The following is a 72,089-nucleotide window of genomic DNA, read 5'->3' as shown; positions in this document are numbered from 1 at the left end:
GTTTAGAAGAAGTGCCTGCAGGCTGGGGCTGTAGGAACAAACTCTTCCCATCACCATGGTAACACACAAAGAGGTAGCACAGCCCCAAGATCGCATCCCCTCATTTCTCCCCTAAAACTGAAGATCATTTAAGGTTACCTAGAAAGGAATAAAAAGGAAAAAATAAAGGAGAGAAGCCAGGAAGGAAAATTTTAAGGTGTATATTATTCCCTAGACATTGACACCCATCGTAGAAACTCATAGTTCCCTAAGAAAATTTCCATCTATTTTTCCTCTTTTGTGGATTCTCTCTCAGGTGAAAAGGTCAACTACTCTTTCCATGCTTGCTCAACCTTGGATTTTTGTGCTAATATCAACTTACCAATATCTATTTTGTTGAGTACATTGTGTTTACAGAGCACCATGTGGAATTGTAAAAGATGGAGAAAATACATTGTCACAGCATCAGGGTGAGAAATTTTGATTTATTAAGTTTAATTTTTTTAATTGAGAAATAAAATAAACACTCTTGAAATCATTTAAGGATGTTCCTGTTGTAGGTAATCTCCAAAGAGGGTTTCATCATTTCCTTCCCTTTCTACATGCATGTTGCTCCACTCTTCAAGAGGGGGAGTCTATTTCCCCTACCCTTCTAACTGGGCTAGCTTTGTGACTTGCTTTTTTTTTTTTTTTTTTTTAATTTTTATAGCTACTTTATTTATTTATTTATTTTATTTTTGGCTGTGTTGGGTCTTCAGTTCTTGCGAGGGCTTTCTCTAGTTACGGCAAGTGGGGGCCACTCTTCATCGCGGTGCATGGACCGCTCTTCATCGCGGTGCGCGGGCCTCTCACTATCGCGGCCCCTCCCGTTGCGGGGCACAGGCTCCAGACGCGCAGGCTCAGTAGTTGTGGCTCACGGGCCCAGCTGCTCCGTGGCATGTGGGATCTTCCCAGACCAGGGCTCGAACCCGTGTCCCCTGCATTAGCAGGCAGATTCTCAACCACTGCGCCACCAGGGAAGCCCTTGTGACTTGCTTTTGACCAATATAGCAGAAGTGATATTCTGGGACTTCTGAGTCCAGGCTTTAAGAGGAAACATAGCTTCTGCTCACTCTCTATGAGGAGCCAGACATCATGTATCAAGTAAGTCCAATTACTCTGAAACCACCATGCTATGAGGAAGCCCAAGCTAGGCAGAGAGAGAGAGACCCTACTAGCTCCCAGCTATTCCAGCCATCTCAAGCAATGCACCAGATTTAGGAATAAAGGAGCCACCCTGGATGTTCTGGCCCTAGCAGACCCACAAGAAGAACCACACAGCAGAGCCCAGCCCGAATTGCAGAAACTTGAGAATTAAAGAATTGTTATTGTTGTTTTAAGCTACAAAGTTTTGGGATTCAAGTGGGGTGATTTGGAAAACAGCAAGAGATAACTGAACCAACTCCAAAGCAACATAGAAACCTGATATTTGGTAATGCATTTAAATGTTATAAAAGGGGTTTATTTGGAGACTGGGGGCTTAAATGCCATTCACTGTTCTAAAAATTTGCACGCGTTAATTCATTTAAACTTCACAATGGCCTATATGAAGAACATACCATTATTATTCCCATTTTACAGGCACAGGGAGGTTGCCTGTCCAAGCAGTTAGTGATAAATTTAAGATTCAAATGCAAATAGTTGCAGGCTGCAGATCCATGGACATAACCACTGCACCCTGTAGTCGCTCACAGTAGAGAAGACTTTGGGGCTGAATTGGCAGGTAACGCGGTACAAAAATTGCCAAAATGGGAGGACTGCTCCTGGCAAGAGGAATAGCATAAGTCTTGGGTCAGACTAGGAATGTATAAGACATATAGACAGAATGAGAGGACTGGTTTAGGAAGAACAGAAAAATCTACATAAAGAGGCATTAATAAGAGTCTCAACCAACCGGTAACAGTCTGAAAGTCAAGCTAAGGATCTCTAGCTAAGACTTTGCCCTGTTGTGATTGGCCATCTGTCTTGAGGCATGACACCGGTGTTCTGCCTTTTACTTGTTTGGTGTTTTAGAGCAGGGTTTCTCAAACTTTGCTGCACATTAGCAGAACCTGGGGAAATTTTAAAGCTCTCAGTGTCCAGGCTTCACCCCAGACCACCTACGCCAAAATCCTTGGGAGTAGACCCAGATATCAATATTTTTTTTAACCTCCCCAGATGATCCCAGTAACGTAGACTAGTTTGAGAACTAGTCTTAGGTATCTACACTTTTCCACTCTAGGAGTAAATGACTCAAATGGCAATGATGTTTTGAACTTCTCAGCAGTCTAAGAACACCCTCTCTAATATATGCCATCTCAGAATGCCCATTGTGGGGACTTTACGTGTGACAGTGGACCTGAACCTTGAGGATTTTTCAGCTCACCTGAAAACTTCCATCTGTTACTGGCACGGTGGATGACTGATTATCCATTTTGACTATACCTTATTACAATAGTAACATAATTAATGAAAATCACCACATTTTATTTTTTTTAAAGAACAGTGATAAAAATTAATCATGCTACAGCAGGTCCCCAACACTTACCTCCTGAACAGACTGGGCAAGAGAGCAGAATATTCACTGTAATCTCTTCTTGACTGATTTGACTTGACTTTCAAATAGAATCCAGTGAAGGTAAGAAGAAAAGAGGAAAAATCATTCATCTCTTCCAGAACAAAAAAGAGAAAGGATAAGTAGAACCCAGGATTTTTGCCACAGAGGAAGCATTAGACATACACACACTCAAAACCTGACCCCACCATTCCCCTCTCAGAACCGAATGTGTTTAGAAATAATATATTGGGGAACTGGATTGCTGACATGGCCAGTCGAGTAGATGTATCTGCCTTTCCTCTTGCTCAGTTTCCATAAAATTCAGAAAAGATTATTTTAATAAAAAGAAAATCATAATAGCAGTAGAAAACAATAAAGAATATCATTAGTAGATCAAAAATTTCTAGGAATGTATTGAAGAAGGAAGACTGGTGATATTAGACTGAGGATAAAAAAAGACTAGAGAAAATCAAAGCACTGTGTAAGAGAACACTGTTCTGGATCGGTTCTAAGAGTGCTCTAACTTCGATCAATAGCTGTAAAGGGGCTTCCCTGGTGGCACAGTGGTTAAGAATCTGCCTGCCAATGCAGGGTACACGGGTTCAAGCTCTGGTCCGGGAAGATCCCACATGCCGCGGAGCAACTAAGCCCATGTGCCACAACTACTGAAGCCCACGTGCCAAAACTACTGAAGCCCACGTGCCTAGAGCCCGTGCCCCGCAACAAGAGAAGCCACCGCAATGAGAAGCCCGCGCACCGCAAGGAAGAGTAGCCCCCGCTCGCAGCAACTAGAGAATGCCCGCGCGCAGCAACGAAGACACAAAGCAGCCAAAAATAAATAAATAAAATTTTTAAAAAAAGAAAAATATAGCTGTAAAGAGTAAGAGGAAGCCCAGACATCAATGGAGTAATTAATTGAATAATTATGTCTAAAAGTTAGGCACTATTATCTTCATCCCATTTCCATGCACATGTAATGAAACGTGTATGCAGATAATAAAAATTTATAGCACAGTGAATATTTGTCAGTAATCACAATAGAGTGAACAGGTAAAATTTCCCTATTAAAAGACAAAAAGCCCCATATTGAGTTTAAAATATCCATTTTCCATTTACAAAAAACACACCCTGGGAAAAATGAAACAACAAGACTAAAAATTGAAGAATGAAGAAAGAGAATTCTATCAAAGGAGAAGCAAAAGTGACAACATTAATATCAAACAAAATATAATCAAAGTCAAAAAACATTAAAAGGGAAAAATATGGGCCTCGTGTATTTTTTTAAGGATCATACACTAAGAAACCATAGCACTAAGGTCCTTTATGCAAATAACACATCAGCTTCAGATACCTTGTCTTCAAACTGAGAAGTTTTCTTAGTGAAACACGGAAAGTGCACATGTAATTCAATCGAAGCTCTTCATTCCCACTGAGGCTAGGCAAGGTGGTCCTGAGGGACCCCTGAGGACATTGGCTGCCCTGTCTGAAGATAAGAGGGAAAAAATGACAACAGGAAGCAGTGTGTTACTCTAGATTGGAATTGTATTTATATATGAGCCTGAAACAAGAGCCACAAGGACTTCTGTTGACTTCACATGATTTGGGAGCCATGTAAAACCCTGACAGTCCCCAATCATGAACTTGTTCAGTTCTGTATTAGGAGGAGCTTTATCCTGGTCTGGCCAATGGTTGAATGGGCTGCCTTGGGGGGCAGTAAGCCTTTCCTTCTTGAAAAATCTGAGCCTGGGATGGAGATCTCCCTGCGGTGGTGGTAGAGTAAGGACACATGCATGAAATGGGTGATCAAGCTAGATCGTTTCATTCAGATGTATCATTCTAAACCCACAGACCTGTGAATTAAATCAATGTAAATTGAAATGACCACATCCAAGTTAGTGAGGAAAACAGGGAAGAGGGAAGTATTTTCTTGCAGCTAACGTGTAGATTTGAATAGTCAGCTTCTGGAGACAAGGGGAGTACAAGGTCTCTCCTCTAACCTTCTGACATGAGGAAGATGGCTAAATCTGTCTGTAGTAGATTGAATTATACTTTGCAAGTATTCACTTCCCTCGTGTCCCACTCCCACAGGAAAGAGTATACATTCCAGCTTTGGTCATGTGACTTGCCTCGACTAGTAGCATGTGAGTGGACATGCCATATCTAACTTGGAGAAGATGCTTTAAATATGACCTGTGGTTTGGCTAGGCATCTTGCTCCTGTGTCTCCCTCACAAGTCTTAGCTTGCTAAGACTTCCAGAACAAAGTACCATGAACTGTCTCAAACAACAGAAATTTATTTTCTCAGATCTGTAAGCTGAAGTCCAAGATCAAGGTGTCAGCAAGGTTAGTTTCTTCTGAGGCTGTGAGAGAAGGATCTGTTTAAGTGTCTCTCCTTGACTTGTAGATATCCATCTTCTCCCTGCATCTCTTCACATGGCATTCTCCCTAGGCACGTGTCTCCGAGTTTTCCCTTTTTATAGGAACGTAAGTCATATTGGATTAGGGCCACCCCAATGATCTCATTTTAACTTGGTTACCTCTGTAAAGACAATATCTCCAAATAAGGTCACCTACTGAGGGTTAGGACCTCAGCATATGAATTTTGTGGGGATACAATTCAACCCACAACAAAGAGCATACCCCAGATTGGGACTGCTGGGTCAGTCTGGGTCTGGAAGGGAGAGACCATGTGGAGCAGACCTGCTAGAGACCTGCAACCCTTATGTTACATGAGCAGAAAATAAGTGTATATGGTAAGCCATTTAGATTTGGATATTGCTATTATGCTGCATAATCTGCCGATATCTAACAAATGTACCAATTTGCTAGCATAGCGAATGGCAATTAACTAGCAAACTTCTTGAAAACCACAGTATCTTACCCAATAAGAAGAAAAACTCCACCAACCGTTTCAATGAGCAGTTGCATGGAGTCAACAAAGCTGGGGAGCTCAGGGTTGCATAAGGCACAGAGATAAAGAGAGCACAAGATGGGGGATGGGGACCCTAAAAAGAACTCCTGGATGAGATAAGAACTGCTTACCTCATGTAATCAGCCCTGCCTCTTCCATTCCTTATGTTCAAAGCTAGTGGGATTTCCACAGAGAAATTCATTCACATAATCATGGTGCCCTAAGATGTCCTCATGAGCAGAACAGAAGAATTAGTGAGTAAATGATGTCCAATATTCAAAGCACCCAGGGTAAGGAATATCCCACTCTGGGTTATTCACAGTAACAAGCCAGATGATGTCAAGAGAAAATTGAGATCTGAACTCATGTTAACTTCAATGTCTACATGCTTGTAAAAAAAAAAAAAAAAAAGTTTAAGAAAGACTTTCTTACTCAATTCTCTGTTATCTTTTGGACAATTTTTCCCTTTCAAATACAAAGAGAAAGTCTGCCTAAAAATGTTTACCCTCTAGACAGATAGGTAACATATTATAGAAAATTTGTCTCTGAATTCTTACCTACTGGACTTCAAAGAAAATATTTCAAAGCCATTACATGTTTTCCATGCCCCTGATTTTATATACATACTTCTCTGCACCTTGGATTTGCGTCCCATTATTTCATTGTAATCCCTGCAATAGCCCTCCAATTACTTCTATTCTCAAGGACTTTTCCCCTAAGTCAAGGCAGGTTTTAGACCGTCTGAGTCAGCCCAGGGAGGGTGAAGTCCAGCTCCAGATTTGTTGTGCCTTAAGGCTTCCTCTTTCATCTGTAGAATGTGTGTAGCTCACAAGGCCAGCAAAAGGTCGGATGGGCTGGTGGTTACGAGCAAAGTGTATGAATTCAGCCTGCCCGGGTTTAAACCCCAGTTCCCGCACTTATCAGCCATGTGCCTTGTGTGATTCCTTAACCTCTGTGAGCTTTAGTGTCCTCATCTATCAAATGGGACCAGTAACAATACCTCACTCCTAGGGAAGTTCTCAAGATTAAGTAAGCTAATATATGCAAAGCCCCTAGAACAGAACTTGGCAAATTGTAAGGGCTCAATCAATGTTCGTCATTATTAAAGATGGCTTTGAAATCCACGCCTGGAGAGAGAGCTAACAGGTTGGTCAACATTGGTGAGAACATGACACTGAGTTTTGGTTCAGGAGCCCTGGGAAGCTTGGCAGCCTTTTGCCAAAGGCATATCCATTCTGGAACAGCTGTAGGTTTCACTCTTGGCCATGATAAGAAGAAGGTAAAGTTTGCTTTATCTCTAGCACTACCCACTCGCAGAGGAAAACACTCCTGTTCCAATGTTGAGCCCTCAATAAGTAAACTGTTTCATTCGTCTCATTCAACAAATATTCCATTCTCACTGGGTACCAGGTACAGGACAGGAGCTGAGGGTGCAGCAGAGAAAAGAAATACAAACTTTTGCCATTTGAGAGCTTACATTCTATTGATAGTTGGGGAAGACATATAGTAAATAAAATAAGAAAACTATTCTTAAAAATACAACTCACAGAGAATTACAGGTCCTAGAACCCTCCCATGACTACACCAGCCTCTGCCTCAAACTAGATTCACCCTTCTCTTCCACTGAACACATTTGCTGGTCTAAAATGTATCGTTGCCATTGGTCGCCATACATTTTGAGGCCTAAGAAGTCAGAAATTCCTGTTTTAAAGATACTATTTTTTAGAACTACCATACGACCCAGCAATCCCACTGCTGGGCATATACCCTGAGAAAACCATAATTCAAAAAGAGTCACGTACCACAATGTTCATTGCAGCTCTATTTACAATAGCCAGGTCATGGAAGCAACCTAAGTGTCCATCGACAGATGAATGGATAAAGAAGATGTGGCACATATATACAATGGAATATTATTCAGCCATAAAAAGAAACGAAATTGAGTTAATTGTAATGAGGTGGATGGACCTAGAGACTGTCATACAGAGTGAAGTAAGTCAGAAAGAGAAAAACAAATACTGTATGCTGACACATATATATGGAATCTAAAAAAAAAAAAAAAAGTGGTTCAGAAGAACCTAAGGGCAGGACAGGAATAAAGACACAGACATAGAGAATGGACTTGAGGACACGGGGAATGGGAAGGGTAAGCTGGGACAAAGTGAGAGAATGGCATGGACTTATATATACTACCAGATGTAAAATAGATAGCTAGTGGGAAGCAGCTGCATAGCACAGGGAGATCAGCTCGGTGCTTTGTGACCACCTAGAGGGGTGGGATAGGGAGGGTGGGAGGGAGACGCAAGAGGGAGGAGATATGGAGATATATGTATATGTATAGCTGATTCACTTTGTTATAAAGCAGAAACTAACACACCATTGTAAAGCAATTATATTCCAATAAAGATGTTAGAAAATTAATAATAAAATAAATAAAGATACAATTTTTTCTCTAGAACTACCATATCTATTAAGTACATATGGAGCTGCAGTCCCCAGATGGAGTCTTGTTTTGGTGTGATCAGACCTAGTGGTGTAACTCTGGTTATGTCATTAAAATAATACAATTTAACCTCTCTGAGTTTTGCCTCTTTAAAATAATGGAATTGGTTGACCAGTGGTTCTCAAAGTGTGGTCTCCCAACTCAGCAGTATCAGCATTACCTTGGGACTGGTTAGAAATGCAAGTTCTTAGACCCCATGCCAAAACTACTGAATCATAGATTCTGGGAGTGGGACCCAGCGATGTGAGTTTTAACAGGCCCTTCAGGCTTTTTCTCTCTTGAAAAAAATCAACGTCAATGCAAATCCCAAAAGAAAATCTTTTTTCATTTCAGCCAGGTTTCCTTTTGAACTTCCATAAGCAATACCCAGTATTCAATACTCACTTCATAATCCCCAAAATTTGTTCTTGCAATTTGCAGTGTTTCCAAGTTTGGAGATTTAAAAAATATTTTGCACTTTTCTCTCCTGCTGCTCTCTTGGTGCTAAAGGGTAAGCATGCTTGATCACACTTTATAAGCTAATTCGTGATGGTAATTTCCAGCCTCTTTCCTGTAAATTTCCTCATATCCTGAGTACCTATTTTTCGTGGTTGGCTCCGTATTAACAGCGCCTGCCTTCAGAGACCCTCTCTCGCCCAGGGCTCTCTAGCGCGTCACACAATATTCAACAAAGAATGCAAATCCCCACTCCCATAGGGAAACGCAGCTGCCTCAACGACAAGACACATGCATGACTCAACAAGACAATACAAGCACCACCACGTGAGACCAAGGAGGAACCACAAGAGGGACATGAGGGACTCCTGGCAGATTCCATTAGCCAGAAGGCCAAGGGGAATCCAAATAGGACATATGTGCACAGTTGCAAATCTTCTTTTGCTGTTCCTGAGTATTAAAAACTGAATTTTAAATTTTCAGCTAAAAATTCTATTCTCTTTCCACAGTCCCAGCACTTGGATGTTACCTCTTCCTCTTTCCCTACACTGCTCCCACTATCTACTTCCAAGTCATCATAACCTCATACCTGGACATTGCTGTGCCCTTCCGAGTTGCCTTCTGTTTTTCCAGTGAAGACTTGATATTGACCAGGTTTGTTCAATGGGTGGAGGTGTACACTGTTTTCGAAAGGACATTTTAATGTTCTTTAGGGTGGTCCATGAGGAGTTGCCTAATGTGACAGATGAGAGTGGTTAGTGCCAAACTCTCTGTGCACTTTCTCTTATAACTTTTCATTCTCAGAATAGAACTGAGTTTTCCAGGAATATTCAATTGGGATAACTTAGATGTATGTCGGTCCAGCTACCCTGTTTGGAGGCAATCTTTTCCATCATCTGGGAAATATTTTTTTTAAGTGGATAAAGTTTCAATGTAAGAACCCATTTGTGACAGCTATCTCATGGACGCTATAAACTTTTTTTAGGTATTTGTTTACTTGTCCTTAAAAATAATTTGGCAAGAAAGAAGCTAGCTTACTTTAGGACCTGAGGGTTATTGTGGGTAGCATGGTTTTATTTGAATAATGTTAATATTCTGCAGAACTCTCTGGCTCCCAAAGCAATAGAAAAATAAGATGTGTTAACAAAACTAACGGACTGGCAGTAACCAGAATCAGAGGTTGTGAATTTAATTACAAAAAGTGACATCCAAGAAATTAATGAATCAGTGTCTCGGAATATGGTCAGCAGTGGTGATATCCAGGTCAACATCATGACCAGTGAAACAGATCAACATTCATCAAGAAATTACTTTGTAATCACAATAGTATATGTCCTCATCTAAAAACTGGACATGGGGTTAGGCTAACTGTTTCCTAAGGCCCTTCCAGCCAAAATCTTCTATTATTCTATGATTTCACGACATCTTTGAGGTAGAGCTGATTATTATCCAAACCACTTGCAGATTTGTTGACCTAGATGCTAGATGGGTTTCCAAAGTACAACCCAGAAGACCGGTGTTAGGTCTGCCTACTCAATCAGGATTTTGCTGCAACTACAGATATTGCAGTTTTATCAGAAGTCTTAAAATCTTTACAAAAGATTTAGATGCCACTAAACCACAAGCAATCAACAAGTAATGGAACATGGTAAAACTATAAATTTGGAGAAAAACAGGACCTTTGTTAAAGTACCATTACTTGGCTTGTAAAGTCATTCATATGGCTCTTGCTAGAAGATGGTGTTCCCACCATCTCATATAAATGGTGAGGAAAAACTTGAAAAGAACCAACTAATTGAAAATGTCCAAGTTTAAGTAAACTCTTTGGAGAAAACCACTTACATAATGCGATTTATGGGGTTCTGGGGAAGGTCAACCATACCAAAAACACTGCCTACCCTAATCAGCCTTCCACAGGCCTCAAATTCTCCTGTGAGTCATTCTTCTTTGATCTTAGTCCTTTGATTAGACACTTATTAAAACTTTGAGATGTTATCAACCATTACCACTTTAAGATAAATTACGTTTTATCAGATTAACTACTCACACATTCATCAGGAGAGGAGAATACAAACAGGTAAATGTTGGAATGGAGGAAGAATTAATCCATCTCTAGAGCCTGTGAAGGGGGCCAGGGGAAGGATGGAGTGCCATAGTAAGGAATCCTGAGACCCTAAAGTAAAGGGAGAGAAATAAAGCGAGTGTAGAAGTAGGGAGAAAGAGAAGGAAACCAGCACTTGATGCAGAACTACTGTGTGCTGGCCATGCTTCTAGAAACTTTACATTTATTCTTTCATTTTATCCTCAGAATAACCTACTACTTAGATATTATTAATAATAAATTTATAAGTTTATAGAGCTAACAAATGGTAGAATCTGGATATAAACTAACTCCAGAGCCTGGGCATGTTTCCCTCCATACAAGGCTTCCTCCATACAATTCAGAAACCTTATCTCTAAGTCTTGTGCTCCCCGCAGTACCCAGCACAGCACTTTGCTACTTATTAAGTGCAGGCCCTTGAGGAAAAAAGGAATGGAAACACCAAAAGCCAAATTTACCTCCTCCCCAATTATGCTTTAAACCAATGGTTTTCAAATTTTGCTTTTAACCATGAAAACGTGTTTTCAAAATAACCTTAAGCAAAACCTACTCCACGCACCATGGTAGCCCAAAGCCAATTCACCAGACCACATGGTTGCCATGTAAAAGCTTCAAAACCACTGCAGAAAAGATGTGAATAAAAACTCCACAAGTAAGAATATATGAATGACCACTAAACACATGAAAAGTTGCTCAAAATCATTCGTCAGCAGAGAAATACATATTAAAGCAACAGTGTAAAACCACTACACACCTACTTGAAAAGCTAAAATTTAACAGACTATGTTCCCAAGAAACCTAAAAAAGACTTGTATTGTACATGAATGTGCGTTACAGCTCTATTCAAATTACCAAACACTGGAAACATCCCAAATCCATCCATAGGGGAATGAATTAAACAATTTTGTTATACAATTTTGGAATACTACTTACCAATAAAATGAACTACTGATACACACAGCTATGGGGTTGAATCTCAAAAATATTATGCTGTGTGAAAGAAACCATAGACAAAAAAGTTCATATGGTATGTTTCATTTATATAAATTTCTAGAACAAGCAAAACTAACCTCAGTGATAGAAATCAGAATGGTGATTGATTCTGAAAGCGTGTGTGGGATATTGGCAGAAAAGTGCATGAGGAAACTTTCTGGGGTGATGGAAATATTCTGGATCTTCATTTGGTTGTTTGCAACTGTCAAAATTCTTGAACTGAAAGGTGAAGATCTGTGCATTTTGTTGTATGTAAAAGATACATCAATTAAAAAGAACAGTACAGTGGAGAGAAAAATAAATAAATAAACAAATAAAAGACTAGGTTAACAAGGAAGTGGAACAACTAGAACTCTTAAAACATTGCTAGTGGAAATGCAAAATGGTACAGCCATTTTAGAAAACAGTTTGGTGTTTTTTTTATAGTTAGATCATTGTCACATATGAGCCAGCAATTTCACTCCTAAGTATTTACCGAAGAGAAATGAAAATACATGTCTACACCAAGACTTGTAAATGAATGTTCGTAGCAGCTTTAGCAATAAGCACCCCAAATTAGAAACAGCCGAAATGTCCACGAACAGGTGAATGGGTAAACAAATGTGGTATACCATACCATGAAATACTAATCAGCAATTAAAAGGAAATAACTACAGATACACACAACAATATGAATGAATTTCAACAACATGCTGATTGACAGAAGGCGGACACAAAAGCGTATACTGTGTGATTTCCCTTATATGAATTCTAGAAAAGGGAAATCTAATTTGCAGTGATTGAAAGCAGATTAGTCATAGTCGAAGGTTGGAGTGTGGGATGAGGAAGGACTGTGAAGGGGTACAGTGTTTGGGGCTGATGATGGTATTCTATATCTTAATTATGGAATGGTTTCTTGGATGCATAAATTGATCAAAACTCAAAGAACTTACAAAATGTATACATTTTACCTCAATAAGGTTAGTTTTTTTTAAATGCCACCATAATTACCAAGAAATTGTTGAGGCAGAACTGGGCCCAATTATATAATCACTCAAGTGACATTTTGGTTGTTTCCCTTCATTGAATTTTTTATATCTTCCAGTCTCCAGCTCAGCTCTGCTCTCCTCTACAGCCCCATGAAGGATGGCAACTCCATCTGTCATACAAACTTTCAGCCGACTTCGTTACAAAAATACCCCAGGACCAAAGCCAGAGCTAATGAACATCTTAGACCACTTGGAAGAAGAAAGGCTATTTTTTGGCTTAGGATAATTGAGCTTCACTTCAAATCAGAGTCTAAGCTATTTTCTCTGTACTGAATCCAAATCACTCAAATTCCTGAAATTCGTCCATGGTTGTTGTCTACCTGTTGCCAAAATATCCTGATGAAAAGTGAAACATTCAGCCAGTTGTGTGAATTTTTTGTCCTGAAATCTCAAAGCTCAGCTATTTGGCAGGATAGCAGAACAGCTGAGCAGTCAACTGATGTTTCTGCTGTGGATTGAGAAGCCGTAGAATTATGCAGATAAGGTCTTTGGCAAAAATCAAAATGCAAAGGCCCAATGCCAATGTCCCTCATGGTTGACCAAGTGGGATCCATAACGTTTGAATCATGGAAATTTGGACCGTAAATGAATCCTGTCCAACTGCCTCTGTTTACAGATAAAGAAACTGAGGCAACTCCTATTCATCCTTTAAAACCTTGATCAAATGCCATCTCCTCTAGAGAGTCTTTCTCCACCTCTCCAGGCTGCTCTCTACTCTGGCTCCCACAGCAGACTAATACTGTTTTCTAGTACTTGCCCCATCACATTCAATTTGCTTGTACATCTGTCTCCTCCACTTATATTGTAAACTACCTCAGTATAGGACTATGAGCTTTTACACCCAAATTCTACCACATAGAGGGTGCTCAAAGAGTGATTATTGGGTGAACTTGGGTTGAGAATCTGAACAAACTTGTACTCCAAATACATTCTTTCTCCATACCCATATGGTAATGAAATGGTGGCAGTGGAATTCAGAGATTCCAGTCCTAGGCACTAAAAACTGAGCATCTTAAGGTTTCATGTTCTTTAGACAAAGAACACTAATAAAGTGAGTTGTAATAAGCCAGCATTGTTCCTGGTATATTATAGGAATATTGTAATTTAGGGAAATTAAAATACATTAGTAAGTATTTATTATATTAATATCAATTTAAATGTAATAGTAATAGTAATAGTAACTAACATTTGAATGTTTACCTTATATGAGGCACTATTCTGAGAACTATATGTGTATGTATTAATTCATTTAACATAATTAGAAAGCATATATTTTTAGATTCTTTTTTTATTTTTTATACAATTTTTAAAGGTTACTTTCCACTTACAGTTATTACAAAATATTGGCTATATTCCCCATATTGTACAATACATCTTTGAGCCTATCTTACACCCAATAGTCTGTACCTCCCACTTCCCCACCCTTTTGCTATCCCTCCCTCCCACCCACTGGTAACTACTGTATCTGGAGTCTACCTCTTTTTTGTTATATTTGCTAGATTGTTGTATATTTTAGGTTTCACATATAGGTGATATCATACAGTATTTGTCTTTCTCTGTCTGACTCATTTCACTTAGCATAATGCCCTCCCAGTCCATCCATGTTGCTCTGTTCCTTTTACGGCTGAGTAGTATTCCATTGTATATATATATATATATATATATATATATATATATATATATATATATATATATATATATATATGTGTGTGTGTATATATATATATATATATATATATATATATATATATATATATACACATTACATCCTCTTTATCCATTTATCTGTTAATGGACACTTAGTTTGCTTCCATATCTTGGCCACTGTAAATAAGGCTGCTATGAACTTTGGGGAGAGAGTATGTATTTTATGCTTATCACTAAAACTATATGGAACTTGATTTTACATTTTGAGACTGATCCTTATGTCTCCTCCAACTGTGACTAAATGAAAAAGAAAGGTGATGAATTTTAACTAAACTTAATTGTGGTAATCATATACCAGGGGTCCTCAACCCCCGGGCTATGGACCAGTACCGGTCCACAGCCTGTTAGGAACCGGGCCACACAGCAGGAGGTGAGCAGTGGGCAAGAGAGCAAAGCTTCATCTGCCTCTCCCCATCACTCCCCATCGCTCCCCATCGCTCCCCATCACTCCCCATTGCTCACATTACTGCCTGAATTATCACCCGCATTACAGCCTGAACCATCACCCCCATTGCTCACATTACCTCTTGAACCATCGCCCCCCCTTCCCCCCGCCCTGCCCATGGAAAAATTGTCTTCCACGAAACCAGTCCCCGGAGCCAAAAAGTTTGGGGACCGCTGATATATATATACACACACACAATCATTATATATGTATATATACACATATGTCTGCATGATTTGATATATATATCAAATCATTATGTTGCACATCTTAAACTTATACCGTGTTCTATGTCAATTATATTTCAATAACACTGGGAAAATAAATGGACTAGCAAGCAAAAATTTTTAATTAAAAATAAAGAAAAAAAGAAAAAAAGAAATATTTTAAATGACAGTAGTTGAAATTTCCCTAACAATCTTTGTTTTCAGATTTCATGCCCACAGCCTATCGTAACTTTCCATTTTTAAAAATCAGACTTACTTAAAAAACTGAATGTATTCTTTAGAAGCCAAATTGTTCTTCTCAAATGACATTTTAATTAACAGTGTAAGGGGCTAAAAGCATGAGGGTTACATTTCTTTCAATGAAAACATGCACTTTAAAATCTAGAAAAAGTGTGCTTAGAGTGAATTTATATGAGGCAAGTGTTCCCAAACTTTGGCCCAAAATATTTCCCTGTCTGTGTTGTCTGTCACCATGGAGCTGGGGAAGATTCAGTAAATAAGGCAGAGTATGAACCTGACAAAATGAAATCCAACCAGGAGGACCGGGCTGGAAGTTTCCATAAAAATGAAAATAAAAAGCAAAGGAATTGGTTTCTTTCCATGAAATGCTTAAATTCTATTGAATTGGTCCAATAATAAGCCCCTTGGCATAACAAAATTTTAAAAATTTCTTTTTTAATTCAAAAAAAAATGTTTCCAAGCACTTCGAAGGTACTATCTAGTCATCACTGTTAGATACTTAATATTTCCAACCTTAAAAAAGTGTCTTGTTTTTCTCTGAATCATTCAGAGCACTAGAACAAAATGATCTTGTACACAAGACTCGAAAACGAATGTTTATTGAATTAATGAATACATAATCCAAATGACTTTTCCCTTTTCCAGTCACTTTTCTGCATCTACAATAAGTCCTGCGGTGACTATTCTATACAGATGGACAGCTGCTAAATTTCCTATCCAAAGAGTGTCTCAGTCTCTCTTCAAGCCACTTCCGGTCTCAGGCAAGCATCTCAGAGTCTCCCTTCTCTTTCCTCTTTGAACTACCTGGTCCTTGACCACCTCAGGGCTCCAGTTGTTCCTCTGAACCACAGTCTTTATTCCCACCGCAGGAAGACCATCCAGGGAATGGCAATCTCAGTCCATGGCCTCATTTCATGTCTAACCTGTATTATAATAGTACTGCTCTGTCTCTGTTGAATGATCCTTAGAGGACATTAGAGATAAGTTGGGTGGTGGTTTAGAATTTTAAAAAGTTTTACAGCTTTCCCGACTGGTTATAAGTTGTCAAACTCATGAAAAATGTGAGTTGCAGATAAAACCTCATATGAATGCTCTTAAAACAGAAAAAAAAAATTACATAAGATTACATTTTGTGGAAAGAGAGAGAAAACTCTATAACGGAGAAAAGAAGGCTCTATAATGGAAAAAAATACCTGCATTTGCATCCAGTGGATATGAGTTCAAATCCTAACTATGCTCCTTATTAGTAATTTGACTTTGGACACTTCTTGGAGCCTCAGTCTCTCACGTGTACAATGAATGTCATAGAGCCATTGTAAGGACTGAATGAGATTACATGTTGAAAGGCATTAAAGACATAGAATGGGCATTCAATAAATATTAATTGGGCTTCCCTGGTGGCGCAGTGGTTGAGAATCTGCCTGCCAATGCAGGGGACACGGGTTCGAGCCCTGGTCTGGGAAGATCCCACATGCCACGGAGCAACTAGGCCCATGAGCCACAACTACTGAGCCTGCGCGTCTGGAGCCTGTGCTCCGCAACAAGAGAGGCCACGATAGTGAGAGGCCCGCGCACCGCGATGAAGAGTGGCCCCCGTTTGCCACAGCTAGAGGAAGCCCTCGCACAGAAACGAAGACCCAACACAGCCAAAAGTAAATAAATAAATAAATATTAATTGACCTACAACACATACAATTTAAGATGCAAAGGAAGTGACCATTGAAACTACAAACCCTAAACTCTTATGATATCTCTGGTTGAATTTGAAGAAAAAGCAATTTTATTTTTCACCTCAGTAATATATTCTCATGGCAACTTTAGTCAAGAGTACAGTTGACTAAATACACTGCCTCTTACTTGGGGAGCATAGAAGGATAGCATAGAAGTACAATTGCTTTTTGAACAGAAACAACCACAACACAGAGAAAGCACTCATCTATTTTATAGCCAAGTTCAGAAGAGGCACATTATGTTTATGGGAATTCAAGTGTGTGTGTGTGTGTGTTTGTGTGTGTGCGTGTATGTATGTGTGTGTGAGAGAGAGAGAGTCCCCCTATGCCCTTCCACTATTTAAAGTCACCCTTAGACTGTGTTACCCAGAGATTGGGAGGCCATGACCAAAGCACTCTGAGAAACCACAAAAGTTTAAATTTTAAGAGCAATTAAGGGGCTTCCAAGGATAAATTTGCCTTATTCTCTGATTTTAGAACCTAATCCCTGAGGTAAAATCAGACCTACTTCCTATTAAAAATATTGGTTTCAGTAATAAATTACAAACATTTGATATTCACATGCCAGTTCTAGAATTTTTCCTTATTTTTGTCTTCGTTTTAATAGTATCATTTGATTTATCTGAAGAGCAAAATTATATTTTACCTTTTTAACTGAAATATAGTATTATCTCTTGAGATGATTTTTCAGCTGTCAAAGTCCAAATACTTAATCATTATCACCACAAGATAAGGCCATTCATTAAATTACAAGGAAAGGGTCAAAATAACTTGACTTCCTCTGTGGTTCTTGGTGCAGCATTGTTCCTCTGGTCTATAACATCTGTCCCTGGGCAACCTAAAGCCATTTTCCATGTTGAAGATTGCCACCTTCTTTGTGTGTAATTTTGCAGGATGATGTACTCCTGTTCATGGATCAAGAAACACAAAGAAGATTTTAATGTTATTTGTAATGTTGCTTTTTATTGTGGTGGAAGCCCATGATGTGACCATGAAGTTTGTAGCACTATGTAATCTCCACTAGAACAAATTTTTTGCATTATTCACTCACTATTTAAAGGTAGTTTGAATCACAACTAATATAGGTAAAATACTCAATAGCCATTTTCTCAACAACCAGAAATTAAATACAATGACATATAATAACATCTTGACTTCATTATGACATTTTCTATATAAAAATGCACAATTACATAAAATCATACACCCAATCAATTTTCAAGCACCTAGAAAAATTGAGTTCCTGAGCAAAAATCACTTTGGGGAAATACAAAATTCAGGGCAATTCTTGATAAAAGGTCACCCTATTATCTTTGGTGCTTCTTCATATAATCTGCAGAGAAAATCATGGAAAGGCAGAGATTTGACAGCAAAATATTTGTGTTCTGCTATCTGCAGTGGGAAACAGAAAGTTGTGCTAATTTTACTCCCCTGAATCAGCCCTATAACACATATTCTCCAGGCAACTTCTCCAGGCTGGCTTAATACCTACCCTGGGTGTCTTTGATGGAGATCCATTATAAACTTGGGAAAACATCAGCCCCTACAGAAACACACCTAGAAAGGAAATCCATCAGCCCATACTACCAAAGGGAGTAAAAGTAGATTTGCAACCTAAGCTAAGTAGCAATTAATGGCAAGTAAAAAAGAATATGAGCTCTGAATAGTTTCAAATCCTTGCATGATCTACACTGTACTTTGCTTTTCACAGCCAGTCTTCTCAAAGGGTTAGTTTATAATGAATGACTTATTCCTCAATAGTCTTTTATACCTGTGATATCTCCACCCTACTACTCTACAGATTCTGCATTTTATAGATACTAATCAACTGCAAGTCATCAAAAGAAGCTTCTTTCCTTCCATCTCTCTATGGTGGACCTTCTCTTCTCTCTAGAAAAATCTATGCTTACTCAGCTCCTGGGCATTCTGCCTTTCTGATTTTACTCCTTGGACTGCTCCTGCCCTTTCTGCCCTCCTTCCTCCAACTCCAAAGAAGTAGCTGGTCCCCGAATGACTGCCCCTTGCCCTCTTCTCCATTCCCACTGATCCTTGGCTATTTCAGCCATGCTCAGGGTTTCAAGTCCATGTATTCATGTGCATGGCTCCCAACGCTGTCTCGAGGTCCAACATCTCTCAAAAGTTCTCATACTTACTTTCCAAATACTTTCTGGATATCATGTCAACACCAACTCAAAACGTACAACACGATAGAGCCTTTCCAGGATTTACTGCCCATTTTTATTGTTTGCGCTTCCGCCGTCTCAATTATGCAGACTCAAAACATTAGAGTCATCTTTCATTCCCACGCTCTTCTTCGTCTCTAACATTGAAGGAGCTGTGAACTCTCGTCAATTTCAACTCCTCCTTATTTCTAGCTTCTATGTCTCCATTTCACCTGCCATTGCCCCATTCCAGGCACCTCTCACCTGTCACCAGGAATCCTGTTTTCTTTACCTCCCTCCTCTGTCTTCTTTGATTTATCTTACAGAATGGGGAAGATTCTAAATACCAGGATGACAGAGACTGGATATTTTTTACACAGCCAGTGCCTAGCACATGCAATCCTAAATATTAAACTACTTTTTATGTAAGCACAGTTCTGCTCATGTTATCTTTTCCTCTTTTAACATTTCTCTGGTCCTCAGTATTTTCCTGATGAAAGAAATACTTTGGGGGTAAATAATGACCATGCTGATGGAAAGAGGTTGCAGAGAGGGCCTGGGATATAAGGTAAAGGATAGACACATCGGTAAAAATGTAAGTTGGGGGACAGGTTTACGAGGAAAGGTAATGAGTTTGAGTTTCGATGACAGGAATTTGAAGTGCTCATGGGACATCAGGTGAATAGAGCCACAGGCATTGATGCCCATGAGAGACTTCTAGGCGAGAACTGAATGATTGGGACTTGGAGACAGAGAGACAGTAGAGCAGGTTGTCCATGGCATTAACTCTGTAACCAGATTGCTGGGCTCAAATCCCAGTTCTACAGCTCACTCTGTGAACCTTGTCAATGTTCTCAATCTCTCTATGCCTCACTTTCCTCATTTTTAGAATGGGCTTTAAAATCCCTATATCTTAAATTTCCATGAGAATTAAATATCATGAGAACAATGACTGGCACTTGGTAAGCACTAGACAGGTGGTTGTTTTAATGATTTACATATTAGTTGAAGATTTGAGGGTGAATGAGATCCCCCAAGGAGAAAACATGATACAAAGAAAAGAACATGGTAAGAGAGACTCCTGAGGAATTCCAGCCCAAACTAGGTACTAACTACAAAATAATAACGTATGATTCTGGCTCTCACAAGGTGGATAATCTTATGGGAAAGAGTATGACTTCTGCTGTAATTGAGGCATGAGGATAATGTGATGGGAATATAGAAAGAAGAAAATTTTGAAAAAGAAACAGAATCTGTCTATCCAAGCGCCATGTCCCATTCTTTGGGAGAAGTTCTAAGTGAAAAAGGAAGATCGAGATGAGAGAGAAATCATTCCTTCCATATCAGGGCTAAGAATATAAAAATAATAATCAATGAGATGTCTATTGGTTTCTGCATCATGTGCAACCCCAATCTGGAGCTGAACTTTCAGGGTTTACCTGCAAGGATCATTGCCAGGAACCCAGGCACATCAGTCCTGGGAGCACTGGGGCCTGCCAGTGACCCACTCTGGCACTGGAGCTAAGCCAAAACATGCCAAAAATAAAACCAAAAGCCAAAACCCAGTAAGCTGTGTGCAGGACAATTACATTCAACCCTGTTTGATTATTTCCCTCCTCCTATTTACAGCTTCTTCCCTTTTATTAAAGTTTCCATTAATGTCACATTGCACTGCTTTGGGGGAATGTGTTTACTTCTGCCTGCTCAGATCCATCCTTCCACAAAGGGCAGTAAGTGCTAGGAAAAAAGAAGCTACTTCTCAGCAGGGGTTGTGGGACCAGTAAATAGAGGCAGTACCAGTGACTCAGTGCTGCTCAGAGAAGATCAAGGTGAGGAGCTCAAGGGAGAAGACTCTCTAGGTATTTTGCTTTCACTAAGCCATGGCAAAGGCCTCCATGGCCATACCCGCCATGGGGATTAGAACCAACCGTTAGGAGACCTGGGTTGTAACCCCACTTCTGCTCCTGTCTCCCCTTGTGACTTTGAACACGTCACATAACTACTATGAATCTTAATTTCCCCATCATTAAACAAAGGGGATGGGTTAGATAATCTAGAAGTCACCTTCCAACATTCTGTCTCTTTAATGTGATCATACTCTGTATTAATCTAATGGGTAAGGTTATGCTGAAACTGCAAGGAACCCCAATGTCTCAATATTTACCAAAACTTAGATTATTGCTGCTTCTTGTAAAGCCAGCTGTAAGTTTGGGCAACTCTCCAGAGCAATTGACTTCTATGTAGTAACTCACTCTTCCAGGCTGACACAGGCTTTACCTATTATTCGTACCATCTGGAACATATGGTCTCACTGATAACATGCAGGTAAAGAGGACAACTAGAGAATCATACATGGGCTTTTCCCTGACTCAACTCACATGTGACGTACATCACTCCCACTCAGTTTACGTCAAGCAGAATGAGTTTACATCCCTGCTCGACCCCTGGTGGTAGGGGAGGAGGGGCAAGAGAAGGGGTTGAGAAGTGGAAATTTCTGTGTTCTCAGAAGGGGAGAAGAACTGGATATTGATGAATGCTAGTGATGTCTACACACAGCCTCCTATCCAAGACAAAGAGATTAGTGTCCCTATAAGAAGACTTTGTATTTTTCCAGCTGCTTCCTAAGCAGTTCTGACAATGTTTGGAAGTCAGGAGGGAAGATATTACTATCTCCATGTTACTAGTCAGGAAATGTGAAACATGCCCAGAAGGTTGAGCAACATATGTAATGTCACAGAGTTGCCTAATGCCTGGGACGAGACTAGATTCTGAGTCTCTCTGCTTCCTAGTGATTTAAAGAACACCAGATTGTATATCAAAAGACCTTCATTGGAACCCTGATCATTCATTGCATTGACCTGCAACTTCCTTGAGCCTAAACTTTCATATGTACATTAAGAGTATTAGAGACCTAGCTCAGAGTTTCCTTGGGACGATTAAATAAGATCATCAAGAGGAAAGCACCCATCACAGAGCAAAGCAAATATTAGGTAAACAGTATATTTTGTCCATTTAATAACACCACTGTGCCCTCAAACTGTTCAAAGATACAAGCTGTGTATTCTGACATCCAGAAGACCCTGCACACAGAAATTCTCAACTAATGTTATAAATTAACCAGAATCAGAGGTATTTTTATTGGAATTTGTCTACATGGAAACCGTGGCCTCTTGGGGGATTGGGCAGGTGTTACATTTTCCCCAGCATTTAGTGAAGTACCTAGAAGAAAGTAGAAGCTTAAAGCATAGGATTGTAACAACTGGGTGAAGTATATGCTTGGCATGTAGTAAGAGCTTATTATGCATTGTGGTTACTCGGTTTTTCCTTCCTTTTGTGTAATGGAAGGAAGTGAGAGGGGATAACAGGGAGGGAGGTTGGGAAAAGAGATGGACTGAATATTTGCATCCCCCCAACATTCATATGTTGAATCTAATCCCCAGTGTGATGGAATTTGGAGATAGGGCCTTTGAAGGTCATTAGGTCATGAAGGTGGAGCCCTCATGAATGAGATTAGTGCTCTTAGAAGAAGAGGCCAGAGAGCTAGCTTGCTCTCCTTCGGCCACGTGAGGACACAATGAGGAGTCAGCCACCTGCAGACCAGAAAAGGGTCCTCACCAGAGCGCATCCATGCTAGCGCTTCCAGAACTGTGAGGAATAAATGTCTGCTCTCTCTCAGCCACCCAGAATATGGTACTTTGTTACAGCAGCCAGAATTGACTAAGACGAGAGAGAACATGTCATTCACCATCTGGAACAGGGGGTGAAAAACCATTAAGGACAGAAAAATGTATAGCTACTTATGTGAAGGATTCTTTGATCATGTTTCTTAGCAAAAAAAAAAAAAAAAACTTCAACGTAAGAAAATAAATTCCTAGAGTTGGGAGAACAAAATCTTGCCCCATATTGAATGGGGCACGGGAAGTGCAAGGAGAATGATGGGTGATGGAGCTGTGCAGGGTGGTGTGTGTGTGTGTGTGTGTGTGTGTCTGTTCTCCCTGCGTCCCCTCCTCCGTGCCATGAATGGAGGCTGCTGCGGGCTCAAAGCTTGCTGTCTGAGTCAAGGACCAAATCCCAACTTCATAAAGTCGCCGTAATGATTCAGTGCCGTGGGGCCTTCACGTGGGCTCCTTCAAACAAGTGACCTTGGCTGGCTATCTCCATGGTAACAGCTCACATCCCAAACTGTTCCTTCTTATGTGGGAGGAAATATTTCAGAAACGGGGAAAGGCAGAATTGAACAGTGGTTTTTCTCTCTTATGACCCTTCTCCTTTGGCAAATTGTGTCCTTTCCCTGAACACCGCTGTCTCCTGAGGAAACCACGCACAGAAGAGGAGGTTTGCAGATGTATGCCCAGGATACATTTTTAAAAGGAGAAGCCTGGAGCTGCTTTTCCATTAGTTCCTTTTAAGTTTCATGCTGTGTTCAGTATTGCTCAGGATGCTTCGCCATGCTTTTCATTAGCAGCTCCCCGAAGAGGAAGGCCTGCATGTCCTGATGTTGAAAGACAGAGCCTGCATGTCAGAGAGGATGGGTACCTTCTCCAGAGCTACAGAGCAACATGGCAGCCTCTACTGAAGCCCCACTTCCGCCCTGCCTTCCTGTGGTCCAGCCCGTGCCTGGTCAATCAGCTGACATGGGTCCCTCCAGCCCTGGATTCCACCTCCTGTCCCATGACCCATGATACTCCCTGTGATTTCCTCCAACAGGGTGCCTGGATTCTGGGTGAAATGATTAAGCAAATGTATGCTCTCAAACTAGAGAATTCATTGCGTTGTAAGCTCCATGTTCTGTCTGTTCCACTATGTCTAGGATCAGAGCAGCGTTTTATAGGATGATAAATGACCCTTCTTCAGCTGAGCCCTGAGAGTGCGTGCCTGACCACAAAACCCTCCAGTTGCAGCTCTCAAATGTACCATGGGGTCTACTTTCCAACCAGAATCACAGGCCAAGAGCACTCACTCCTTGGCCCAGCTTCAGCCTTTCCTGGTGGTTTTGATCCCATGATTCTGCCCATGAAAGAAATCTTTTTCTCTGCAGCATCCCTGCCTGACTTTGACGTACAAAGGTGTAATTAGAACAGCATGCAGCAAGCAGGACGATCCATTTACCTCATCCCTAACATTTAAGTGCTTTAAAATATGGTTCTAATATCCTAGGTGCACGGGGCCAAATTCCCTTCTCAGTTTCTCACATGCATGAGTAAATCCACACAGACTAAACCCCTTGGGCCTTAGGTTCTGCTTAGAAGTTTTTTTGTTTTTTGCTTTTTTTAAGAAAACAAATATTCCGTTAAAACGACATAGTGTACTCTGCATATTTTTAGGACAATTAGAGTTTAGAATTCCCTCTTCTTCCGCCCATGGTAAAAAGTTTTTTCCTTAACTATTTCCTCCCCAAGAATGGCATTAAGCTGGGATCAATTTGAAGAGCTTCCTTGTCTTTTAAAATAATCTTCTCATCTTACGTTGTCAAAGTACCAACCGGTGGATCGAGATGCTTGAGATGCTTTGGGAAGCATCCAGGCTCCTCTGTACCTTTGCCAGATAAATCCTTCAGGGAGACAGTTATTTGTGAACCTAAGGGAAACATCTACTTCAAACAGAAAAACCAAACACACAGGAAACGGAGACACATAAACGTCAGGCCACTCTCTACCATCTGCTTAATTCAAAATGGGTCACCGGTTTGGGTAATTTTTCTTTAGCGTTTCTAACTGCGCAAATAAAATCTTAAAGGAGACAGGCTGGCTGTGCTCAGAGCTATAGCAAGACCAGGGGGAGGAACCTAGGCAGTCAGTCTTCGCGTGGAGGTGACTGTGAGAGGAGGGAGGGCCAATCCTAACTCATGGCCTGTGTGCTTAGGTATGTTCGTAAGCTTGTGTATACACAAAAATCGCCCTCCCCATTATGTATATGTGTATACGAATGTATATACAACATCTATATACAGCAGTTCCCTGCGCATTAGTCTGTGCCTCTGTGGCCACGTGTGGATAATATTTGTCCAGGCAACATGTAAATCAAAGGTTTTCTTGCAACCAAATTTGGAGGAACATCTCCACAACAAGTTGCAATGTCACTGCGTGTTCACCCCATGGCCACCAAATTTAAAAACAGAAGTGGATGTAAGACCTATGTACAGCTTATTTTTTATTCATTGCAAAGCATATCAAAGGAAGGAAAAACCTGGCCCTGCTCACTTTATGATTTAGGCAGAAATAAGATACGCCTTCATGGGAGTCTGACTTGGAAGATGACCCAGATTCAGAGATGGCTTGGAAAAATGCGTCTGGGATGTCTTAGAAATTAGGAGTTATACCGACGGATCAAAGAAAACTCATAACTTCCTAGGGAAAATGTGTTTATTTAAATTAAAAAATATTGTGAAAATTACAAACTGTTAAATACAGAAGACAATTTTATACAACTTAATAGAATAAGAAGGAAGTATATACATCACTTTTTAATAGGCGCAGATAGACTTGCACCAAACTTCAGGATTAAGCAATGGAAAATGTGACAACGCACATGTCCATCGCAGTAAAGTTTCAGAATTCAAGTGATTCCAGGCAAGGGGCCAAACTTAACTTGGCTTCTTTCACCTTAAACAGCCCCCTTTGGAGTAAATCCACACTCTGAATTTTAAAGTGAACGGAGGGCCCTTTTTCCCCCAAACATAAATTTCCTCTAGCACTGTGTTAAGGCAAACTGATAAACCAGCTCCTACACTGTTAACCCTTCCATGGGAACAGTAGTTATTGCTGTCTCCAATCCGGGGAGAGCGTATTAAAAAAAAAAAAAAAAAGTTTTTGTTTTTACTGGAATTAAATTTGACCTTTTGGTGTGTTTCTCTTCTGCCTTGTCTTCAAGGGCCTAAAGAGTCTGCTGCAAAGCGACTGACCACAGGAATACAGGGCAACATTACCAAGCATTCCTGAGCATTTTCTCTTAGATGTCTCATTCCCTTAACTGGAGCGTTAATAGTCCGCTACCCAGACAGCCCTGCAGAGTAAAATGTGGTATCTGCCTCTTTGATTCACTGCTGGGAAAGTGACAGCAGGGATTGGTTAGTGATTCACCCTGGATTTCCCAGCTACATGTGTTCTCAGTCTCCAACTGCCCCTTTAAGTAAGCAGATCCTTTTTCAGACGAACTGGCCAAGGGGGAAATATTTTGTCCAAACTTCCTCACACCAGGCCATGTAGGATTTATCACAGAGTCTTAAAATCTAAAGACATCCTCCCAGCCCTCTGGGGATCTAGATCACCAGGAGTCTCAGGAAGGCAGTAAGCCGCTTGATGACATGCCCAGGACCACACAGCAAATCAGATTCGGGGCTTGGGATTAAGAAACAGAGAACTTGGACCCCAGCTCTGCACAATCTCATCGGAGTATGCCCTTCTAAGTCTCAGCTACGTGACGAAATGCCATGTTGTGGAGGCCCACATTATATCCTCTCCCAGCTCAGAAAACTGGGCTGGGAAAAAAAGTAGCAGCGGAGCTAACGGTTTGGGTTTGTTCAACCTCACCATCACCCCTTCTGGAAAGATTGGGAAGCTTCCTTGCATGGCCATTCGGAGTGCAGGTTAGATTCTGGGGAAGCCCTTCCAAGCAAAAAAAATGTCATGTCAGCATGTGATGCTGGATGGTCCCAGATCAGAGTTCAAAGTCACAGGTTAGACAAAGGGTCAAAATAGCAGATTAGTCTTATAATCCCAGCCAACGTTAACAGGTTTAAAAATTGCCTATTTTTTCCTTACAGAATGCAAATGGACCAGATTCAGATCTCCAGCTTCCTCCCATCAAAAGTCCTCTGTCAAATATCCCCCCTCTAACCCAAAAGACCTCTAAGAGAAGCTCTGAAACCCGAGGGGGAACTAAAACCACAGGTTCACATTAGAGGTACTTACAGCCAATCAGATGTAGAAGAACAAAGCTCTAGGCAAATTGTCAAATCGAAACTAGTCCCTCAGGATGCCCTAGGCATTTGGCAGCCCTGGGAGTGGGCAGATGCTGCAGGTGTTACCCAGGGCATCCCGTGAGGAAACAACCGCAAGCACATCGACCTGCCCAATTCTGCACAGGTACCCCGACCCCCAGATCCCAAGGAAAGGTACACACTGCACATCTTCAGGGCTTTTTCGGTGGCGCGTCGTGGACTGCGGGCTGCTGCTGTCTCCGCCTGAGCCTTGTCCCCCATGCCCCCCCCCAATTCAGGGGCTTGCCGAGGGTCTCCTGAAAGTGGCAGTTGCCCTGCAAAGGTGAAACCAGACACGAAAAGTGCCCTCCCTCGCTCTAAGGGTGCTGGCTGATGGGGCCACCTCCAGAGGTCCTAGGGGTGCTAGGAATTCTGGTGGATGTTCTCCGAGGAGCCTTCGCTGCTTTCGTTGAGGGGCGTCTCCGAAGTCTCCTCCAGCTCGTCGTCCGCCCCCTCCTCCTGGATGGTGAGGTGCACGTCGGGCGAGGAGGACTCGGAGCTCACGCTGTCTCCTTCCACGGAGCAGAGCGTGCAGGACAGCGCGGGCGCCACGCTCTCCTGCAGCGCGTTCAGCATCGTGGGCACCTGCACCGCCCTCAGGCCGGACGCGGTGGGCAGCGGCTTCATGGCCTCCCCCCAGAGCCTCTCTTCGTCTTTGTACAGCAGCAGGAGGCTGGATTTCTTCTCCCGCCTCTTGGATTTCACGTAGCCCAGCATGATTCCAATCAAGAAAATGCCGTAGAAGGACATGACCACCAGAACGTAGAAGTATTCGTTGCCGTTGCCGCTGCCACTGCCCGGCACATGGGACTCGAGGGGGCCGCTGGGGGCTACGGTGCTGGCATGCGTGCTGTTCAGAGGCTCCATCTTCAGCATTGAAGCTCTGCTCACACAGCCAGGGTCTGGGGAGAAACGTGCAGGTTAGAACTCTCCCACGGGGCGGCCACGGTACCGGGAAGAGGGCGAGCACGAGATCTGTGGAACTGCAATATCAAAAAAGCGTAAAGCTGCATGGAGAAATAGCGGTAAGAGGTCCCACCGAACAGTTAACAGGGGTCAGCTGTGAGGCGCTGGGGTGCATGGGGACACGGGGAGGTGGGAGGGAATGAGAGGAAGACTTTTATTTTTCGTGTATACATGTCCATCATATTTTTATTTCATAAAGTGAGCATGTAAAATGCTTTGCTTTTATCATTTTAAAAGCAAAAAAAAAAAAATCAGTGTAAGACAAGGGTGCATAGAGAAAAGAAATAACGTCTTAATCACAAGGAAACTTTTTGAACTGATTGCGCAGAAAAAAAAAGTTTACATTTTGCTTTCAAACATAAACCTATTTTTAATTCAAGACAAAATTTCCTTAGGGAAAAAAGAAAGGAAAAGAAAACTGCATCTACAAATTGCTAGAAATATCCTTTCATTATGTTTCCGAAGCAAAGCGGCGTTGCTAACTTACCAAGGGCTGGCAAATTTGTCCCAAGTCCTGAATTCTTAGATCGTCAAGTCCAAGAGACTTCTTTCTCCGTGTGCGGCTCGGCGCTCTGACAGTTCCGCTGCCGCCCTTGGGATATACAGTCAAGAAATACATCGTCACGTGTTCAGGGAGGAAAATTTACAACAGAGGTTGGTCGTGGCAGAGTGAACAGTGAACTCACAGCACGGCAGTTCAACTCACTGAACTCTGCAGCTGTGAACAGAAAAAGACTGGGAAGCAGAAACAGCTTCCCACCCCGCCAGCACCCAGCCAAAGTTTTCAGGTGGCCATGAAAAAGGAGAAAAGAATGTGCCCAGAGGGAACTGTTCCCCCAAAGTCCACTCTCACTGAAAATTAGTTCACGCTTCATCTCCCTCTTGGGGAATAACCATGACGTCTCTCAAGGTTTTCAGAGACAGACAAATACCATAATCTAGATAAAAGATAGTTGCAGGCAAGCGCAGGATTTACTGTCAAGGAACCAGGGCTTAAGTTTCAGCTCTTCCACTGACTATGCAAATGTAATAAATCCTCACTGAACCTTTCTGCACCTCAGGTTCCTGATCTGTGAAACTGTTGGACGTAAGGGGCTTCAATACGTAGAATTATATGAACCGTGTGAGCTTTTGAGTCCCTGTCAGCTTAATCATTCTAAGATTTAAGGCTGGTGAGTGTGGGTGAGCCCTTTAAAAACACAGAGAGATTCTACCTGTCTTCTGCATCATAATCTCGTAACGCTCATAAATCTATCTTTTTTAACAATAATAGATATATATCTTCCAGATGCTTTTCAATAGTCTGTGTGAAGTGGAAACAGGTTACAGCGCAAGATACTTAACTGTAGGCAAATTTTTCTCCAGTTCTACGACGCATAACTGCCCCCCCCCCGGGGCATCACACAGAGACCACTCACCCATCTCTTTGCTGTCAGGGGAGGAGCAGGTCAGGGGAGGGGCAGGGATTCTTCTGGTGAGCAACTGAGCACAGTTCAAGCTTTGAAAACCTAGCAGACCCTGTGTTAAATGGTCACGGAGATCAAAATTGGCAAAGGGATTGAAGACTTTGGTGTCAGTCCGTCTGCTCCCCGGGATGCTTATTCTGAGAAGCTTTCATCCTAAACTGAAGTAAAGCAGGAAGAATGCTCTGCCCCCAGTTGCCCGTGGCCTGTGAATTGCAGCCAGACTCTCTTGGGGAATCTACTCTAGAGAAGACATCTCTTGTGGTCCTGCTGTTGTTAAATTGCAGCTGAAGGGAAACATGGTACCATCCCTCTGCCCCATCAGGCACATATATAGCCCAAGCATGGGGACTTTCACTGCTGCTACATGAACCCACTGGGGTAGCGCCTGGCTCTAATTCTATCTGGACACCTGTGGAAAGAGCAGGAAGAGGAGTGCAGGGTGCTGTTTTCCCCACTGGTCTATCCACCTTATGGTTTGGGCGGTGCTTGCCCATAAGTCCCCAGCTGGCTATCAGGTATCGAGAGCTGACCATTCCAACTCCGAGATCATCCATACACTGGAACTTTGCTCACACCAGTAAAGACATCCCCACAGTTACATCTACTTAAAAAGCTCCACAGCTACCTTGGTCATGGTAGACATGGCCTTTTCAACCTGTACTTATTGTAAGTACCTGAAGGCTTTCTTCTTCAGCTATGCCTACGGTGGTTTGCCAGGGACACTAGAACAAGAGAGACCCATGAGAGTAATGCCTGTTGACTGTGTAGTGTTGATTATGTACCCCGGGATGTATGAGATTAACAATCACCCAGGGATGGTCAAACATTGCAAATTGGAAACTTGGAAGAGGCAGAGAGGAGATGAGAAAGGGGTTACCAGACTTAAGGAACAAGGAAGTACAAAGTCTGGTGCCAAGGAGCCAAACAGAGGCTGAAGTTTCAAACAAGATAAATCTTCAAAAGCAAGCCAACAGTCCCAAGATGGTAAAACCAAGAAAAGACATGGATGAATCTAGAATGTCATCCAAAGGATAAAGCAATACAGGGACATAGGAAGAACACAATCCATTGCAGGTGTTCAAGGAGGGAACAACCCAAGTGAAACCCTGCTGGAGGCCTGCTTGGTGTCCCTGCTGCCTCTGGGACCTCGTGCTGACTCCTACATATGTTTCTCCTACAGTTAAGTGAAATGATGCAAGTAAAGCACTTAGCACCATATCTGGAAGAATGTGTACGCTCAGTCTATGCTTTTTGTTGTCATTGTTGAGAGTGTCCTGTTGCTACCAAGGGCTTCAGCTTGCTTCCTGATGGACATGTGCCTGTCTTCATTTTCATTGTTGCTTTTTTCTCTCCCACCAAGAATGGAATTTAAGATGTAGGACTTGCAGCCTCACAACACGAAGCTCAGTCTTCTCTCCAGCCCTCACTCATAACAATATTATGAGAATTATGGCAGTGAATAATGACATAAATAGTCAGGGAGGAAAGAAAAGCATCTAGAAAGTGCACTCTATCAGGGCAAGGATGGGGACACACAAGAATTATTGATTACATCTACTTTATACCATAGTATCAAGAGACAGCAATGTTAAAGAAATAAATCCTTTCTACAAATATTTTCTCCTAGTCTGAGGCTTCCCATTTTCTTAGCAGTGTCTTTTTGAAGAGCAAACATTTCTTGATACTGGTAAGTCCAACTTATCCAAATTTTTCTGATTTGTGTTTTTTGTATCCTAAAAAAATGTTGTATGACCCAAGGTCACAAAGATTTTCTCCCATTTTTCCCCTTGAAGTTTTATAGCTTTAGCTCTTACATTTAGGTTCATGATCCATTTCAAGTTAATTTTTGTATATCATGCAAGGTATGGGTCAAAGTTTATTTTCTTTTTTTATATGGATGTCCAATTGCTCCAGCACCATTGGTTGAAAAGACTACCCTTTTCCCATTGAATTATCTTGGAACCTCGTCAAAAATGAGTTAACCATTTAATTGGTCTATTTCTGAACTCTTTAATCTGTTCTTTGGGTCTATCTAGCTATCCTTGCATCAGTGTCAGGCTCCTTTGATAAATCCACTTTGAACTGGGATTTTTCATGAGTCTAAAATATGCTGCGGTCCATCCCTAGCTAAGTGTCTATTGTGAACCAGGCATTGGGAGAGGCTTTGCTTACTTCAACCCTGTGTGGTAAATATCACCATAACTATTCCATAAATAAGGAAACTGGAGTTTAGAGAGACTAAGTAAATTGCTCAAGACCACCTCATTAGTAGTAGAGTTAGGATTTGACCACAGGTCTGTAAAATTCCAGAACCCATTCTCTTTCCACTACCCTTTGCCTCACTCAATGGGAACCAGGAAAGGAACTGAGAAAGAGTAGAAGATAAAAGATGAGTATTTTTTCAACTTCTTTTGAGTCTTCATAAAACTTTTAAAAAAGTGAATCCCTAGATGGTCAGATACTCAAACATAAATGCAAACATGCAGTGATAAAGTGTTTCTTCCAAATCCGTGCTATCTTAATTATTGGAGGCTACACCAACCTTAGTATATTCTGGAAGTTATCAGTGAGCTAGTAATAACTTTATCCTATATCCATATTTTCTATAATGAGACAATTTCCCTTTTGCTTATATATACAAATGATTTCTAGTCTTGTTTTGATTTTTTTCCCCAACTTTATCATGACACACAACTTTCTCCAGAGCTTTACGTTTTTAAATTTCCTGGTAATGTCATTTTCACCCTACGACCCAAGGGTCCTTGACCACACATCTCTGAAATTATGTTAGCAGCTTCTGTGACTAAACAAACTCAGTGCTGGGATAATAGTGCGGTGGTGAATCTCATCAGATTAAACGTAAATCTGGAGTCCAGAGATCTGACCCAGCTCAGCCCCACCCATGCTACGTGACTGGCTCAGTTGCATAATTTCTCTGTGTTTCAGTTTTAGCCCCCTCAGGCATGTCAAGAGTAGGATAATTAATTGTCTCAAGATACTCAAAAATGTCCCATAATCCATGAGGCCATCCCTGTCCTGAGGAGACAGTAAGGAACAGAGCAGAACAAGATGTGGCATAAGCAGGCTGCAGGGCTGGTAGAGTGTTAAAAAATGAAACCCTCAATGCCCACCTTAATTTTGTTTTTCCCAGAAACCCTTTCTGAAAAACTGTGTCTGGGAACTCTTGCAGTGGTCATTCCTCCTAATGCCCTGAGTCACCCTCCCTAGACACATACTTTCTAGCATTTCTAACACTTGGAGTAAAACAGGACTGGGTATCTTACAGTGTGTAAGAAGACCTCCAGCCCCTCCTATAATACCAGCTATGTCTCAGGGGGACGTGGCTGTAGGCAGATCCTGCTTGGACATCACCCAAAAGAGATTAGGATGAAAGAACCCAGAATGCCTGAAATTAAAGAGTGCCTGGTAAATTTGCCATTAACTTGCCTTTGCTATTTATTATTCAGACTATTTTTCACCTGATATTTATTTAACAAATACTTGCGTAGTGCCTAAAATGTCTCAGAAACTGCTCTAAGCACTTTACAAATTTTATCTTATTTAATCTTCCTAAACCTTCTAGGAGACAGGCTTTATTATCAACCATTTTATACAGATCAGGAAACTGAGGCACAGAGTGAATGCAGTAGGCTGCCCAACATCACACAGCTGGTACATGGCAGAGCTGGCATCGGAAGCCAGGGCTGAGACTCTGAACCCAGAGTCTTTGGTTCTAACAACTATACCACGTGGTCTCTTCTAGTTATTGAGTTTTTGCACTATGCACCGGAACTGTAGTAGGTGAGAGAAAAGAGAGAGACAGACAGACAGAGAGTCTAAGTGTTCCCTACAGCCTACAACCTGCTGGACACAGAGGACTGGGGTCATTTCCACACCTGGAAAAGCCAGAAGGGGACTATGGCCCCAGTTCTGGAGAGAGGTTCCTGAGTTAGGGAAGCCCACGGTTCCAGAGTTTGTCGGGAGAAAGATACGGGAGTGTTTCGGATAGGCCAGATGTGTGCCACACAGAAGGGAGCACACAGACCTGGGATACGGCTAGTTCTTGTCCGAGACCACAGCCCAGAGGCTAAGAAAGGAGATGCGTTCCCCACGTCCAAAGGAAGTGCCTGGAATGGGGTCAGAGGTCATAGCCCTGTCCCCCAATGGTCCCCGGTCTGCCCAAGGCCCAAGGGGTAAAAGGGAGAACATGGAAGGGGGAGGGGATGTAGCAAAAGAAGCTTTAACTCTAAATGAACTTGAGGATTTTTGACCATGATGTGGGAATGAACATTTTAATTACTGAACAGAGGCTGTCTGGGGAAACTAGGGCAGCCAGGGGATTTTTATTACTTAAGAGAGACCAGAAAAGTTGTGGGATCTGCCCCCAGATTTCCATCACACGGCAGGGGAGGAGCTGGCCCTAGAGAAGGAGTCTGAAGAAGCTGTGGGACTCAACATAAAGGCTTGCTTTGTGATGACACCCTGCAAGTCCTGCTTGTTTATCACAAGATTATGTGTGCAAAATGCTTGGATCTGTGCCTAGAACTAGCAAGAGTTCATTTATCATAAATATTAAAGAACATTAGAAAAATGCAGAAAGACAATATTTGGGGCACTCCATGGCATTATCTATCTTAAATTTAAGTTGAAGAACCATTAGTGATTGTTCACTAATTTATTCCCAGCACCTAGAAGGGTACATGGCCCACAGTAGACCTTCTAGAAACATTTGTTGAATGAATAACAGAAAGAAGGTGCTAAGTACTCTTCACAGACTTTCTTATTTAATTTTCACAAGAGCCCACCCAATAGGGCTACTGTGAGCAGAATTTTATAAATGTGGAGAGTGGAACCTGAAAAGGTAAGTAACTCTTCCTGCTCACACAGCAGGCCATAGCAGAGCAGGGAGGGACCAGCCTGCCTCCTATTGAAATCTCGCCAGACACGTACTCCATTTCTGGGACACACACTACTCAGTGACTGTGGGTCACTTCCTCTGACCACAGCTAATAAAGAGGTCAGGACCAGCTTCAGAGCATGATGGAAAAAGTGTGCTAATAAAGGGCTTCAGGTATTTCAGCTGAGGGGGGCAAAGCTGACTCTCTTTAAAAGAAAGGTTTTGAAGCCCTTAAAAGATTTTCTTACACCTTCCAAGTACCAGATTATCAGATGATACCACAGAATCCAATAAAAACTGAGAGATGGACTCTAGTTAATAATACAGTACTGTATACTTAAAAGTGGCTGAGAGTAGATCGTAAGCATTTTCACCACACACACACACACACACAAAGTTAACTATGTTACCTATGTGAGGTGATAGATGTGTTAATTCCCTTGCTCTTGGAAATCATTCAAATTATATGTGCATCAAATTATCACCTTGTACACTTTAAATGTATACAGTTATATTTGTCAATTATTCCTCAGTAAAGTTAAAAAACTAAAATTAAGAGATGAAGCTGGAGTCTAAAGCACCGGGCAGCCCAAGGCCAACAGGCCATGAAGAGCCACAGCCATGGCTGTACAAGCAGTCAGGATCCACCCTGCTCATTGAGGAAAGCTCACCCAGCAACGTCAGGCAGGCAGGCTTTACCTATCTGGTCACAGCTGGAACCCAAAGATACCAAAGCCAGCTCTTCACACACGGTAGCAATTGGAAAGAGTGGCACACGGCTTCCCACAAGCGACCAAGGAGAAAGAAGACCTGGACACTGGATGGCTGAGAGAGAAGCATTCCTTCTGAGCTCAAGAAATACTTCACTCCTGCCCATAAGCAGGAAGCAGTGTCCGAAAAGATTATCCCTGCTGAATAGCGAGCATGAGGAAAGGAGAATGTGGCCTCATCCTGCCAGGGGAGTCCTGGGGAGTGAGGAAGTCACATGATAAATTGGGTAGACTCAGAGCTAGTTGTCTCAGATGAATATTCCCAGAAATTTCAGCCAAACCCATGTCATGGTCCTGGCCCCATGCTCCACTATGCATAACCTCGATTAATGATATATTCACTTGTCCTATAACTGTTCATTTATTCATTCACTGATTCGTTTAGTCAAATAAATACATATGTCCTGCAACCTTAACTAATACATATTTCATAAAATTAAAGGATCAAAACAACGACAAAAAAAAGTGATTGATTGCAAAGAAATAAGTCAAAATAAAAATTAGTGATGCACAACAGCGGCTGGCATTGGGACTTTGTCAGGTCCTAAGTTTCTTGGCTGAATAATGCTGGCTTCCTCTTTGAACAGGACCAAACATTTGTCTACAATGAATCACACTCCAGCTCCCAGCAGCGCAGACGCAGGGCTGGGATCTCAGAGCACTGGATCACCATGGCGCTCCTCAGACTCCAGCGATTGCCTAGCGTGAGAGCAGTAGGGCTTATTAGCCCTGCTATGACAGTATGACTAGCAACACAAGCCCAACCTCCAGAAGGCCAGGCCCTTAAGGCAAGTCTCCTGGGAAAGGAACTCTTCTTTTTTTTCTTTTTTTTTGATAAGAAAAAAATATCTGAGGATCATTTGAAACTGTACTCTATGTCTTCGCTTTTATTTCTGGTGTAAAGAGTTAAGTTTTTCCTTTGGAGTAGGAGGGCAAATTTTATCTCTTTCATCAGTCTAAGAAAAGGTTGGTTAGATTATCCAAGCCACCTAGGCATACAAAGAAAAATAATAATCACCGTAGCAGCAAAGAATGGGTAGAAGAGCAACAAAGTGTTTAGAAACACAGATTCCAGAATCAGATGCCTGCACTTGAGTCCCACTTTCTGCTACTCACCAGCTGTGTGGCCCTAGGCAATTTATTTAACTCATCTGTGCCTTGATTAAGGTTGTAAGGACTAAATTAGATCGTGTATAAGCACTTTGCACATTGTCCGGCACCTACTAAGCACTCCATAACTTAGCTATTACTATTAGTCCTGACCAGGGCAGGGCAATGTGCCTAACATTTTTAATTGAGATATCATTTGCACACCATAAAATTCACCATTTTAAAGTGTACAATTCAGTGGTTTTTAACTTATTCTTAATGTTCTGCAACCATCACCACTATCTAATTCCAGAACATTTTCATCATTCCAAAAACAAGCCCTCTACCCAATACCAGTCACCCCATTCCCACTCCCCACAACCACCAGTCATCTTTCTGTCTCTATGAATTTGCCTATTCTGAACATTTCCTAGAAATAGAATCACACAATATGTGGTTCTTTGTAACTGACTTCTTTCACTTAGCATAATGTCTTCAAGGTTCATCCATGTCATAACATGTATCAGTACCTCCTTCTTTTTATGGCTGAATAATATTCCATTGTATGGATATACCACAATTTGTTTATGCGTTCATGGATATTTGGGTTGTTTCTACTTTATGTCTATTGTGAATAATGTTGCTCTAAATATTTATGTATAGGTTTTTGTTTGAACATATGTTTTCAGTTCTTTGGGGTATATACCTAGGAGTGGAATTGCTGGATCATATAGGAATTCTAAGTTCAATTTTTCAAAGTACCACCAAACTGTTTTCCACAGAGGCTACACAACTTTACATTCTTACCAACAATTTTTGAGGGTTCCAGTTGATTTACATCCTCATCAACACTTGTTATTTTTCTGTATTTGATTATAACTATCCTAGTGGTTATGAAGTAGTTTCTCATTGTGGTTTTGATATGCATTTCCCTAATGACTAGAGATATTTAGCATCTTTTTATATGCTTATTGGCCATTTATGTATCTTCTTTGAGAAATGTCCATTCAAGTCTTTTGCCCATTTTTTTTAAATTGGGTTCTTTGTCTTTTTATTGCTGTGTTGTAAGAATGCTTTATACATTCTGGATAATAAACCCTTATCAGATATATGGTTTGCAAACATTTTCTCCCATTCTGTGAGTTGCCTTTTCATATTCTCGTTAGTGCCTTTCATGCACAAAAGTTTTTAATTTTGATGAAGTCCAGTTAATCTCTTTTTCCTTTTGTTGCCTGTGTTTTTGGTATCATATCTAAGAAATTGCTGTCCTGTCCAAGGTCACAAAGATTTACACCTGTATTTCCTGCCAAAATTTTATAGTTTTAGCTCTTACATTTAGTTCCTTGATTCATTTTTTATTTAACTTTTGTATATGGTGTAAGGTAGAGGTTCAAATTCATGTTTTTGCATGTAAATATCCAGTTGTCCAAACACCATTTGTTGAAAAGACTATTCCTTCCCGCAATGAATGGGCTTGGTACCCTCGTGGAAAATCAACTGACCATAAGTGTATGGGTTTAATTTGGGGCTCTCAATTCCATTCCATTCCTCTGATCTTATATATCTAGCCTAATGCCAGTACCATATTGTTTTGAATTCTGTACCTTTTGTAGTAAGATTTGAAATCAGGAAGTGTAAGTCTTCCAATTTTGTTACTCTTTCTTACAATTGTTTTGGCTATTCTGGGTGCCTTGTAGTTTCATATGAACTTTAGAGGATCAGCTTGTCTATTTCTGAAAAAAGACAGTTGGAATTGTGATAGTGATTTTATTGAAACCATAGGTCAATTTGGGGAGTATTGCCATCTTAATAATATCAAGTCTGCCAATCTATGAACACAGGATGACTTTCCATTTATTTAGCTCTTCTTTGATTTCTTACAACAAGCTTCATAGTTTTCAGTGAAGAAGCTTTGCACTTCATTTGGTAAATTTATTACTAAGTATTTTATTCTTTTTGCTGCTATGGTAAATGGAATTGATTTTTTCATTTCATTTTCAGATTGTTCGTTGCTAGAGTATAGAAATACAATCAATTTTACATATAGTTTTTATATCCTGCAACCATGTTGAATTTGTTTATTAGTTCTAACAAGTTTTTTAGTGAATTTCTTAAATATCTCTATATAAACAATGATGTCATCTGCAGATAGAGATCTCTTTACTTCCTCCTTTTCAATCTGGATGATCTTTATTTCCTTCCCTTGTCTACATGTTTGGGGCTTTTTGTTTGTATACTGAACTCTCTGGATTAACTCTGTACCATCTGTATCCTTTGTCATGTGTGGCCACTGAAGTCTCTACTCAGTTAGTTTAGTGGTTAGCTAGTGACTGGACAGAGATTTATCTTACTTAAACTCCTAGAACCAATAAATTTCCTATTCTTTACCATAGGGTTCTGTGTGCATGTTCGGGCACACATTCAACACTTAGCAGGCAATCTACAACTCTGCCTTGGCCTTCACTTCCCACTTGCACAGAGCCTCGCAGTCAGCCAGAGGTGACAGTTTAGGGCCTATTTAAGAGTTTCTTGAGCATGCCCCTCCCCCTATGCGTGTGACTTTCTAGATTCCCAGGAAGAGGTCAGAGCTTTTCAAAGCCCCTGTGAATAGCTCATTCCTCAGTTTTTTTCTTTTAAGTTTTTATTTCTGTTTTTTGGAGGGGGGTTTGTAAGTTTATTATTTGCCCCAAACATTATTCACTGCCTGAGGCAGTCACAAAGTTAATCAATTGTCTCTAATTGTTTCAACAAGTGCTTCTGGATAAAAAGCTTTCCTCACTGGATAAGCTCTAAGTTAAGAAACTAAAGACAGCCTTGCAAATAGTGTCTCCCAGGAAACAACCAGAAAGGTAAAATAATGACAATTCTCTAGAAATGAGGCTTTGAAGGAGCTCCCATCCCTCTCTGCTCCCTCTGGTGGCTGCCAGACTATTAGATTTCAGTGCGATTTCATTTTCAGGCTGTTAATTTTTTTTAATAGATTTATTTTTTTGGATGTGGACCATTTTTAAAGTCTTTATTGAATGTGTTACAACATTGTTTCTGTTTTATGTTTTGGTTTTTTTGGCCCCGAGGCATGTGGGATCCTAGCTCCCCAACCAGGGATCGAACCCACACCCCCTGCATTGGAAGTCTTAACCACTGGACCACCAGGGAAGTCCCTAGGCTGTTAATTTTTAAGGCTACTGTACAACTGAAGAATAAGATGGGAATAAGGCAACTTAAAACACCATAAAACTTGCTGTTCTTATTGAGATTCAGCCATTTTTCTTGAACATACACTTCCCAGATTGCTGCAAGCCTTTGGCTAGTTTCCAGAGTTCTGAAAAAGTCAATTCTGACCACAGTGCCAGTTTTCTTGTGGCTTTTGTGGAGGAGAGAATTTTCAGAAGCCCTTACTCTGCAATTTTCAATGACATCTCTTCTGCCTAGCATTTTGTATGCAGTATAGCATTGTGGTCAGAGCTTGGGATCTGCCAGCCAGACTGCCTGGGTTCAAATCTCATCTCTACCAGTTGCTAGCTGTGTCACCTTGCTAGGTCAAGTTCCTCAACTTCTCTGTTGAGAACTACCTCAATTTCCTTCTCCAGGAAGTAGAGATATAATAATAGTATCTACTGCATAGGATTGTCATAAGGGATTAAGAGTTAACACATGAAGAAAACCTAGTATAGTGCCTGGCATGTAGTAACTACTCAATAAATATTGGTATTATTGACACTGCTGCTATTATTATCTCGTTCCTCAACGCAGTGCTAGGGGAAGTGCTATTACTCTATCCTTTGACAAATGAAGAAAGGGGAGCAGAAAGAGGTTAAGGGGCTTGCCAGGGGTCACGTAGCTAGCAGCCCCCACTGTGCTGCTACAAACCAAGGTGCATGGTGATCCCCAAGTTTATGTCTTCATATGCCACTGACCAGCCATAAAAGGAGTCAGGGTCTGGTGGCAAATATAATAAAGACTGAGCTCCACAGCTGTGAACACTATGATCCCCCAAGGACTGGAGGCTCCCATTACACCTTTCTTTTCTCAGTACAGAGGGTCCCCAAGTTATAAAAGTTCAACTTATAATTTTTCAACTTTACAATGGTGTGAAAGTAATATACATCCAGTAGAAACCAGACTTTAAATTTTGAATTTAGATCTGTTTCCCGGGGCTAGCAATATATGGTAAGATACTCTCTCCTGAGGCTGGGCAGTGGCAGCTAGCCACAGTTCCCAGTCAGCCAAGCGAGCATGAGAGTTAAAAAGGAATACGTCCTTAGCTCTCAACCCATCAGGGATCCAAATGCCCTTAGAGCATGGGCAGCTAGAAAACCTAGTGGGAATGGTCCAGTGGTCCTGCTGGGGCTGGCAAGGGCTGGGATGTTTCTGATATTCAGTCACCCGCAAGGAGTGTGGCCAAGACCAGCAAGAAATGAAAAAGAAAAAACAGTTGGCAGGGTATTGCTCTACTCCTGGGAAGGGGACTTTAGCGGCATCAGTGAGAAGACAAACAAGGAGCTGGATGTGAATGATTTGATGGGGTCGTGCCCCAGGCAGACCAAACTGTGCTTTGTTATTTTTCTTCTTCTGAAATCGTCTTCAGAGCACTGATGCTCACTTCCTTCCCACCACTTGTTCCGTTCAATCCCCACAAGTGGGCAAGTGTAGCTATGAGAGCATCACCTTCAGGGCATGGAAGGTAAGCACCCCGAAAGATGAGAGAGGACTAATGCGTCCTGCAGTGTCATCCTGCCAGTGGTTGAGAATCTGCCTGCCAATGCAGGGGACACGGGTTCGAGCCCTGGTCTGGGAAGATCCCACATGCCGCGGAGCAACTGGGCCCGTGAGCCACAACTACTGAGCCTGCGCGTCTGGAGCCTGTGCTCCGCAACAAGAGAGGCCGCGACAGTGAGAGGCCTGCGCACCGCGATGAAGAGTGGCCCCCGCTCGCCGCAACTGGAGAAAGCCCTCGCGCAGCAACGAAGACCCAACACAGCCATAAATAAATAAATAAATAAATAAATAAATAAATAAATAAATAAATAAAATTTATTAAAAAAAAAAAAAAAAGAACATTCTGCCATGTTAGGGCTAACTTGAGGAGCTTGAGGGGCACTGAGGGTGACCCCACACCATAACAGCTCAGACAGGCTGCCCTTTGCTCGAGGTGGAGCACCGCTCTGCCATGCTTCCAGACCTCACTGGTACCTGGCAGGCCATCTAATGAGAGGGGTGATGGCCACCTGCACCTCAAGAACTTTTTTCCAAATCACTCAGCCAGTCAGAGAGGCTTCTACAAACTACCCCCCAACCACCACTGTGTACATGGAGCTGGGTGGTGTGTAGGTGTAGGAGGAATCATCCATCAACCTACCTTGAAGCTGGACTGGGGCACCCTAGGGCACAGCAACAGGTGTGCAAAGACAGGAAGGAGGTAAAAGGAAACATCAAAGTTTGCTAGGCTGGGCAAAGACAGAAGTTGGAAAGAGAAGCTCATTTGGAAGAGAAATGGTGTGTTCCCTGTGGGTGCAAGTGCTCGACAGCATACTGATGCAAACTGTCTCGTGTTGTGCAGGAAGCTCCTAAATAGTAACATGCCTCTGAGCAGCCATTTCCCAGCTCCCCGAACTGTTCACTCTGGACCACTGTCTCCGTGCCCACATCGTCACCTTCTCTATACCTTCAAAGCCTAATTCAAGTGCCAGGACCTTGTACCACCCCCATAACCACATCTCCTCTTCCTTTAGCCTGAGACAGCTCCCCTCTCCGCTCTGCAGAGTGCTTTGCTTACGGCTGACTTATGGCTCTGCAGAGGGGCCTCTAAATATTTTGTGAAGCAAAATGTGTCTACCAGGCTAGAAGCTCCTGACTGTAGGGGTGACATCTTATTCATGCTTGTTTCCCCCGCAGAACCCAGCCCAGGGCCCAATTATATTTACATCATATAATTATTGACCTAATCAATTACTCAGTATTTGACACCTTTCTGGACAAAGAGCTTCCTCACAAGATGGCTGGTTGTCAAAAAGTTCTTATATCAGCCCCAAACTGCATCTCTGTAGCCTCTGACCATGGCTTTCCCCCTTATGACTATCTTAGAATGCTTTCCTTCATCTTCAACATGATAGCCAACAAATATTTAAGTCAACATTCATCCCTTGCCCACCCCCACCAAAGCTCTCTTCCTCTTCTTAAACTTACTTATAGTCTGAAAGGGGTCATAATCTTGACTTAGTAACTAGATACTAGGAAGAAGAAAAAAAAGCAAAAACTGAGTTCAAAGACAGTGAATAACTTGGACTGGTTTGAGGTTTGGATGAGATCCAGCTCCCTGATTCCATGATTCATTCTCAGGGAAGAAAGACACAAGTCCTTGGAATGCTCAGAGGAAACAGTGGATTTCTGTCACCCACTAAAAGAGCACCCAAGGAAGGACTGTTCTGTAACTGGACACAGCAGTCTGGTGATGCTTTCAGCTCCCCAGCAGTTGAGTGGAGTTTTTCTGCAGACCAATACTACCTTAGTGGAGCCATGGAGACCTAACGGAAGCATATGTTTTACTAAACAGATGGAAGGGACCTTAGAGTTCATCTAATCCAGCCCTTCCCATTTGCAGGCAAGAAGACTGAGGCCCCCAAAAAAGAAATGAATTAAACAGTTCCAGATGTATCTTCAGAAATCTAAATTTCCAACATCACTAACTGGGCTCATGTCCAGCCTCCTGCAATTATAATTTCAGGCAAAAACAGAATGGCTCCTACTTCACCTGCTCCCTGATACTTCACATCCTCACCAAAGTACAGAAGCTCAAGACTAGCCTTAAAAAATGCCTTAAATGATGTCTTCAGCTCCATTGAAGCCTACAGGTAATACAAGTTGTTGTGATGTTCAGGTTCTTAGGCTGACATATAGCTTCAAGAATGTTAATTATGTTCTTATAATTTACAATATATCCATACATTATATATTTTAATAAGTATAAAATGTAATATGTTTAAAAGATCATAAAGGAAACACTGTGTGAGTGACTTCTATCAACATTCTTTCCTCCAAGAAAAGGGGAGGCTTCCCTGGTGGCGCAGTGGTTGAGAATCTGCCTGCCAATGCAGGGGATGCGGGTTCGATCCCTGGTCTGGGAGGATCCCACATGCCGCAGAGCAACTAGGCCCGTGAGCCACAACTACTGAGCCTGCGCGTCTGGAGCCTGTGCTCTGCAACAAGAGAGGCTGCGATAGTGAGAGGCCCGTGGCCCGCGATGAAGAGTGGCCCCCGCTTGCCACAACTAGAGAAAGCCCTCGCACAGAAATGAAGACCCAACACAGCCAAAAATTAATTAATTAATTAATTAATTTAAAAAAAAAAAAGGGGGAGAGAGGGAGACAGGAGAACATTTACAAGGGTTTTTCCCAGAAAAGAAGGGCATTTTGAGAAGACTGTTCAAACATTGTTTTTTTTTTACCATACAATGTGCACAATAGACATTACAGACCCCACTCCAGGGATGAGTATATCTTTCGCAAATATTATTTAGTAGAATGTTTTTATACCCGACAGGTTAATGATGTGTTTTTAAGTCACATCAAAATATCGTGTATCCGTCATGGAGACCAGAACAAAGGGTGTTCTCATAGGTCAGCAGTAAGCCAAAGGGCTTTTCCTGCTCTCTTTTGCCAATACAACACCTCACTGGGGGGACATAAGGGGAGAAATTTAAGAGAAGGACAGATGGAATAAAGTATGGCAGGAAGAAGCTGGAGAAAGAAAGTCTACCAGAAGAAAAAAAAAGAAAACACATGGGATACTTCACAGCAGTTAAAATGAATACACTAGTGACACACACATCAACACATAAATCTCAGAAATATAACACTGGACGTTGAAAGCAAATTGCAGAATGATACATACAATGTGTCATCTATCTAAACTTTAAAAGCTTGTAAAACAATACTGTAAGTTGTTGGTGGATAAGAACATGACAGTAAAAGTATAAAAACTTGCACAGGAGTGGTGATCACCCAATCAGGCTGGTGGTTACTTCTGGGGAGGAGAAAGGAGAGAGGAAAGAAAGGAACATAGATTTTAAAAGAGTATGAACGTGACTTCGGTTGACCTTGTATGGTTCTGCTTCTTAAGCTGGATGGCAAATACATATGTATCTGCTAAATTAGTATGCCTTTTTGTATGCCTGAAATATTTCATAATCAAAAAAACTAAGTCAAAGTTATCCCAAAAGAATTGGAACACCTCTCCCACCTTCCTCTCTTTCTCACTATCTATTGATCTATACGTGGTACATATTTTACATAATATAACGTATATATGTATAATAAGAGTGAGAGAAGAGCACAAATAGGTGAATAAGATGATAGAGGATAAATTGGTAGGTAAGACTGATAGATAAACAGATGATAGATAATAGATGCTGATGACAGATAAATAACAGAGAGATTGATGATGATAAAATAGAGCAATAGATGATTAAAAATTGAGCACTAGAGAGATGGAAGATAGATAAGGTTGGATAGGATTATTTTTATGTGCCAAGTGCTTTTCATGACTATCTTATTTAATACTTACAATGACCCATCTTACAGATGAGAAAACTGAGGCACAGAGAACCTATGCTCACAAAACTATGGGGTAGCAGATGCCCAAATCCAGCCCAGGTGAACCTGCCCCCAGCACTCTGCTGATTTCCTGCTCCATGATGCCACTTGGAATAAAGGGACCAAGGAGCATTCAAAGGTTCTGGTCCTTCCTTTAGAAATCCAGAGAGAGGGGAGCTTGAGAAATATTTTTAAAGTAAATAAAAATAAATAATATAAATAAAACAAGCTGCTCTTCAGGCAGACAGGAAAACCATCCCCCAGGATCTATCTATCCACTGTCATCCTGATTTCTGCCCACAGCAGAGTGAGGTCTGGCCCTCTTCCTCACTGTCCCATGGAAGACACCTCGTCTCTTCATACACACAGATAACTGCAGAGAGCATCTTATTTGTCAACAGTTGTGCATCACAAATCTTCTCTCCTGTTTTAACTCACATCAGTTGACACTTCAGCACCAAAATATAGATGCTTTTCGGCATTTACAAAACCCAAAGTCCTGTGAACAGTGATGAAGCAAGCTGGGGAGGCCTTTTTGGAGGAAAATCTACTTTCCTGGACCAAAACGAATGATTAACTGCATTGCCCCAAAGGCTCAGGATCAAACCCTGTATGGGCAGTGATTCAGTAGGAAACCTCACCATCTTGGTACCTTCACAACTATTTGTCTTTTTAAAAACCAACAGTGACACAAAATAGCTGGAGATAAAATACATTCTTAGAAAAATTTGATCTGAGACTGAAGTTCAAAAACTAATTCTCAAAATTCGTATCTGTAGTGGCTTAATAGGCTTATTCTTATTTGAAAATTTTCTATGTAGGTTGTTTGGGATTAAAACCTTAAAATACATGCCATTTAACCATCTGCCTTGTGTTTTCTCTTAGTATTAAAGTTGTGGTTAAATGATCCATATTTTACATTTAAATATTTGGAAACACGGCCAAGACTCATTAAGAAAAGCATACATTTAGCTCCCCATTTCCTCTGACTAATTTTTAGAACTTTTGTCTACCCCTTTCCTGAAGAACAATCCTTAATCACACCAAAGACAGATATGTTCATTTCAGTGATTTCAATAACAGAAGAAATGAAACTCATATTGCCAGACTATAGGTATTAGAGATGATCTAATCGAACAATTTCATTCTGTAGAAAATCTCTGAGGCACAGGTAGAAAGTCATCTTGCAGACTTACATGGAAGAAGCTGACCTTTGCTTGAGCGCATCTTCCTGCAGGGGTCACCAACAGAAGTATTTGCCCTCAGTAATACTAGGTGAGATAGATGGGACATTTCTACAAGGCTTAAACTGTGTCATTTCCTTAGGCATTTTCTCTTCTTGCTTTGACTAAGGTCGATAATGCCATCAACTTGAGTATTTATGACTTAAGGCGTCAAAATTGCACGTTTAGTTTGGTGATTATGCAACATCCTTTGTTGTTGCTGATTGTGGCAAAGATAACTTGTGCTTTCCTTCCACTGTTTAGAGCTTTTCTTGGGAAATGACTGCCAACTCAGGATGATATCTCCGCCACTTTTACACCTGGTAGGGTCAGTTCTCAGCAATGGAGTATGAACGAAAGTGATGAATATCACATCTCAGCTACTATGGGTAAGAATCCAGTGTGCCTTATCCCTGAATCACTGCATGGAAAGCAGGATGCCTAAACCCACAGTGGACTCTATGAGAGAGCAATAACTTCTACTGTGGTAAGCCACTGAAGTTTGAAAGTTTAGCTTTACAGCAACTTGCCTTATTATTAACACATGGATCAAATGAGAAGCATCTCAAAACCATAAAAATATTGATATATCCCAAGCCAGTAAATTACATGGAGGCCCTGTCTACATGTTCTGCTTCTTGATTAAATGATGAGATTGCAGTTCCCAAGGCTGTGACATCAGAGCCCTCACCTAAGAAACAGCAAGATCCAACTCAGATCAGCCCCAGGAAACCCCCTCGAGAACCACTTTGGATGATTCTGCTAAGTCGTTCAAGAAACAGCACCCAGAGTGTGTCAGTATAATAGCCCCAGAATGATTTTTACCTTTTCTTAAGAGGAGGAAAGAATGTAGAGGAGATTAAGATACACAAATCATTCTGCTCTAAATGTCTAGAAGTCCCTTAAGCCCTCTGTTTTACCCCAGGAAATAATGAAAGGCTTAGCTAAAAATGCCCTTTCTTAAAAGGTTCCAAGTTTTTCATGTCTGGACTTTTCAATTGGTTCCTTCAACTTCATCAAACAGATCACTATTAAGATCAGAAGGAAAAAAAGTCAAAAAGCCATTGAATTCATTTGGAACATAACCCGCTGAGGAAATGGCTACATAAATACAGCCCTAGCTTAAAGCCCTCTGTTTGCTCAGCTGTGTTTATTTACATTAAATATTGGCCCTAACTAGCTCCAGTATTTACTATTCAACCCCATCCTGCTCACCTGAACTTGGGGTTCTTCGTTGAAAAGAAATCAGATGAATGAATTAAATGCTTATGATGTGCTTATTTGCATCTGAATTCACTTGAACCCCCAAAAGTTTGTTCCAAGGGTTCCCCAAAAGTTTGGCCTCAGAGACTTGAAGCTTCAGCCAGCCTTGAAGCAAAGACCAGTACTTTTTGAATGTTTTTTTTAGCACTGGAGCCCATATTTCTAGGGAGAGTTTACACAGAACCCAAATAAATGAAATAGGCAAATTCCCAGCTGCTATAATTGAAGCAGGGTTGGGGGTCCCAGAGACCCCCCACCTTTGGGCTGCAAAGGTACATCTGATTCAATCCCTTTCTGTTACCAAGAAAGAAACTGAGGCCCAGTGACATGCCTATACCCACTCAGCAAGTGAGTGGCTGCGCCAGGACTGGACAGCATCTCCAGACTCCCAGCCCGATGCTCTTTCCAGACAATGGGCTGCTCCTCAAGAAGACTGCTTCTTCTCTAGGTGTGTTCACGCACTCTCTGTGTCTATGAATTTTCTGCCTAAGTTGGGAGATTTCCACAGATGCTTGTCTTCTGGTTCTGAAGTCAATTCATGCAGCCATCTCTGCTGAAAACACCCAGGGTCCTGGGGTACAGAGGTCTCACACAAAGGTGGTCAGCAGGTCCTCGGCATGGGGGCTCTCCCCATGAGGAGACAGGCAGCGGTGTCTGCACACTCAGCTACCCAGCTACTCCCTTTCCTTTTTCCGGTAACTGTGGTTCAGACAAGCCCTTGAGAGCTCGCATGCTGGTTCTGCAAGCAAAGAAACACCACTTCTTGGAGATAGAAGGGCTCCTGGAGATCATCTAGATTCTGCACCAACTGCCTCATTTTACAAATGAGAAAAACTTATGTCCTGGCATTTTATAAACTGAAGAATACTTTAGAGATCTAAATAGCCATGTCTGCCAGGCCCCTTGGAATAGAAAGGGGCTTCTCAAGGTGAGTGTGATGCATGAACCACCTATTGGAATTACTAGGGTTGCTTAGTAAAATTGTATATTCATGGATGGAGTATGAATCTGCATTTTTACCAACCATTTCAGATGAATCTTCTGCAAATGTCACTGGAATAGTGGAAAGAGCATAATCATTCGTGGGAAGTAGACTTGGGTTCAGCCCAGCTCTTCAATCATCTAAGTAGTAGGTTGGACCAAACCACTTAAGCTTCCATGTGTCCCATGACAGGGCTGTGATGTTCTGGGGGGTAGTGGTGGGCAAAATCCTAATAAAATACTAACCTAGAAGAAGGAGATTCCATGCCTTCTGGGAAGGTTCTCTGGCCCCTCTTCAAATACCGAGTCAGTTAGTTCAGGCCTCTGGACCAACTCCCTACTGGAGCGGAGTGGAGCCCTTCAGGGCAGCTGACCTGTCTCCATCAGTCACACATCAGCTTCCTCCCCGCGGGCACAGTCCTGAGGTTCTGATGCCCGGACTCAGCTTTATCAACCTGAGGCTGTCCGAATGAATCTCTTCTCTGCCGTCCATTTTACTCTCTCCTTTCTTCTCATGCCTAACTTTTTTTTTTTTTAACAATAAGGCATGCTCATAAACAGTAAACTGCCAGACAAATGTAAACCACTATTATTATTACTATAAGCCCTGAAGGAGTTGTAAGAGGCAGCTTACAACTCAGCTAGAGAGAAAGGCTCCACACTTGAGGCAGAATTTAAGACGGAAGCTGGTATAAGACCATGTTGAAAGTGGTGAGACAGAGAATCACCCAAAGATACTGTGGGTTCAAATGTAAGACCTGAAACCATAAAACTCATGGAAACAAACATAGGCAGGGGCTTCCCTGGTGGCGCAGTGGTTGAGAATCTGCCTGCCAATGCAGGGGACTTGGGTTCGACCCCTGGTCTGGGAAGATCCCACATGCCGCGGAGCAGCTGGGCCCGTGAGCCACAACTACTGAGCCTGCGCGTCTGGAGCCTGTGCTCCGCAACAAGAGAGGCCGCGATAGTGAGAGGCCCCCGCACCGCGATGAAGAGTGGCCCCCGCTTGCCACAACTAGAGAAAGCCCTCGCACAGAAATGAAGACCCAACACAGTCATAAATAAATAAATTAATTTTTTAAAAAAAAGATGCCTTGCTTATTAAAAAAAAAAAAAAAAAAACATAGGCAGAACACTCTTTGACAGGAGTCATAACATTCATGGGATCCTGATTTTCATTTATTTGCAGGACCAAAGCTGCAGGAAGCTGAGAGGTCACCTGAGCCTAGTGCCTCTTTTAACAGATGAGGGAAACAGAAATCCAGAAGGTGACTTGCCCAAGGTCACCCCAGCTAGTAATTGGTGGAACCTGGAGTGGTCCACCTCCTGGGCGTCAACAACCACTCCGGCCCTCCCTCACCACTTCACCCCACCCCACATGGTCCTTCTCCAACAGTTGAGATCATCCTGGTCAAAAACAAGTTTATCTCTACTAAGATGCAACTGAGGTAACTTGACCATACACCCCAGTTGTGTGGGATGATTCCAGTTTACATATATTGATAATTATTAACAGTATTCCCTTTCATTACCAAAAGGGGCCCAGCTTGAACACCACATTACATGGTCACCCAAAGCTTAGGGATCTGATTACGATTCTCCCCATTCTCCCTCAGTGGTAAAAATTAATTTGTTTCTGCATTCTAGCCTTCACAAAATTTTATAATCCTATTGCACAAAAGCCTGCAAACTGGCCATCCACAGGCCAGGCACTGCTCAGAAATGTATTTGGGGACTGTTTTAAAATTCTCTTAAATGGTTGAGTTAACATTTTTAATTTGAGAAATGTCACTTAAAACCTGGATTGGACAGCTTCTTTTGGAAACGTAGGTCTGCTTCACGGAGGCCATATTTCCTCCTGACAGCAATTGCCTGTCCCAGACTCTCGTTCAACACAGCCCACCCCCACCACACTGTGTGCTGCTTACACATTAACTTCCTGCTGTGCGGGCTTTCAAGTCTATGGTCCCTACATTTATACAAACTTATACATGCTGTGGGTTGAACTGTGTCCCCCCCAAAAAATTCATATGTTGAAGTCTTGACCCCAGTATCTCAGAATGTAACCTTACCTGGAAATACGTTTGTTGCAAATATAACTAGTTAAGATGAGGGGTTTAGGTTGGGCCTCTAATCCAGCATGACTGGTGTCCTTTGAAAAAGGGGGATTTTGGACACAGACACATATACGTAAAAGAATACCACGTGAATACAAAAGCAGAGATCAAGGTGATGTGTCACAGACCAAGCAACACCAAGGATGGCCAGCCAGCAAACCACCAGAAGCTAGGGGAGAGGCCGGGGCACATTCTCCCTCAGCCTCCAGAAGGAACCAGCCCTGCCCAGACCTGGATCTCACACTTCTGGCCTCCAGAGCTGTGAGATAATAAACACCTCTTATGTCACCCAGCTTGTGGTATTTTGTTTGGCAGCCCTAGTAAACTAATACATTTATATAAACTTACATAAACCTGATTCTCAGTCAGGGGCGATTTTGTACCCAGAGAATTTGGCAACGTCTGGAGACATTTTTGGACCTCACAACCTGGGGGTAGTGGTCCTACTCTCATCTAGTGGATAGAGTCCGGGGATCCTGCTAAACATCCTACAAGGCACAGGAGAAACCCCAGCAACAGAGAACTATTCAGGCCCAAACGTCAATAGTGCCAAGATTGAGAAACCCCGAATTAGTGGACCTTGATCCCCTCCTTTGTTTCCTGCACAGGCAGTGTCAGATTTATGCCCAGCTCACAGGTTAAAAAGACAGAAGCAGGCAAGAGAGGCACGCTCTGATTTAAAACCACAGCAGAGCAATCGGGGGTTTGTAAAGTGCCTTCCTAACTGTGCCAGCCCATTTCTCACTCTCCCTTGCTCCACAATTTTTCATTAGACAGCTATTTGCCAAGCCCCGGCTGTGTGCCAGGCATGGTGCTAGGGGATGCAGCAGAACACCAGACAGGAACAACCCTGTGTCCCTGGGGCAGGAACTTTTTTAAAAAAAATTTTTTGCATGCATTCACTCATTTAATCCTCCCCAAATCCTATAGGATATGATACCATTATCCCCATTTTGCAGATTTATGAAATGGGGGTTAATTAACGTGCCAGCATTTCAGTCCTGGCCTTTTCAGAGCCTTTATTTTACCCTTATACCACACTGACATCCCAGCAGGTCAGTAAGCTGAACCCCAGAACTAATGTCCCCTCTTTCCATCCTGTCATTTTATCCCAGGGCACACCTCCTAAAGCTCTCACTCTTTGGTCTAGAAACTCTGAAAATGCCCATTATCACCTCTTTTGTCATGCTGATCCCAGCGTGTTCTGTCTGGCAAAAGGGATTGAGACTAAATGTAATCAAGATCCTCTCGTTCTGTGAAATTACCAGGCTATTCACGTCGCACATCGTGAAACTGGAAACAGGAGAAATTACTCCCAGGCTTGCAGCCTGATGCATTCCTTCCTTATTCAAATTCTTGTTTTAAGTATTTGAGAAATTGGCGCAGTCAGCTGTAAATGGACACTGACTTTATCTCACCTCAGTTTTCCCTCAATAGACAAGGGCACCACGTCCGGGACATCACACAGGGGTTACATTTATATGTAAATAACAAATGCTGACGCAGGATTCTACAGGGCAGTCAGGAGGGACCACCTCTCAATTAAGGAGTGGGACTTCTTGTTCCACTGCAAGGGCTTCAAATAGGGGTTCTCGTGTGCGACACTTACCTCTCAGTGTTTTCATTTCCCCTCCTGTAAAACAGGGGAAATAATAACCCCAATACAAGTAAAATGTTTGCAGCAGTGCCTGGCACATAGTAAGTCCTCAGTAAGTGTCAGCCATTGATAGTAGACAACTATAAATAAATTAATTTTTTAAAAAAAAGGGCCTTCCTGGTGGCGCAGTGGTTACGAATCCGCCTGCTAATGCAGTGGACACGGGTTCGAGCCCTGGTCCGGGAAGATCCCACATGCCACGGAGCAACTAAGCCCATGCACCACAACTACTGAGCCTGCGCTCTAGAACCCGTGAGCCACAACTACTGAGCCCGCGTGCCACAACTAATGAAGCCCGTGCGCCTAGAGCCCATGCTCCGCGACAAGAGAAGCCACCACAATGAGAAGCCCGCACACCGCAATGAAGAGTAGCCCCCTCTCGCTGCAATTAGAGAAAGCCCACGCACAGCGATGAAGACCCAACGCAGCCAAAAATAAATAAATTAATTAATTTAAAAAAAATAGTAGACAACTGCTTCCGTCCTGGGTGATCTTGATCAGCTTTCTGATCTGTAAAATGGGAACAATACGTGATACCTGCTCCACAGCATCAATAAACCTCTGTGAGACGTAAGTGGAAACGCTGATTCAAAATCAATTTGTAAATTGCAAGTACTATACGAACTGTTGACTTTTTAAAAAAATGCACAACGTGAGAGTTGCGAGTTAAGTTTTATTTGGGGCAAAAGGAGTTCTGCAGCGCGGGAGACAGCATTTCAGATAGCTCTGAGAAACTGCTCCAAGGAGGCGAGGGGAGGAGCCACGGTATATAGGAGTTTTGCAACAAAAGGGCAGGTTGTCGGGATGTCAAAAGATTATTGTTAATTAAAGAAAATCAGATATCCCAAGTTAAGGAATTTAGCGCTTTTCTATGTATGGGAAGATGCAAGAGTCTGGGCTCACTGAAATCATTCCTTTGATATGCACCTCAGCTCTCTGGGGCCAGTATCCTGTATTTTCACATCCTGAGTTCCCTCAGGGCTCACCGCAGGGAGTGGCTGCTGTCTGAGGGCTGGCTGCTAGATGGCAGGTATTCTTTCCTTCCAGAGCTTCCTCAGGGTTCACCGGCCCACGTTGAGGGGTGCAATCGCTGATGACTGTAACATCCTTTGTTTATTGATATGGCAGGAAATATTACATTTATAAATATTCCATTCCATTTATAAATATTCCATTTATCAAAATGGAAAGGTATTGGCGTCCTGGTTCTCTGTGAGGGATGCAAATAAGGTCCTAGCTCCCACGTATAGGCATTAGCAGGAAATTCAATACCGAGCTCTACCCCTTAACTCCCAGACTAAGTCCTGAAATTCACTAGATGCGTTCCAGAGCTTGCTTGCTCTCACACACTGACCCTTCTACCGCCTGACTTGGCCATGTCTCTTTCTACCTCCAAGATGATTTTGTCTCAGTGCCCTTCCCTGTCACTGGGCATTGCTTGGAGCCCAAGCTCCAGGATACTCAGAGAGATTTCAGTGGCTGTACATCTCAGGCAAATATACTTGAAGCCCTATTCCTTTCCTCTCCAAAGCCCCATACAAATATTCTTACCCTCCCCTGAAGCTTCCATCCTCCACAAATCATTAGTTTCCTGCATCTATAAATAAAGTTTTGATTCTCCAGATAACCTGCTTCACACTCAATCCAGAGAAAAACATTTCAGTCCTTTGCAAAGATGGTCCTCCCCCTCCACTACCCTCTAAAAATGCCTGCTCAGAAGATGGACCACCTCAGAGACAGCCAGTCTCTTAGTCTGGGTAACCCAAGTTCTTCTCTAACCTGGGTTCTCCAGAAGATGTGCTTCTGTGAGAAAACACTATTTGGGGAGGGCTCGTGGGAGGCCCCAAACACCCTAGAAATGATGTAAGTGAACCTAAATCCTAGATGTCCAAGGATTCAATCCAAAGGACTCAACATTGTCTAGGAAACCACAACCCCCAAACTCCCATGACCACCCAAGCTCCTACTCACCTTGGTTTTAACTAAACTCTTGATGAGAAGGAGACCATTGCGGAGGGCTACCATTTGGAAAGGAAACAATGGAAGTTGGCACAGCAAAGTGCTTTCAGAAAAGACAAGCTGCATCCACTATTATATTATTTGTTCATTCTGTCTTCTAGCTTGGCTCTTCGAGAAAAGGGCACATAAAGCACTCATGACATTTGGTGCATTGTCTGGTTTCTTCTGCCAGGATTCATCAGGGCCTCCTGTGAACTAGCTCTGTACTTCTCAGTCACTCCGGCTCTACCGGGGACAATGATGGCTTGTCTGCTGTCCTTTGCTTGTGTCAGAGCTGGGCAGCTTGCAACAAGATCACCTGAAGACATGGATTCTATCTGCCTAGACTTGGACTAGTTGGCATCCAAACAAATGTGCCAGGAATTTGTGGAAGGAACAAATTTCTTTAAGAAAGGCAGAGTGTAAGATATAGACTAATCAGGTAGCAAAGCAAATATAGGCTTCTCTCCTCCTGTTTAACAAATGCAATCCTACAGTGTTGTCCTTTACACTAGGATTGGTCAGAACTTGTCTACATTGGACTGACAATTGCCTCTCCTCCCATTAACAAGTTAAAAGTAAATGAGGCCTGATAAACAGAACTCCAAGGCGAGCCGGGAGTCCAGCAGACTCACGTGGTCCTCACCAGAGTGAAGAGAGGGTGCGTGCCATCCTAACATGATCTGGAGGCAAGTGAGAGCACAAAAAACTCTTGAATTAAATTAATCCCATCAAAGGAAGGGCTTTGCAAATACCAACAAGGCATGTTCCAGTTTTCTGTTGCCACATGACAAACCACCCCAAACAGTAGTTTAATACAATAACCATCGCTTATTATTTATTACGTGATGTTTGCAGGGTTGACCGGTCTCCACTAGGTGGTCCTGCCCCACTTGAGGTCCCTCCAAGGATGCAGGCAGAGACCATCTGGAAGCCTCAGCCACTCACACAACTGGTGCCTTGGCTGGGAAGGACCAAACAGTTGGGGGTGAATAGCTGGTAATCCTCAGACATCTCTCTCTACCTCTAGGTGGTCTCTCCATGTGATCCCTCCCCGTGTGGTGGCTTCAGCGTAGGATGTTCTTCTTGCGTGGCTGCGCAGGGCTGTGAAGGCCTGGGGAAAGGGAGCAAGACAGAGACCCAGAGAGAGACAGAGAGCGAGGTGGGTGCTGTATTGCCTTTTATGATGTAGCCTTGAAAGTTGTGCAGGGGGGCCTCCACTGCATTCTATTGGTTAGAAATCAGCCACTAAGGAATTCCCTGGTGGTCCAGTGGTTAGGACTCCTTGTTTCCACTGCAGGGGGGGCAGGGGTTCCATCCCTGGTCGGGGAACTAAGATCCCGCATGCGGCGCAGCACATCCAAAAAAAAAAAAAGATATCGGTCACTAAAATGTCCCATAGTCAAGGGGAACTGGACCCATTTGTTGACGGAAGGCATGTCAAAGAATTTGCAGACATGATTTAAACCCACCACAGTGATTTCCAACCCTTACGCTATGGAATCACCTGGGGAGCTTTTGCAACTCCAGCTGCCCAGGCCACATTCCAACCAAAGTAGAATCTCTCAGAGTGGAACCCAGGTAAGGATTTCTTACCATAAACCCAAGTTTAAGAACCACTGCTTTAGACAATAGGGGTATTCTTGTTCAGCATGCAAAATAAAAAACCTACCTAAAACTTACCTCTAGCAATGCTCGGCAAACCTTTAGCAAACCTCAAATCACCTCTAGTGATTTGAGCAAACCCAATGCCGGCCTTTCGTGATAAATATTTTTAAATGTCTGCATTATGTTCTGAATTAAAATTCATAGGTAATATAACTTGCCTATACCCATAATGTCCAAAAATATTACTATATTAACCTAGCTATCATTAAAAGTAAAATAGAGAAAGGTAATTTGTAACATAATTATAGGAATGTCATTAAGTAAATATTCAGACATGATGGTATTAAGCATAAGGCAATCACAATGCTTGCACTCTATGCAGACTCGCTGTGAATGTGACAGCTACAAATGCAGACTGACACGAATACATTGTACTGGGGACTCAAGTGCAAAAAGCAGCTTTAACATCATTAGTGTGATTTTCTAAAAATAAAGCAACGGTGTTCGTTTGCTAGGACTACTATAATACAAGACCATAATCCAGATGGCTTAAACAAGAGAAATGTATTTTCTAATAGCTCTGGAGGCTGGAAGTCCAAGATCAAGGTGTCGGCAGGTTTGGTTCCTTCTGAGGCTTCTCGTCTTGGCTTACAGATGGCCATCTTTCCTGTGTCATCCTTCTGTGTACCTGTGTCCTAATTTCTTCTTATAAGGACATCAGTCATACTGGACTAGGGCCCACCCTAACGACCCCATTTTAACTTAATTATCTCTTTACAGGCCTTGTCTCTAAATACAGTCACATTCTGAGGTACTGAGGGTTAGGGCTTCAATATATGAATTTGGGGGGAACACAATCAGTCCATAAGAGAAACTAACTCTTGGTAAAGTTCTAAACAGAACAAAGTAGTATAATCTCCCCTCAGTTTTCAAAGTCATTGCATTCCCATGAAATTTACTGTATATTATTAAAACTATGCCTTCCCACCAAATCCACATTATGTTTATATGTTAAATAGGGTTGGATTCTAGGCTCAGCTCAATAAAAACAGGTTTTCCACCTGTATGAATGTCCCTTTGGGCATTTGACAATTGTAAAGGCCAAGAGACAATTCATTTGTGCAGGACTGGGACACAGTCAGGCACCATCAGCTTCTTCCTACTAAATGCTAGTAACACTACCTCAGTCACTGTGACACGAAAACTGCCCCCTACAGGGCAAAACTGGTTCCATCGAGGATGTCTGATTTAAAGGAACCCAAGGATAAATCGTAATCAGAATATTTCTCTTGTCAGAGAAGCATCACCATCTCCTACTTTATTTGCTTAGTGAGATTTGATTTTGTGATTAGCTCTTCTAAAATTGGGGACAAACTGTTACTGAGTTCAATACTTGAGCTTAACTGCAGGGCTATCTGACATATTGGAAATCACCCAAGCCAAAGAGCATCCCAAACAAAAAATTGTTTTGGTTTTATGCTGTTCCAAATTAGCCACACTGATGAAAATCTGTCAGTTGGTCTAATAAATAGTCTAAAGTTGATGGCATGCAATAAGGGAGTAGAATTTCTTCCCTTAATACACTCTTGGGAAAAAAAAATAAACTAAATTTGCCATTGATCTAATCTCCTAAAAATGTTTCAAAGCTTGAATGGTAATTTGAATTTTGGGTATGTATATACATAATTGAAAAAAGATCAAGAACAATATAAAGAAAAGGCTTCATTGTTTAATGAGTAGTATCATGCCCAAAATCCCAGAGTGAATCCAGCCCAGATTTGTCTGACACCAGAGCCGTTCTCCACCTCCACTCAACACCAGATGGATGGGATGTCTGGGAAAAGGATGAAAACAAGGCAGGCACACAATGGATCATGTAGTATTTCTCCAACAAACCTCGAGAGGGTTCTCATGGCAGATGGAGCATGAAGGATGGTCCCCCAAAGCACCTCATCTTCCGTCACCTTTAGATTTCAGTTTATATTTGGACAAGACTCAAATTTCACTCATATTATCAGTGTCTAGGTCGAGGGGAAAAAGACATACTAAAACATACGTGCTTCAAACAATTGGGCTGAACAGAAACTTTAAAATTTTTAAATGTTGAATACATTATTGCTTTAATGATTAGATTTTTATTGATAAATGGCCTGAAAATCGACATTACTATTCCATGTTTGGCTCTTCCTTTCTCCAGAACACAAAAGAGTTGGGTCTTTTGAGACATGCCAAAGTAATTATATTTTTGCACAGCTGGAGACAAGACTATTCCGCTTGATGAGGTATTGTCCACCAAGACCCTGTCTGTTCCTGCTTCCAGCATTCAGGAATTTCTTCCACAGAGAGAAGTGAGTAGGGAACAAAGTCTTAATATTGTTACCTCCTTTTAACTGATTTTCCTTTAATTACAGCTATTGATTTATTTACAGCATGAGAGATTATTTATGGTTGCGTCTATATGTTGAAAGATAACAGACACCTTCCAAAATATTAGCTTAAATAGTTTTTATAGTTTCCATGGCCAATGTGAATCATAGTGCAAGTGATGACAATAAGAGTCTGACCCATTTTTTGAATAAATGAATGGCTATGACAGATTAAAGCATGTAAAAACACTGGAAAAGTCAAAATGATCTGTGATGGTGAATATGGTGACAGACGTGACAAGAGTCTCATCTGAATATTATCATCTAGGGAACAGAAATGGGGGTTTTCTTTTAGCAAAGGAATTCAAAACCATGTGTTTTGGATAATCTTTTTAGTCACAATTATTTGTATTTTGAGTCATTGAGTGATTCTCAAGGACTTTAGTCTGTCCAAAAGAGATGTTGTTTACAAACCATTAAATGTATGTTACAGTACTTTGTAGTTTGCAATCTCATCCTGAAATCCCAAGAGTCCCCACCACAGATTCTGTCCCTGTGGTACTGAGAAGGTCGTAACAGTGTAGGATTAAAGAACAGGATCTTTGCCAATGGTGTGTAACCATTGCTCTCAGAGGTCCCACAGGTTTTCCTTGTGACCCTGAACCCATAGGATCATTGTGTACACATGTTACCCAGCAGGGGTTATAAATGCTATAGGAGTTCAGAGATGACAGTAATCAAATAACATGGGATTTAACTAATCCCTTTTTTCCCTCCACTTCCATCTTCTCTGAAAACATTCAGGGATGCTGTCCATGATTGATTAGATCATGTGTGCATGGCTGATTCATCTAGGTCAATGTCATGAGAAAAATACCCGAAAAGTGTTCAATTACACTGCAATCATTATAGTCATAATGTATTCAAACTATTATGATAATTTTACAACAGCCAAATGGAATTTGAACAGTGCAACTAATCTTCCATCCAGGTCATTTTTATTATGCACCGCCCCATTGACCATTTGGCAATGGATTTACGGGAACTGTTGAACATTATGTGATAGCTTGCACTGAGACGACCAAGGGAATCTGACATGAAAGGAAATATAATGGTTCATTTGTGGGCCCAACATTCATAAATTCCCAAGACTTAAAAATTATTCTTCCATTCAGCACACATTCACTCAGCTGCTATGTTCCCCACATAGAGGACTATATAGCAGACATCAAAAGGTGAATAAGGCTTAGCCCTTGAGAAACACATCACTGAACCAGAAGAAAGACAAGAGAACAATGACCTATAAAATAATGCTGACTGTCCCATATGGTAGTCCTAGCCAAATGTCGCTATTGAGCACTTGTAATGTATTTAGGCTAAACTGAGGTATGCTGTAAGTATATAACACACACCAGATTTCAAAGAATTTGTTATATCTTATTGGTAATTTTTACATTGATTACATATTGAAATGATATTTTTGGATATATTGAGTTAAATAAAATATATTATTAAAATTAACTTTGCATGGTTTTTTTTTTACTGTTTTAATGTGGCTACTGGAAATTTTTAATTATGTATCTGGTTCATGTTATATTTCTATTGGGCTGCACTGATAGAATGTTATGTGCTATGTGTGTGGTATGTATAGAAAGAAAATTGTGCACAGAGGAAAAGGCAACAGATTCTGCTGAGCAGAGATTTTGACATTTAATATTGGTCTTTAAGAGATTTCTCTGGAGGAGGCAAACCTTGAGGAGAAAACCAGAATGGAAGACGCATGAGCAAAGTCACGGAGGCCTTAAAGAGCTTGGTGTGTTTGTGGAATGGCAAGCAGATTAGTATGTGTGTGGGGTGATGGGTGGGAGCAGGTAGCAGGAGACAGGCTGGGAAGGCATGTGGAGGCCCACATGGGTAGGGTCTTATTTGCCATGGTAAAGAGTCCAAGTCCATCTGTGGACTAAGGAACATCCTCAAAAGTCTTTAAGCAGGTGGTTGACATGGCCAGGTCTTGTTTATTCTGGGAGCAGAAAGAAGAGCTTGAAGAGGGAAGAAACCAGAGAAGAAAGACCATTAGAAAATTACACCAGGAATAATGAGAGCTTGAGTAAGATCCATGATGGGAAGAGCAGAGAGGAGTGAGACTTGATAGGTAATTTTCAAAGCACCCAAGGATATGGCGCTTGCCTTGAAATCAGAAGGACAGATTTTTTTCCCCAAGCTAATGCTTATTTTCTATCTGCTAAAGGCACTTATTATCAACCAACAACAAAGAATAAAACTGTTGACAATCATATTCATTCTGGGATTCTTTTGATTTTGTGCCATATTTAGATTCTTTAGGGCCTTCTTTTCCCCATTCATCCTGATTCCACTGAGGAGTGTAAGAGCAACTACTTGCTCAGCCATCCCACATGGAGCACTTCCTCTTGAGTCAGGCCCTCCTTTTTTCTCATGCTGTGCTATCATATGGTCGAAAAAGGCTAATCCACGTGGCCAGGCCTGGACTGGAATTGCTCTTCACTTCCGCTTTCCCTTTGCACAAAGGCCACTGAAATCTGTTCTGTGATTCCTCTCTTGTTTACATAATAGCTACCTCTGTCGTCTGTCATGTTTTCATTTTCCCTCGGGGAGAAAATGCTACTCTCCCCAGGATTCATGAGAAAAAATGAGGAGTATAGTTCAATTAGCACTAGTCAGAAGCAAACCTTGGAGTGTTCCAAGTAAGTAGCAAGTGATGAAGCTAATGAAAATGTTAGTGGAGGCTAAGAAAGAAAGACGGAAGGCACCACCACAACAATAGTTTATCCCAATAAGAGGAGGTGGGAAGGGAGAGAGAAAAGTTTACTTTTATTGCAAGAAAAATAATAGATGAAGTAAGTGGGGGGAAAAACCCACAAGACAGCCACTGGCTACAGCTATAAAATTAAGAATCTTCATTTTTTAAAATCAGACTATATCTTTGTTCTTAAGAGTCTACAATATGATTGGTATTATCTTCAAATCTTCACAACACCCTTCTGAGTGGAACCTCTTAGGGGGTCATGCATAGCAAAACGTGATGCTGAGTTATAAAGAGGAACATTCCATTTCTAGACATCTCAATTTATGACTCAAGTAGTGAAACCACAAGGTCTGCTCATAAGGAAAGTGTAGGAGATTCCATTCTCTAAAGTAAACATTCAAAAGAATTCTGAAATCAGCTACTGACCAGCCAGGACATCTTAAAAAAAAACTGCTACGGGCTGGGAAGCCGGAAAATGCCTAAGTCCATCAAGGTTTGTTGGTTACAAGGAACAGAAATTGAATCCTGCTACATTAAGTAAAATACATACATATATATATATATATATATATATATATATATATATATATACTGAAAGGCTATAGAATAATTCACAGAAACGAAGGAATAACAGAGTGGTCAAAATTTCAGAACATCCAGGAATCAGGAAAGCTCTGGAGAGCTAGGTAGCAGCAACCAAGGAATACTCCATTCAGGGCACTGCCATCAGGATTCATGAGTTTAACCAAATTCTCTGGATTATTCTCTGTGATATCCACATGCTAAGAAGAGAACGTCTTACCAGTGTAGCTTGGATCACCCATCCACTTCTGTCCAGGAAAGAGAGAATTCCTTGACTGGCCATCCCTCCAAGCCTGAAAGCAACAGAGAAAATGTAGTTGAGTCCCCCAAAGGAAGAAGAAGGGGTGCTGTGAAGGCAAAAACAGGTGTCCTCTACAGGACCCATGCCATTTCTTTATTCATGCTCTTCACTATTCTAACTCTCTCATCTAAAACCTCCCACCCTCATGGTCTACCTTCAACCCACTTTCTTTAAGAAGTCTCCTCTGGATACTCCAACCCTTATTGACCTCTTCCTCTTCTTAACACATACAAGTAGTCATTCACATAATCATTCACTTGACGAATATTTTTGGGCCTTCACCATGTGCCCGGTACTCTATTGGGTACCCATTCCGCAACTGATAGCCTTGCTTCTCCTCCCCGTGATATTCCAGGTATAACTGTTCGTATCTGAAAACTCAATTTAAGACTTAACAGCATTTACTGGTTGCTCATCAGTCTTTGATACCACGATAGGGATCCAGTTTGGGCCAATTGCTACAACCTAGATACAGGCTCTAAAATTTTTTTAATAACTATATGATACAACTAACAAAACCAAAGTACTTAGAGATACTTTCAAGACAGATCAATTCTAAGTGATAAAAGCAGAGATCCTCAGTTTACATTTAATTTGTAGTTATTAATCCATTCAAAAAACAAATATTATTGAATGTCTTTACTATATAGGACACTTTACTAGGCAGAGCTGGTATTCAGCAGCATACACTGGTACACTTGTATCAGTTGTCGAAATAGTGAAAACTCCCATGCTGGCTGGTGAATAGCCACTGTCCCGAGCCTTCAAGTGCCCCATCACCACCCCAGCCATCCCCATTCCTAGGGCACCTCTCCAGGACCCCTACATTCCCACAATCCAGTGACTAAAAGTTAATCTCTGGCACATGACTCTGCTCCAGCCCTTAGGCCAGTGTCTGTTCTGATAAGTACCCTGTCATCCCTGTTGATAAATATTTTTAATATCACTTTGGTTCTAAGTACAGGAGTGGATACAAAAATGGGCAGGTCCTAAGGAGCTTATGTGTGGAGTACTACCAACAATAAAAAAGAACAAAGTGGATGAATCTCAAAAACATTGTGCTAAGTGAAAGAATCCAGACAAAAAAGAGTACATACTGTATGATTCCATTTATATGAAGTTCTACATCAGAGAAAAACAAACTGTGATAATATAAATCATCCCTGGGATGAAATGGAGAAGAGGGTTATTGATTGGAAAGGGATCCAAAGAAACTTTCAGCAGTGATGGAAATGTTTTATAGAGGAGGGGTGTTTGAAGTCTGTTCACTTTATTGCATGTAAATTATATATTTAAAAAAGCGCTTGCTGTCCAATAAGGAAGATAATACCTCCAAAAATTAGTTTAATACTGGTCAGAAAGCCTAAGTCCCACAAGAGAGGCATAGCTAGAGCCTGCATAGCCAAGTGTTATAACCACCCTCTCTTGGGTTGTACAGCACTGTCTGGACAGGAAGAGTTATTTTGCCTCCCTCAGTTTTCTCATCTGCCAAATGGTGACAATAATAGTAGATACCTAAGGGGTTGTTGTGAGGGTCAAATGAGTTATCCATCGAAAGCATTTAGAACATTTGGCACATAGTAGGTACATAATTAATGTTCACTATTAATAAAACAATTATTGGACTCCAGAGAAGGAGGGTCATGTTCAGCTGGGAGAGCACTGAGGAAGCAGCGTCTGAGCTGAGTTTTGAAGAACTGTTTCTACAATGTGGGCATGGGGAGATGGGAGGAAATTATATACATGTCACTCACCTGGCTACTCCATCCAAGAATTCTCTTCAGTGGCACTTCCTCATTATCCCTTTGGCTACGTTACCGCCCTCTCTACACGCTCTCAGAGCTCCCAATACTCTCTTGTACAGCACTTATTATACTTGCATTTAATCAATAAATTAATTGATTAATATTTAAGTATTTATTCCATATGTATCACACTTCTCCAGCAGACCAGAAGCTGCAGGTGGTCAAGATGCTTACTTTTATAGACCCAGGTCCTAGCACAGAAACTTGCAGAAATTATTATTATTCAATAAATTAATAAATACGTTATTTATCTTATATAAATCAAGTTATCATTTTACTCCATTCACCTCAATTCGGAGTATGTTTAGTTAACTGGTGGGCTGGGGTCCCTCCATGAGCTTAAGGGCTAGCTCTGCCACTTTCTCCAGGTGAACGCAGGGCAAGCTAGTTCTTTATATTCTAATCTCCTGATATGCAGACTAGGGTATAGTAAGAGTTCATCTGCATAAATTTCTTGTTACATATAAAGGAATGTTTGTAAAGCATTTTGCACATTTTGTGATGTGCCTATCGCATAGTAAGTGCTTAAAAAATGGTAGCATCAAGATCATTCCCTTCACCCAACCTATAGAGTGGCATCACTCTACCCATGATGCTGTCATGCATCAAAATGTATCAAAACACTCCTGACTATACGACTCCTTCTTCTCAAACTCCTCCCCCCAACTCCCAACTGACAGACTGTGGGATAAGGCTCAGTATGATTTGTCTCCATTGTACGTATCTTGCCCAAGAAAGCATTGCAAAAAAATCTACTCCAATACCAACCATTTGGCTTCCCTTTCCTTATCCAACCCCAAGATTGTATTTTCTTATTTTTCCAATAGTGAGTTAGTGAGTGTTGCAAAAGCGTTTTAGAATTTACAGAAATCTCACCCCTACTCTATCTCATTTTACATTTAAATCAATCTCGTTATAACATTTTTCAATATGAGATTAGAAAATTAGAAAGAGGTAATATAATCCATCCCAGGACACAAAGAGAGCAAGGAGTAGGGCCAGGATTTCAAATCCAAGTCTTCCAGCTCTGAACCTTACATTCTTTGGCTTCTGGCCTAGAAGTAACTTTCTAGAAATTTCTGCTGTAGGAGAAGAATGATATTTCTGAGTGTCTTTCAGTCTGGGTATGCTGAGGCCCAATACCTGATTCCTTCCGACCCCAGGTCTAAACTCCAGGGAAATCAGATGGTACTTGATAAGCACAGCCTGAGGCTTCAAGACTTTAGTCACTGTCCTCGTATGAATTTTCTGGAGCAAGAACTCAGCTGAGTCAAGTCCAAGCTACAGCAAGTAAACATCATTGGAAAAACTCCCACCTTGAAGAGGTGGTGAAACAGACTGTCACATTAGTAGAGAAAAATAAAGAACTAGGTGTAACGGCCTCCAGAGTTTACCAGATAGGATCATCCAAACACTGCTGGACTCTGCTTCTATTTTTTTCTTCTGCATCAAATTTTATTCAGATCCAATGAGGTGGAGTTATTTCCTTTTTTTAACCCTTGTTAATTATCTCCTTGGGGATATATATATACACACACACACACACACACACACATACACACACACACACATATATATATATATATATATTCAAGGCTAATTGTAAGAGTTCTTTTTACCTTAATAAGGATACTAAGTGAGGAGATAAATGTGAAAGTACCTAGGATTTTCAAGGCACATATGGGTACTGAATAAATGCTTATTAACCTGGAATCTGCTGAAGTTTCTTTCTGGGACTTTTCAGCTTTTCACAGCAGACACCAAGGTCTGCTTTTGTCCTAACCCTACCATGGAACTAAATATACCCAGAATGCAGAGTTCTTTTGAAGCCTTAGTCCCTTGCCTAAGGATTTCTGACACATTAAAATACTATTAAGTAAAGTTTCAAAGTCAAAATAATCAGACTGCTTTTCACCACAAACCCTGGAGAAATAAAACTGCAAACAACTCATTAGAAAGGCTGAGAAAAAGCTATCTTGTGGGCTGGCCAAAATAGTGTATTGCTATTTAGAATTTTCTCTGGGATGCTTTCTCTCTAAATATTGCAAGAAAATAATTAGCTGTTTCACACATGGAGATGTCTAAAACGATTGGCTCAAATTTCACACACAGAAACATTGACAAGCTCCTTCTCTCTGAAAAGAGAAAGGCAGACCAGACTGATGCTTCCCCATTTGCATTTCCCTCTCTGAGCTGCCTTTCTGAGTAAATGCCATGATTTTAAAATGAAGTCTGTTTTTTTTCCACATCCGAAATATCTTTATTTGCACTCTGGAAATGCTGACGTCAATTGCCTTACAAATCCAGGGGGGAAAAAATACAAGTTAATTGTAGTTGAGAAGACTGTCGAATCTCTAATAATGGTAGGCACAGAGCTTGTCAGCACAGCATCCGTTGCCATAGTTACCTGTGAGGGATGACCACAACTGCATATCACTTAGCTAAATGATCCCACATGGCACCTTAGTGATTATTAGAGAAGAATCCGATATTCCTCTGGTGAATATGTGAACCAAGTGAAATGACCCCTGTGAGCAGGGTTTTCTCAGGGGTTTTTTTCCTTCCAGATACTAGCAGAATGATCGCTTGATAACTCTTAAAAGCAACTTTCAACCTTTGCTTTTGGAACAGTTTAGAAATGCAATGTCACAATAATTGACCCGTTGAATCACTTTGGACTATATAATACCAGCTGTGCCCACGGCTAAAGGGGGAAAAGCATGTTAACGTGCATTGTTCTATCTTACACGATAGCAGCAACCAACGAAATTGACCTTTTCCCTTAAATGGCTGGTTTCATTCCAAAACAGTGTGGAGAGAATGAATCCAAGTGTGTAATTTAGTAAGTGTATATTTTACTAACTTAAACGAATGAAACACACTGATGCATTTATTTAAACTGTTTATACATGTAGATGTGCCCACAATTTAAAGATCCTTGGCAGCATTTACTGAGGCCCATGCCCCTTCCATCAAAGGAGAGAGCTGAGAATCAGAAATAATCTGCTCAAGGTTGACCCCGCGTGTTCCAGAAGTTTCATGCAGAGTCATTCTCAGCTCCTTAGAGGCTCTTATAAGGGAAATAGGCACGAGAGTCCAATCTCTTTAAATAATGTTAAATTTATTATTTAGCAAGGAGAGAAGGATTTAAAGTCTTGATAAGAAAAATAATGCTCCCGGCATATAGGACTAGATTGCGTTGTTAAAGGAAATACACCCATACCTGCACACACTTTCTGTGGTGAAATATACTAGAAGGCAACAAAATATACTAGGAGCTTGAGGTATAGTGCCTCAAATAAAATGTTCAGCGCTGACACTCTACATTTTCCAAGAGGAAGGGTCCCCACAAGTAGCTAGAATACAGGAATAATTTTTTAAAAAGATGGAAAACCTAGATTCCCACAAAACCCTGCTCCAAAAATGTACAGAAGAGAAGCTCTTTTTGGCCAAGAGCTTCAGGGTGCTTTTTGCTTTTCAACCTGAAAAACAAAGATAGTGCAAAGGGGGTATTATTCTTTCCCATCTGATACAAATTTGGGGGGGTATAAAAATGTGCATACACAAACATATCTGCAAATCTACAAAGGCATAATGTATTCATAAGTGTTAGTATACTACTGTGATTTGAGTCCTAGGATTTAGTGAGTCTAATACTTTTGTTCCTGTGACTATTTCTCAGCTGCCTGGGATAACCTGAAAGTTTCTAGCCTCCTTTCCTTAGTGGCTCCGTGTCAGAGAAAATAACGGAAAATGAAATCAAAAGCCCTATTTCATCAGCTGACACAGGCGGGACAGCGGAGGGATCACAGGCTAAGGCTGGCAACCAGCCCTTTTTCTCTCAGAGGAAAATTACCAGAACTCTTCGCAGAGCGGACTCAGAGCAGCCAGCAGCGCTGCCTGGGGTCCTCCTCTCCTCGGAGACTGAGCAGGCGGAGCTTTACAAACAAGACGGCAGAGAGAAGCCAGGATTCCACGCCGAAGCAGAGCAGGCCACCTCCGACCAGGTGGTCCTCGCACCACGAATGTGGACATTGAACAGACAGCATGAAACACTAATGCAAAAGCACCGCCTAGGACAGCCAGCTGTTCCTAGCATAGCTGGGACACTGGAAGCCAGCAGAAGGGCCCTTGTGGCAAGGGTGGGTACTGGATTTTTCAACGGTTGTGGAAATGGAAGCCCCCAAGAAACCCACTGGCTTATCCAGTCACCCGGCAGACATGAGTCTGTGTCGCGGTGCAGTCCCCTAACTCTGCCCTCCGTGCATCTGCTCTGGGATTGCAGAGGTGCTGGGGCGCACGGGACTCCCAGGACAGAGAACAGAGAGGAAGAAAGTCAACTGAATATTATATTGTTTTGTAGAGATAATAGAGACATCAATCTACTGCCTGAGGTCATATTAGTTATGAGCCTTATAAGGGTGAAGACTTCTGAATATACCCTGCTATACTCCAGCTCCTAGTAGGAGAACTAGCTCAAAAAGGTGCTCAGAGTATATGACATGAATGAATGAATGAACAAATGAATGAATGAAACATTATCTACTTTTCCTCCATAACCAACCCTAATCATAGAAAAAGCTATATGCATGTGTGTGGGGTGTGTGTGTGTGTGTGTGTGTGTGTATTTCCATTGATTTCCAGCTTCTGAAGTACAGTTGGCCTTCTGTACCCACAGTTCTGTATTTGCAGATTCAACCAACTGGAGATCAAAAATATTCAGGAAAAAAAAATTCCAGAAAGTTCCAAAAAGCAAAACTTGAATTTGCTGCATGGCTGGCAACTATTTACGTAGCACTTATAGTCACAACTATTTACATAGCATAGCATTGTATTAAGTATTATAAGTAACCTAGAGATGATTTAAAGTATACAGGAAGATGGGCATAGGTTATATGCAAATACTATCCCATTTTATACAAAGGACTTGAGCATCCTTGGATCTCGGTGCTCACAGGAATCCTGCAATCAATCCCCTATGGATACCAAAGCAACTGTACTAAAGCCCAGAGGAAAGATATTGTACTAAAGGAAGATACTATACTAAAGCCCAGAGGAAAATATGATCTTTGTCTATGCATATAGTTAGACCATGAAAGTAAAATATGGTTTGGTGAAAATGTCCTACTAGTTGGAGATTTTGAGTCTAGCAACCCCATGGATAAACCATATATCTGAATGTTTCAGTATTCAATTCTTATCTTCCCTTTGTGTGTAGGAATCTGAGCCATCCCTAGGAAAAGGCATATGGGGAAAACTGTACCAAGATCAACACTCTGAGGAAAGGACTCTTAAGGCACCACTGGAAGGAGAAAAGCAGGCAGCTAGCTATCAGCTGGCAGCTGCAATAGAACTGCTATCTGTTGGTCCCTGAAATGCAACCACAGGTATCCTACCACCATCGTCATCCACTGTCTCTTGGTAAACCCCTCAAGTTACTTGTAATCCCTCTCTGGTACCTCCTCTCAGAAACACTTCTTCCCACCAGCTACACTTCCTCATATGAATGCTCTCATTCCACAGGTCACATCTACTCTGAACATTCTCTTTAACTAGATTTTGCCCATATTCCAATTTCAGGTGAGGGATGCACCCCTTCCCTCACCTCTGGCACTTTGGAGCTACTACCCCAAAAGGACAACAATTGGACTGGAAGAGGAACCACTGTAAGCCATTAGCCCATTTCCAAGCAGAATCTACTGAGTGAGGGAGGTTCTACTTTCAGAGCTACCATAACAGGACAATCTCCTGGGAAGATCATTGTCAATGACACTGGCAGCCAGGTTCCATGTGCTCTTGCCTCCACCATGAACTTCTCTTCTTTAGGCTAGAGCATACTTCAAGAGTACCTTTTCCAGGCTGTATTCACATAAAGGGTAAAAAGACACAGCACTAAAGATTCTTCACCTATACTTGCTTTCCCAGTTTAGGTAGGTCAACAGTGCTACTGCCCACTCACCCACAAGGAAAAGCCAGCATATTTCCATACGTCTACCAAACACAGCCAAGTACTGTGCTTAGTTCTCAGGAAAAATCTAGCTTTTGGATTTTAATAATGGATGTCTGAATGGGTTCCAAAGGCCCTTTGGGGTTGCCAAGGTTATGTTTTCTTGCAATCTTCAGCTGAACAGGCTGAAAGGGAAGGTTCCTAGGAGCTGGGAGAGAGTATGAAAAGGAAAATAAACAGAATGGAGAGACAGCTGGACTGTGGATGCCCGAGTTCCTTCTGAACTTTGTACAGGGAGACCTCACATGTTCTCTTCTCTTCCTTCGGAAGCACGGACAGATGGACATGGCCCTACCTCATGGCCAGACGGGAACCCCAGCTTGCTTTTTGAAAATCCATGGGCATTTTTCTCTCTGGTCCTGAAACTGATACACTAATATCAAGAAGGATAGCCTTCTTTTCACTTCCTTTCTGTCTTGATTATCACTCTCTATGCTTTAATCTCTCCTAATTTCCTTCTTCTCTCTGTTTTTCATAGCTCTGTTCTTAGCCCTCCATCCCATTCTCACCAAAGTAAATGGGAAAAGAATTCTCAGGAGGGGAAAGAAAGTATAACTTTCTCATCACAAAAATAAACTTTTGGTGTTTATCCTTAGAGATTATGTTAAATAACATATGTGTTTTCACTCATTCAATAACTGTCAAACTCAGAGCAACAGTCAGCTCTACCCACCACCAGTCCCTCCTATCAGGAAGCTTACACAGCCCTCTTAGATAGCCTCATCCACCAGAGGGCAGACAACAGAAGCAAGAAGAACTATAATCCTGCAGCCTGTGGAACAAAAACCACATTCACAGAAAGATAGACAAGATGAAAAGGCCGAGGGCTATGTACCAGATGAAGGAACAATATAAAACCCCAGAAAAACAACTAAATGAAGTGGAGATAGGCAACCTTCCAGAAAAAGAATTCAGAGTAATGATAGTGAAGATGATCCAGGACCTCAGAAAAAGAATGGAGGCAAAGATCGAGAAGATGCAAGAAATGTTTAACAAAGACCTCAAAGAATTGAAGAACAAACAGAGATGAACAATGCAATAACTGAAATGAAAACTACACTAGAAGGAACCAATAGCAGAATAACTGATGCAGAAGAACGGATAAGTGACCTGGAAGACAGAATGGTGGAATTCACTGCTGTGGAACAGAATAAAGAAAAAAGAATGAAAAGAAATGAAGACAGCCTAAGAGACCTCTGGGACAACATTAAACACAACAACATTTGCATTATGGGGTCCCAGAAGGAGAAGAGAGAGAGAAAGGACCAGAGAAAATATTTGAAGAGATTATAGTTGAACACTTCCCTAACATGGGAAAGGAAATAGCCACCCAAGTCCAGGAAGCACAGCAAGTCCCATAGAGGATAAACCCAAGGAGAAACACGCCAAGACACATAGTAATCAAATTGGCAAAAATTAAAGACAAAGAAAAATTATTGAAAGCAGCAAGGGAAAAACAACAAATAACATACAAGGGAACTCCCACAAGGTTAACAGCTGATTTCTCAGCAGAAACTCTACAAGCCAGAAAGGAGTGGCATGATATACTTAAAGTGATGAAAGGGAAGAACCTACAACCAAGATTACTCTACCCAGCAAGGATCTCATTTAGATTCGATGGAGAGATCAAAAGCTTTACAGACAAGCAAAAGCTAAGAGAATTCAGCACCACCAAACCAGCTCTACAACAAATGCTAAAGGAACTTCTCTAAGTGGGAAACACAGGACAAGAAAAGGACCTACAAAAACAAACTCAAAACAATTAAGAAAATGGTCATAGGAACATACATATTGATAATTACCTTAAACGTGAATGGATTAAATGCTCCAACCAAAAGACAAAGGCTTGCTGAAGGGATACAAAAACAAGACCCATATATATGCTGTCTACAAGACACCCACTTCAGACCTAGGGACACATACAGACTGAAAGTGAGGGGATAGAAAAAGATATTCCATGCAAATGGAAATCAAAAGGAAGCTGGAGTAGCAATACTCATATCAGATAAACTAGACTTTAAAATAAAGAATGTTACAAGAGACAAGGAAGGACACTACATAATGATCCAGGGATCAATCCAAGAAGAAGATATAACAATAATAAATATATATGCACCCAACATAGGAGCACCTCAATACATAAAGCAACTGCCAACAGCTATAAAAGAGAAAATCGACAGTAACACAGTAATAGTGGGGGACTTTAACACCTAACTTACACCAATGGACAGATCATCCAAAATGAAAATAAATAAGGAAACAGAAGCTTTAAATGACACAATAGACCAGATAGATTTAATTGATATTTATAGGACATTCCATCCAAAAACAGCAGATTACACTTTCTTCTCAAGTGTGCACGGAACATTCTCCAGGATAGATCACACCTTGGGTCACAAATTAAGCCACAGTAAATTTAAGAAAATTGAAATCATATCAAGCATCTTTTCTGACTACAATGCTATGAGATTAGAAATGAATTACAGGGGAAAAAATCGTAAAAAACACAAACACATGGAGGCTAAACAATACATTACTAAATAACCAAGAGATCACTGAAGAAATCAAAGAGGAAATCAAAAAATATCTAGAGACAAATGACA

At 41.5% G+C, this 72,089-nt stretch overlaps 1 protein-coding gene across 3 annotated transcripts; it reads right to left on the bottom strand.

Annotated features, from left to right (window-relative positions):
- Positions 1 to 25,387: 25,387 nt before the first annotated feature.
- Positions 25,388 to 61,656, bottom strand: KCNE4 (potassium voltage-gated channel subfamily E regulatory subunit 4). 3 transcript variants are annotated; one of them, XM_057551973.1, is made up of 3 exons: positions 61,594 to 61,656; positions 28,468 to 28,572; positions 25,388 to 27,916 (listed from the first exon to the last, which is right to left on the bottom strand). In XM_057551973.1, the coding sequence occupies exon 3, from the start codon at positions 27,888 to 27,890 to the stop codon at positions 27,378 to 27,380; it is 513 nt and encodes a 170-aa protein (XP_057407956.1). In that variant the 5' UTR covers positions 27,891 to 27,916; positions 28,468 to 28,572; positions 61,594 to 61,656; the 3' UTR covers positions 25,388 to 27,377. The 3 variants fall into 3 exon arrangements, with proteins under 3 accessions (XP_057407956.1, XP_007166804.3, XP_057407955.1); XM_007166742.3 differs by lacking the exon at positions 61,594 to 61,656 and having other exon boundaries at positions 25,388 to 27,997; positions 28,468 to 28,755; XM_057551972.1 differs by lacking the exon at positions 61,594 to 61,656 and having other exon boundaries at positions 28,468 to 28,750.
- Between the last annotated feature and the right edge of the window lie 10,433 nt (positions 61,657 to 72,089).

This window comes from Balaenoptera acutorostrata, chromosome 8 (assembly GCF_949987535.1).
Source record: "Balaenoptera acutorostrata chromosome 8, mBalAcu1.1, whole genome shotgun sequence".
Classification (NCBI taxonomy): Eukaryota; Metazoa; Chordata; class Mammalia; order Artiodactyla; family Balaenopteridae; genus Balaenoptera; species Balaenoptera acutorostrata.
The sequence above is the reverse complement of the archived record's forward strand: the minus strand, read 5'-3'. Positions and strand labels throughout refer to the sequence as shown.

Excerpts from the sequence above, each read along its gene's own strand:
- KCNE4 (XM_057551973.1), bottom strand. The coding sequence starts at position 27,890 with ATGCTGAAGATGGAGCCTCTGAACAGCACGCATGCCAGCACCGTAGCC.